This window comes from Arachis hypogaea, chromosome 13 (assembly GCF_003086295.3).
Source record: "Arachis hypogaea cultivar Tifrunner chromosome 13, arahy.Tifrunner.gnm2.J5K5, whole genome shotgun sequence".
Classification (NCBI taxonomy): domain Eukaryota; kingdom Viridiplantae; phylum Streptophyta; class Magnoliopsida; order Fabales; family Fabaceae; genus Arachis; species Arachis hypogaea.
The window spans coordinates 55,544,126-55,607,592 of record NC_092048.1 but is presented as its reverse complement, the minus strand read 5'-3'; the positions used below and the strand labels follow the sequence as shown (position 1 = coordinate 55,607,592).

The 63,467-nt window shown below is 36.4% G+C and overlaps 2 protein-coding genes, 1 long non-coding RNA gene and 1 other non-coding gene across 4 annotated transcripts; 1 reads left to right on the top strand and 3 right to left on the bottom strand.

Annotated features, from left to right (window-relative positions):
* Positions 1-9,646: 9,646 nt before the first annotated feature.
* Positions 9,647-11,170, bottom strand: LOC112738390 (E3 ubiquitin-protein ligase ATL4-like). The gene has a single exon (XM_025788835.3). The coding sequence runs from the start codon at positions 11,016-11,018 to the stop codon at positions 9,939-9,941; it is 1,080 nt and encodes a 359-aa protein (XP_025644620.1). The 5' UTR covers positions 11,019-11,170; the 3' UTR covers positions 9,647-9,938.
* A 21,336-nt stretch (positions 11,171-32,506) lies between these two features.
* Positions 32,507-32,614, top strand: LOC112739308 (small nucleolar RNA R71). The gene has a single exon (XR_003170240.1). It is a non-coding gene; the product is annotated as a small nucleolar RNA R71 (small nucleolar RNA).
* A 15,165-nt stretch (positions 32,615-47,779) lies between these two features.
* On the bottom strand, positions 47,780-49,608 carry LOC114924984 (uncharacterized). The gene is made up of 3 exons (XM_029291236.1): positions 49,476-49,608; positions 48,904-49,299; positions 47,780-48,807 (listed from the first exon to the last, which is right to left on the bottom strand). The coding sequence occupies exons 1-3, from the start codon at positions 49,606-49,608 to the stop codon at positions 47,780-47,782; spliced, it is 1,557 nt and encodes a 518-aa protein (XP_029147069.1).
* A 6,824-nt stretch (positions 49,609-56,432) lies between these two features.
* Positions 56,433-60,336, bottom strand: LOC140177960 (uncharacterized). The gene is made up of 2 exons (XR_011869735.1): positions 59,878-60,336; positions 56,433-56,899 (listed from the first exon to the last, which is right to left on the bottom strand). It is a non-coding gene; the product is annotated as an uncharacterized lncRNA (long non-coding RNA).
* Positions 60,337-63,467: the final 3,131 nt, after the last annotated feature.

Here is a 63,467-nt window from a genome sequence, read left to right as displayed (position 1 = left end):
TTGGTTACCATTTCAATCAACTCCAGTGCTTTATTAGTGGTCTTCTTCATATGCAGAGATTCTCCAACTGAATTATCCAATGAAACCCGTGAAGCAGGGGTGATCCTATCATAAAAGATGAACAGGTTAGAATCTTCTTGCAGGCTTCCACTAAACTGACCGTTTTGTTGAACCAATGTGATAAGTTGAGGCTTCAGTTCAAAATTATTGGCATTCACTGTGGGTGTCACAATGCTACTTCCACAACTCCCTAGATTGGAAGTAGTGAAAGATCCAAGGGTCCTCCTAGGTTGAGGAGCATTAGCATTGTTATTTGCATTCTCTGCTATGTTGAATTCAAACTCTTCTACAACTATCTCTTCAGCCTCTTATGTAACTCTTTGATCTCTAGCTTGTTTTCTTTATCGCCAAAGAGTTCTTTCAATCTTAGGATCTTAGTGAAGAGGTTATTTATCATTGTTATTCGGCATAGACAAAAACAACAAGATTATCAAATTGGAATTCCCTCCTTCACAGTGATGAAGGGAACTCCCAGGGAGGAAAATAAATAACAAACAATAAATAACTAAAAACTAAGAAGGTCTAATCTAGGTAATCAACTGATTGGTAGTTTATTAACAATGATTAATCCCCAGCAACGGCACCAAAAACTTTATGCAGAGTTTACAAACCACGAACTATCGACAAGTGCACCGGATCGTATCAAGTAATACCATGGGAGTGAGTTATCATTTCTACGAGGATTAACGGATTAAGCAAACAACGGTGAATTGATTATTCCAGTCAGACAATAAAAAATAAGTGTTTCAATAGTAAATAGCATGAAAATAGAAAATTAAACAAAAGCAAACTAAAATTGGTTAAGAAACTAAGATAATAAAGATAGTTAAGGTGTCAGAGATGTTCACTCTTTAGGAAAACAATCCTTATGTCTACTTATATGAGGTATGTAAATATCAATCACGACAAATCACAAATAATCAAATTCCAATTTCTTGACAATTTAATTTTTCTTTAACCTAACTAACCGCTAATTCCTTATTCAATTACTCAAGAAAAAGAGGTGAAGCACAATTCTGATTCAATTTCAAGTAAGATTCAAAAATAGTCCGTAGGTTGAATTATATGTCACGTATTCAAGCTAGTCCTAAACAATTGAAACTCACAAGGTGTCGCACACTCTTTGAAACTATTCCTAGTGAAATAAAAAAGTAGTGAGAAGAGAGTTTTCAAAGCTAATTCAAATATTAATTTTTTCCAAAACAATATTTAGAATCCAAGATGGAGTTAGAATGTTTTCCAACAATTCTAAATATTTAGGGATGAAGAACGAAAACTCAACCATGAAATAAATCAAAGCATAAACCTCATATAAAATAAAATACGTAGATTAATAATCCATAAAAAGATGAACAGAGCTCCTCACCTTAAACAAAGAGGTTAGTGACTCATAGTTCAAAAACAAAGTATGAAAAACGGCAAAAAGGTTTGGAAGTCCAAAAGTATTCTTTCCAAGTCCTTATATACTCAACTTAAAACAAAACCTAATCATTAAATTCAAACTAATTCAAAACAAAATCAAATCAAATTAAATCCAATCTTCTGCATTAAATCTTCAGCTTTCAATAGTGTCTTTCGGTTCAGCGCTTTAGTTGTCCAATTCTTTAGCATTCTTAGTGGGATAAGAATGGTCTTCTGGAAAGTTAGCCCAGTGCAAAATGCCGTACCTCAACGTGTGAAATGCCACAAACAAATGAAGTCCTGGGAGGTGTTATAATGGCGTGTGACATGCCCATGTATGGTGTGTAAAATGCCCAAAGAACTGCTCCAAAAAAAAAACCTGAAAGGCATTTGATTTCTACACACCCAGAGTCCTTGGCATATGAAACGCCCACTATTCAAGGGGGTCATGCGTACGCATGGCGGATGCATACGCATGACAATGCAAAAATCCTCATATGGGCGTACGCATGGAGCATGCGTACGCATGAATATTCAATTTTCCAGTTTTTGTGTGTGCGCATGCACGATGTGTATGCATGAATCCTCAATCTTCAGGTGTTGTGCGTACACATGGGTGATGCGTACACATGAATGCAACTTCAAAGGCGTTTCAATTTCACACGACCATTCATCCTGGCATGTAAAATGCTCCTTGGAAGTATTATTTTCATGGCGTGTGACACACCACTTTCTTGGCGTGTTGCACGCCTATTTCTTGCTCGAATTGCCTTGGGTCTGATCCTCTGAAAAGTTGGTCCAGCGTCGCCGTGTCTCGGCGTGTTGCATGACGGGTTCTTCATTGGGCATGTGGCATGCCGATTTCTCGGCATGTCACATGCCAAAGTAAAAGCCATCCTGGATTGAATCACTAGGCGTGTAAAACAACAAGTATTTGGCGTGTGAAAACGCAATGCATGCAACCATGTTGACCTCCTAGAATCATGGCTTGGCGTGCCACGCCCTTGTGGTGGCATGTTGCACGCCAGGTTCTTTGCTTTGGTTGCATGGGCGTGTTGCACGCCCCGTCTGGCATGTAAATGCCAGTTCTCTGCCTCTTGTAGGATGCTTTTTTGGTTGCTTTCTTTTTCTTGTTCTTTACTTCTCTTTTGCTATCTTTTTCCTATATTTAACAAAAAATCAAAGGACTTAAAGTACTAATAAAATCTCCTATAAAAGTATATGATAATCAAGCAAAAAGTCATCAATTTCACCTAAGAAACACTCAAGAAAAGTACATAAGATGCTCATGCATCATAAGTTAATATAAGAAAACTTTGAGAACAAAAGTTTGGGTAAATACCGCTGCAAGGCTTGAGGCTATGGAGGACGTTTTCGACATTTTCACCTTTTTTCTTTGAGACTTTTGAGGTCTAATCTTTGCGTTTTGAAGTAGCTATAGTAGCAAGTCTCTCGGTCATAATGGGGCTAACTCTTAACATACGTCGTAAAATTTGTTTAGGACTACAGTTGTATTGTGAAAAATACTTTTGTCACCAGAGGATGAAAGACTTGGTCACATAGAAACTGAGAATAAAATCAATTGGTTCATAGTCATCAGCTCGTCGACTTCTGTTGTGACCTAGCAAAGTACATAATTGTGATTGAGTTTTGTAAACTTGACTCCCAAGTTGACTGGATAGTTTTGAACCAAATGGGGCTAGTAGAGCCTGTGAAAAATCCATTTGTCGAGCAACCAAGTGAGGAGCATGAAGAGTTACTCAATATTGGTCCTTTCTGTAATATGGAATCCAATTGTTAAAACATGGATAGTTGTAAAATTGTCCCAATTTCTATTGACATAGCATTGCAAATTTTCTTATCAGCTCAGATTCTGGGAGATCGAACCAAGATAGACCACGTTTGCGTTCAGCAGAAGGAGCAAAATTAAGTTCTTCTTTTAAAAAGGATTTTGCATTATAAAACTTTGTAAAAATTGCCTAGAATTAGTCACCAATTTTTGGGCTTTGGAATTTAGGTTTTAGTGTCAAAAGCCTAATTCCTTCGATGGGCTGTTTGGTGGTGACTGGAACTCCTTTGGTGGTCACGAATTTTTCGAAGACAGCATTTGGCCATAGTTGGAAAAGCCATAGTGGGCCTTGCACTCAGGGGCATTTGATTGCAAAGACTTTTGAGCATCTGGCCCAATTCATCATATAGATTGACTAAGAAGAGCTTTGATAGGCAATAAATAGATTCACTTTCGTGAATTAGAGTGGTCAAATGATAAAGTTTTTGCATAGTTACGCTCCGTGAGCAAAAAACTATTGCATTCAGCCAGAAACACAGGAATGCTATGTGCACTTCATCGGTAATAGGGTAATCACCTTGGCCCATATTATTCTTTATGAATTCTCCATAGGCAAAGCTGTCCTAATTTAATTGCTATTTTTTTATGATTTCATGTCTGGAGTAATGTCGATCCCAGAAAGAGAAAGCCCTGTGATAACTGCGACATCGAATAGCATATGGCCAACTATTCCACAAGGGAGATGCAAGTTGTTGGTATATGGGCTCCATAAGTAAAGGAAGGACCCAATTATCTAGTGATAAGTTGTGGATTAAAAATGAGCAAGTCGAAGTAGGTCATATATTCCTCCTATCAACCAAAAATCTTTTTTCTTTGGTTCTAACCTTTTAGACCAGGATAAAAATTTGATGTTTTTTGCAAAATCTTTGGATTGTTCCTAAAACCTCGGGTTAGGTCATCGAAGAGGGCCATGTATATATCATTTTTTTATGAGTAATTCTTGATTCGGCAAACTGGGAAAGAAAGGGAGGACTTCATCGATGCGAGAAGAAAGAAGCAAAGGACTTAACAAATAATGTAGTTGGTTTTCAACAACAAATGGAAAAAAGATTTTGTCTACATTAGTAGTATCAACTGGATCCCCAATGATGGTATCCAAATCTCGTGACAGTACTTTGAGGTTAGTACTGGGAATTTCTGTGATGGATTCTTTTCCCTTTGAGGTTTCGGGTGCCTTTCCAGAAGCCATAACTAGAGTGTATGCCTGAAGAAAAAGGAGTTAAAAATGGATGAGTTGATTTGGGTAAGATTGATAAATTCAAAATTGGAAGGAAATGAAGAATAAGACTATTAAGACAAGAACCCTAAAATTTGATTTTGAATTATATTTGAAAACTAGATCCCAAAATGAAAGAATAAATAGTAAAAACGGAAATGAAAAAGTGGAAGAGTTCTGAAAATTACCTAAAGTCCCAAGATTGGGGTGTCGTGAAGTTGATGAAATGCAGAACTTATTGCCTGAGGATTGAATGATGAGAATAAGGGATAGAGATGAATTGTCTTTTTGCTTTCAGAGATGCAAAAGTTGTGAAGACTTTAAAATTAGATATTTATAAGAGGAGAGATGAAACGTTCTTTTTAAAGGTACAAGAGGTGTGAATAATGAGAAGACATGCAAGATGGGATACACAATAAATAGACTGACAAATGGGAACAATTACCAAGGTATCAGTTACCAATGATTGAAATACTAGTATTAAATAATCTAGGAGTTGAAAGAAATGAATCAACCTCTTCACAAAATTGGGTGAAAGTGAATCGTCTATTCAAGGAGGCAATTTATTACTCGACATATACTGGTATATATGTCGATAAGTTAGGTTTTTCAATTTACGTCAGGATTGAAGAGGAAGTTTAATTGGTGAAACAAGATAGATAAACGATAGTATGATATTTCGACTGAAGAACGAAGTCAACCAGGTAGCAAAGTGGACTTTATGGAATGGTGAACGTGGCAAAGGGAGCAGTTACTGCAGAAGTGTTTTGGCGAGAACGATTATCTTATTGAATCATCAGCGGGTTAACAAGTGTCATTATAGAATTGGTGGAAGATGTTTATAAATAGGATGGATGGCTAAAAGTTTCAGGGTTAGAAATTTTTCGTAGAAGCATACTTATATACACTCACATCTCTAAAGACTTTCTAAGTTTGTTTTCGAGTTATAATTTTTCTAGGTTTCCTTCCATGTTCTTACGTTCTTTCTTTCTTAAATTATGCACTTTACATTTATGGAATTTATCTTTCTTGCAAATTCAATTTTAGTCATTTTTATATTCAAAGTTCATCTTTAATTTCTTTCATTTACCTTTGCGACAATTTTTATGTTCTATTTAAGTTTATTTGCAATTGAAGCATTTAATTTCATAAGTTAGTTTTATTTTGACTTCCTAGTTCATCATTTGAGAAAAAATATAAAAAAATTCTTTGCTTTTTCGTCATGATAAAGATGAAAGATTTTTATTCATAATAAATTAATACTCGTAAAGAGAGTAAATTTCGCTCCTACATATTAGATTTCGAACTAATACAGAAAATTTTTGCAAAAATCATATCATTTTGACTTGTAGAAAATCTGTTACACAATATGACTATATGCTATACTAGTATTCTTATATAAAGGGTACGATAACAAATTCTAATAATCAATATCAATAAAATGTCACTTTGGGCAACAACTATCATCCCTCTCTCCATGCATTCAAACACTATCAAATATCAACTGAGTGATGTTATTATATGAAACATCACATGTTAAATAGAGATACTTGTAGGAACATATATCACGCATGCCATTCAAAATTCAAGTTAAGCTCAATTTTGGTATTTGAGATCGGTGAGTTGTATTAATTTAGTTATAATTTTTAATTGTTACAATTTGATTTTTTATATTTAAAAAAGTGTATTAATATATTTCATCGTGTATTTTTTATCACCAAAGTTTAATGCCGTAGTGACGTAGTTCAACTCTTGTTACGTTGGACATTAAAATAACGTCGTACACATTTTAGCGTTAAAAAGAACACTAAAGGACATAGTTATCAGAACCGGACCGGACCATCCGGTTCGAACGAAAAACCGATGAACCGGTAGTCTGTTCGGTTCGATTTACTTATTAGACCGTTTCAGCAATCAATCCGGTCAACGGTGGTCAAATCCGTTAAAAACCGAATGGTTCAACACGAACCGGTGCGGTCTGGGCCGCTAACCTGCACACCTCCATGGTACACCTGCGGGATGCTGAATCACAGTAGAAGACGGCCTCCATAATAATTCTCTTCACGAACTCCGTTAGGGAGACAATGAGGAATCTTAACAATGTATATAATGAATTTTAAGTTTGGCCCAATACAAGAAAAAAAACCTTAAATAGTTATTTAAAAAGATTAACCATCCCAACCATAATTTACCAATGGAATTTATCCAAATAGCCTTTTCTCCCTCCCCAACCGTCTGTTACTCCATCCTCATCAATCATCCCACTTTTCCAGCGTTAAAAAGCTCCCTCACCGGCCATCAAACAACTATCCACGTAGTTATTAAAATAATCATCTGACTACCTAATGAAATGACCATCCAATTTAAACTGAATCAAATAAAATAACCATCCAATTAAGAATTAAAATAACTATCTACATACCTAGTGAATTGAACATCCAGTATATTTTAATTATATATAACTAAATTCAATCCAATTAAAATAATAATCCACATAAAAATTAAAATAACTATATACCTATTAAAATGAGCCATTGAAATAGAAGAAGAATTCCCTGTATGTTGATTGGAGGACACATAATAGCAGCATTATTCAATTCAAATATTATATTATAGTCAAGTTCCTTACTGAAAATACAAGAGCCCTAAGCTAAGATTCATGTCGAAGAATTTGATATTAATATCAAGATAGTTTGGGATCGATATCGATATTGATGCAGAGTAGCACGTGGAGGATGAGGTCGTCTATTCGCTGCGAATTAGCCTCACTGGCACAGCTCCCGCGAACGCGCCATCGCCATCCCCATCGTCGTCACACTCCTCCCATGGACACCAACGCTTCTACTGCTGGGGAACAACGCACCAGTCGTGTTCTCTTTTGCAGATCCAATTTCCCTAATTTTTGCTGGTGTTGGAACTTTTGGCCGGGGGCCCTTGGTTTGAACGGCTCAGGTGAGGCTGCGCGGCAAGAGGGGATACCAAAGATGGAGAGAAACAAAGAGAAAGAAACTGCAACATATTTTTTGTACGTGTTTATCTTTATTGTACGCATTGTACACTAATATCATTGTCTTCTCATACTTTCTATTTTAATTTTATCTCTATTGTACGTATTGTACACTAATATCATTGTCTTCTCATACTTTCTCTTCACAAAAACGTTGTACATGGGATATCATTGTCTTCTCATACTTTCTATTTTAATTTTATCTCTATTGTACGCATTGTACACTAATATCATTGTCTTCTCATACTTTCTCTTCACAAAAACATTGTACATGGGATTCGAACTTGGAAAGGTGTAAAACTATAGCTGTCTTACCACTAGGCTAGATACATTGTTTTTCCATAATAGGTTAATAATAGAATATATAATACCTAAATTCAGATGAATAATACTCCAAACTTGCAACCTTACATTAGTTCATATTTTATTAGAATAACTTTAACCTCATATGTTTACTCATGTAATTCAACTTATATATGTTTATTTTTTTAAAATTTTGATAATTTCTTATTTTTTATCAACAAATTATTTTTACTTTTAATTTTATCTATATGTAACTTTTTTTATTTTTTTTTAGATTAGACCTATTAAATTAAAGGCTAATAATTTATATAAATTATATATATCACATTAAAGCAACGAGTTAATAAAATTTATATATAATTTATTTAAATTTAAATAATATAAAATATTGAACACTAATTTTTATTTTTTAATAAATATTGTATTATAGTTTTATATATTTATTTAATTATTACCGGATTAAACGGTTCAACTACTGACCCATCGGTTGAACCACTAACTTAATAACTCAATAACTTTACCGGGTTGATTGCCGGTTCGATTTTGATAACTATGCTAAAAGATGTTGTTTGAGAATTTAGGAAAAAGAGGTAGTGATTAAAAGAAAGAAGTGTAACGTTTTAGTTTTGTTGAAATTCTTAAACGACGTCATTTAGGCTGCGTTTGTTTCTAAGAACAGGAAATGACAAGACATTGAGAATAGGATAGGACAAGACACTAACGGACAAAGACACAAAATTTTGTATTCTTGTATTCTGTTTGGTGATAAACTAGAACAAATTATGAAAATTCAATTTATTCTCATTTTTTTTCATTCAAAAAATTTGAGATGAAAAATATAACAATAAAAAATATAATTATGAAAAATTAACAATAATAATGAAAGAAAAAATAAAAAATAAGTTGTGTCCATTGTTAGTGTCTCCGTGTCCTTCCTGTCACGATGGACACAAAATACACTAATTCAGTGTCTCTGGACACATTGTCTCTGTCCATGTCTCTTCTGCCAAACATGATTTTGTGTCTCAGTGTCCTGTCTCTGTAAACAAACACAGCCTTAGTATCTTCTTTAGCATCAAAACGCTTACGATGTTGAGCGTAGTAAGAATTGAGTCACGTTATTAACGACATTAAATTTCGGTGATAGAAAATACATAAAAAACTATATTAGTGTATTTTTTTAAATATAAAAATTAAATTATAACTCAGTGTAACTCATCAAGGTTAGAAACTAAAGTAAAAGTTAAATCTTCAAAATTCATTCTGGGTTTTTGTAAAATTAATTGTAGCATTTTATATTTATCTCATTCTCCATGCAGGTTACTCCATATTAATTAATTGTGCATGAAATACATACAGAAAAGTTATTTGTTATTTGTACCGCCACCAAATATCTAGGTTGATCTTCTTGAAAACTTTTGTTACCAAAGTTGGCCACGTACGATTTTTGCTCTTTAGCATTTCTTTTTAGCTCGCGTTTCCGACAAGTAAATCTAGATTCCAAATTAAAAGTAATAATGTTAAGTAAAACTAAATCGACCAGATAAAAGATAATATTTCCCATAAAAAATGTATCTTTGGTACATTATATAATGACAATTGTTGCATCGAATAAGTAGTAGTGTGACATTTAATTTCACCATTTAAAATTCTAGAAATTAAAACCCTCTATAACTGTTTCTCCTCTTTGAACTGCAATGGGATACATAATTTTTTAATTATGTTAAATATACATTAAGAATTAGTGACTGGTATAAATTATATATTAAAATATAAAATATATATTAAAAATAAAATTAAACAACATATGTATAACAATATATATTCTAGAAATTAAACAATAGTGTGTTTGAAAATTTTTTTACAAGGGGGTGGTAATCAATAGTATACGAGTCCATTCCACAGTCATGAGTAGTGGAATAACAAACAGAATAAAAGGTATTGGAATTTCACCGAATTTGGACATTAACCATGATTAACTAAAATGTTTTCTTCTACTCCTAAGAATATCTCTATATGACTGGAAAAAGTAAAAGATGAATACCTTCTAAGATCAATGTGAAACGCTAAAATCATCCCCGATAATTGCCATTATCTACATATTATGCCATTGAAAGCCATCGAAAGACTTCGCTGATTTCTTCCCTAAAACGGTTGGCTTCCCTTTCATCATCACCAATTGCAACGACGTCGTTTCGCCTGCTACTCCCAGTGAAGAACCTTCCGGAGCTTCGAAAAGACGCCGTTGACGTTAACGAAGCTGAAACCAAATCATAATAATCCTTCCAGCTCCATCTGCTGCCTACCTCGCTGGCCAAGCTCGGCGCCGATGATTCCACCGGCTCAGCATCATCTTTCTCGCCGGAATCGGTTCTCCGGCGAGCCTGACTGTAAGAAATCTCAGCGTCCTCGCCAACGAGGTAATCGAACTCGCCAACCGAATATGTCCTCATGCGCGATTCTTCGGCGGCGGATGACGTGGTTCCACGGAGACTGATGCTACCTATCTCGAGGCGGAAGCTGTCGCCGACGGCGGAGGACGATGACCGGAGAATCTTCCCGACGTCGGATTCCGAAAAAAACACTGCGGATCGGCAGAGCGGACAGGTGAGATTCGTTCGGAGCCAGACGTCAATGCATTCGGCATGGAACGCGTGGCAGCAGAGAGGAAGGAGACGAAGAAGGTCGCGTTGCTCGAATCTGGAGAGGCAAATGGCGCAATCTCCTCCACCACCGTCTACGACGGAGGAAGAGCGGCGTGTAACAGAAGAGAACGTAAACAGCGGGAGGGAGTCAACGGTGGAAGGCGCAGCGATCTCTGGTGATACTCGGCTGCGAGCACCGGAGGGGAAGACCGCAGATGATGTGCGTACGCTAATTGGATGAGCTTGACGGCGGAAGTAATGGCTGAGGTCACGGAGGAGGAAGTAGAGAGCGAAGAAGACGGTAACCGCAATGGCGATGACCGTTACCGTTATGAGAAAGGCACGGCGGTGATGCTGCGAGTGAGTGTGTTTAGTTGGAGTGGCACTAGTGACGTATCCAACAACGGTTAGAGGCATGGAAGGAAGAACAGTGTCAGAAGCCATAGTTGCTCTTATTTGGTTGCTACGGACTACGAATGTGAGTTTTTCTCTTCTCCCAGGACAAAGAGTGATAAAGGAAAATAATGTTGGTGCCATGTAGGATGATGTTGCTTTTTTTTTTTTACGAGTTTGAGGAAGAGGAGATGAAGGGGGAGAGAAACGATTGGCACGTGAGAAGCACGTGCAGTTGCTTGCTTGTTGGAGTTAGTAGAGAGAAAGAGAAAGCGGAGGGGGTGTTGTGGTATTGTTGTGCGTTGGGGTGGTAAAGTTGGTGATGGCATTTTGGGTTGGGAACGAGGTTGAACAAGAGAAGTAACAGGTGGGCAGGTTGTTATAGGAGGTCTACGCCCTTGTCGTTTTCATAGAATATGGCCATTCCACGTTCCAAATTTCTTGTTGGCCAATGTTCCGTCCTTTTTCACAAGTTGCCTAGAGTATGTTTGGAAAAGCTAAATAAGTAAAATATATTTCAATAAATAGTTATTATTTTTAAGACAATTGATTACTTGAATAGTTTAGCTAACAAATAATAATAGTTTTAAAATTATTTATTGTGTTTGAAATGTTAAAGAAAAAGTTATTTTTAAATATTTATAATTACAAATTAATATAAAATTGACTAGCAATAAATTTTTAAATAAAATTTAAATTTACAGTGAATTAACTGTCGAACCAATCAGATTGAAAGATATCATAAAAAATTATAAAAATATTTTAAATTACAAGTCATTATAAAATTAAAAAATATTTATAAAATTCTAAAATGATTAACTTTTGTTTATAATTTTTGTTCTTGAGTAACCTGGCTATAACTCGTCTCCTGGCGGCTGGCACCGAGCTGTTATTCCCGCCGCGGAGCTGAGAGGTTGAGAGTCCGAGCTTTTCTTCTAAAAGGTATTTCACGTCGTAGGGAGAACAAAAAAAAGGAAAGTGTACGTGCAAAAGACACTCCGACACTTAAGTTAGTATTACGTATTTCTTGTGTGTCCTACCGAAGATAAAATGTCATACCTCTATAGGTGAAGTGAAACAGGTCGGTTACGACTCTGGCAATCATTTTCGCCCAGGTTACTATACTTTCCTTAGGTTGTATCTCAAGCCATTGGCTAGCTTGGTCCCTCATAGCAAAAGGGAATAACAATAGCCTATAGACATCAGCGGGAACCCCATTGGTCTTGACTGTATCACATATCCTCAGAAAATTGGATATGAATAGATTAGCGTGATTCTGAAAACCAGACCGGACCGGCCGATCGAACCAATCAAACCGAAAATCGGCGATAAAGCGGTCTGGTCCTATGAATAAAACCGCTAATTAGAAAATCGTCCAAAAACTGTCGAACCGGCTAAAAATTGGTCGGTTGGACCAAACCAGAAATCGGCCGGTTCTTTCTAAACGACGTCGTTTTGCATATTTAAAAAAAAATCAACGCCCTCTTTCCCCAACTCTCCTTCCTTCGTGCGTTTGTCACTCTCTCTCAGCAAAGAACCCACTTTCTTCAAAGTTCAAAAAGACAAAAACCCAAAACCAAAACCCTAGCTTTTTCAACGACTCCGCCGCCGCCGTCCGTGGTCGTCGGCGCCTCCACGGCTCCCCTCTTCGCCAAGGTTCTGAGACCAAACCCTCTGTTCTAGCTCTGCTCGACATCCATCCTCCTGTGGCTTCTCTGTTCGAGTTGCTCACCATCGTGTCACCGCTTGCTGTCTCGTTGTCGTCTTGCTCTCTGTCATGCTCCAACGCTGTCGAAGGTTAGTGATAGTATTTACAGGGTTTTTTCTTTTATGCTCTGTTCTGATTATAGGATTTTTTTATTGAAATTATTGATGAAAATGGCTTTGTTATGATTTCTAATTTTTAATTCCTGATTTTAATATTGTTGTTGATGAAAATTGCTTTGTTATGTTTTCTTATTTCTTATTTTTTTTATTTCAATATCATTGTTGAAATTATTGATGAAAATGGTTTTGTTATGCTGCCGCTGCTGTTTCTAAATTCTGATTCCCCAGATGCTTCCTGTTTATATCCCTTTCTTTTGTTAAAATCCCCCTTGAAGTTCATCGTTTTATAGGATTAAGGTTTTTGAGGTTTTAAATTTGAGTAATTTCCTTCTGGACCATTAGGAAACTGAGGAGCTTAAAGGTGTTCACGAGAGAAAGCTTGAGTGTTCAGGAAAGCTATCTTAGATTTCTTGCTATAGTGGCACTTTTATTCAATACTAAGAAGAGAAGACGTGATTACTGCAGTTTGACTTGAGAAATAGCTAATAGTTGTTTGGACTACCAGTGATCAAGGAGCAACATCTGTTGAAATTAGTTGTTTTGTACTCGTGTAGTTTGCATATTAGTATTCTTTTTTGTATTAAAACTATTGATATAATTACATTGAATTTCACATCATTAAAATTTATGTTATCTTTCTACTATGAAGTAACAATATATGCCAAAACAGGGCATACTTTCTGGTGCCAATGAACATTACCAGGCAAGGATGGAACTATGATAATCTTTTCATCTTTCAGTCTCTGTTTTCTAGCTTAGCAATTGCATTGTCCACTGATTTTAATATGAACATGCTGCTACTGTTTATAGTAATGTTGTTTGATATCTTATGGTATTTTCATCCTATCCCACAAATGCTGATGAACTAACTTATATATTTCTTGTGTCGATTTTTTTTCTGAATTATTTTCTGGGTATTGATTTCTTTTATGAGTATCTACTTAAAGCTCATATCCTTTTTGGGAAGAAGGACTTTTTGGAGAACTTTTCATTTTGCTTATGTTGCTGTGTAGAAATATTTCAGACATGGTCCTTAAGTTGTTTGGCTGGGACATGATAATTGATCATTATTTTTTATTTCTATTTTTTTTCTGAGTGGTTAATTGTACTGACAATCTTTAAGATTTGAGACTATGTTGATTATTAATTTGGAAGATAACATTTCATGTAGTGTTTTAAATTTGGAAGATATTTTAAGATTTATATTAGACTATAATTATATTTTAGGATGTTTATTTATAATTTTTTATTATTTTATTCTAAAACAGTTTTTTCGGTTGAACCACGATTGGACCGGTTAGATCAGTGAACCGGTGACTAGAGCGGTTCGATGACCCGTCCGGTTCTCAGAACCTTATAGATTAAGGTCCTCCTGTGGACTTTCGTTGAACTGACAATTTTGCTGGACCAAAGTGATGAGTTGAGATTTTAACTCGAAGTTGTTAGCATGCACAACCAGTGGTACAATACTTCCCACCCAATTCCCGAGATTGGGGTTAGTATATGAGCCCATAATTCTTCTAATTGGCAGGACATTGTTAGGGTTATTGACCACAAGATTCTCAGTATTATTAGCCATACTGAATTTATCTACCTCTTCAGGCTCATCCCCAAAGATTTCTTGAACTTCCTGTGCTCTAGCTTGCTTTCTTTGTCTCCGAAGAGTTCTCTTAATTTCAGGATCGTATAGAAGAGGTTCTTGATTTATTTTTCTCTTCATATACAACTAGAAACAAGGGAAGTAGGATTCTCAACGTCACAATGAAGAGAATCCCTGTGACGTACACGAAAATAAAAGAGAAATAAAAAGAAAACCAAAGTGGTGAAAATTAAAGAAAGATGAAAGTAGAAAATAAAAAAACAAAAACAAAGATAAGAACAAAAGTAAACAAAGAAAAGGTCTAATCTAGGCAACTAATCAATTAGTAGTTGTTAGTCACAGTTAATCCACGGCAACGACGCCAAAAATTTGCTGCAGAATTTCTAACCACAACTTATCGAAATGTCTACTGGGTCGTACCAAGTAATAAACTCAGGTGAGTGAGTGTCAATTCCACCAGGATTAATGGATTAAGTAAGCAACGGTTGATTAATTATTCTAGTTAGACAAGTTGAAATAAGAGTTTAGAGTATCCAAAAGCATAAGAGGTAGTAAATTAAGAAAAGCAAGCAGTGAATGGTTAAGAAAACAATATGAGAATGGAGTTAAGGCTTTGGAGATGTTTAAAGATTCGGATTAATATTCAATGTCAACTACCTTGGTCATGCAATGACTATGTTTATGGCAAACCTGAGTGCTTGAATTCCTATTCCTAGGCAATCCAATCTCCTCTAATCCAACCAACTGTCAATTCGTTAATCAATCAATTGTATTAGTGGGTTAAGTTCAATTTTTGATTTATAAGCCACACAAACCCTAAGAACCCAAAATGATGCAGGTATATATCACGTACCACATTAAACCCAGATAATTAAGGAATTATGAGAAAGTGGTTTCAAGCTGTAATTCTAATGATATAGCTTTTCCAAGATGCAATAGAATTCAAGTTAGATTCGAGTCATTTTCCAATACTCACTAATTCGTAAGATGAATAATGAAACCAATTCTTAAACAAAAATCAATGCATTAATCAAGAGTAGAAGAACAAATAATTTTTAATCCATAAAAGTAAATAGAACTCATAACCTTAACAATGGAGGTTTAGTTGCTCATAGTGTGGAAAAAAACCCCTAGCAGAGAAAAGTGTAAAATTGCAGAATGAAAATTAGGAGAAGAGAAGTCCCGCAAGAGCGAATCTCTATCTTATTTATAGTCCTAATTAAAATTGATTTAAAACTTAAATAAAACCCTAACAAATCTTTTTTAATTAGTAAATTGATTTAAAATCACAAGATATGCTTCCGTTGATTCAATATACACGTGTGGTCTCTATTCTTATTTATGCTATCGGTGCTAAATGTCAGTGACTGGTAGGCATGGCAAAAATCCCCGGCGGGCGGGTACCCGCGGGGATTTACCTGTCGGGGAGCAGGTACGGGGGGTCATTTTTACCCATAGGGACGGAGGACGGGGCCCCGTATAATAAATGGGGCAAGGACGGGGGTAGAGGTCCCCGCCCCGTGGAGACCCGTTAAATTCCCGTTTGTGTGAAAAGACAAAAATGCCCTGATATATATATATATATATATATATTATATGTGAGCCACTCTCATTTGGACCTAACCCTAGCCGTCCTGCTTCAGAGAGAGACAGAGAGTGAGAACTGAGCTGAGACCTGAGAGTCTCGTCTCCACACTCCACTCCTCCTCAAACCCTTAGCCCCTCCTGCCTCCTTCCTGCTGACCGCCGACCGCCGACCGTCGCTGCCGCCTTCCACCCTCTGGTCTCTCAGCGCTGCCTCCCACCCCAGACTCAGCAACGTCGTCGTCTTTTCCTAGTCGTGGTCGTCATCTTCTCCTGTTCGCGTCGCCAGTCTTCGCTGGACGCTGGTCTTCCTTCCCCTTTTCTCCATCAGGTTCAGGTAAGTCAGCCCTGGTCTTCGCTGGTCTTCCATCCCCTTCTCTGAATTTAGATTTCTGAATTAGGGTAACGAATTTGGGTGTTCTGAATTAATGAGATTCCTATTGATCTGAATTTTTGTGTTTTGAATTTCTGGATTTTTGAGTTTTGTGTTACTGAATTTCTAATTAGGTTGCTGAATTTCTGACTATGAATTTCTGGATTCTGGTTATGTAATTTATATTTCTGAGTTAGGTTGATATGAATTTGATTTTTTATTCTGATTGATATTTGAATTAATATTGAGTTAATCTAAAGTTAGGTTAATCTGATTCCGATTATGAATTTCTGATTGTGTAATTGGTATTTCTGAGTTAATATTCTGAATTGGACTAATTTTCTGGGTCGTCCTAATTTTCAAAACTATGCCTCATAGTTTATCAGTGCCATACTGCCATTTTTGTTTCTGCATAAAAGTTTATTATGCTAAGTCCAAATGGTTTCATTCTTTTTAAAGGTCATTGCAAAACAATTTGATAAACAATATTTGCATTTTTATTCTAGTAAAGAGTTATTCCTATTTGAATATTTGATTACATTAGATATGATATTGAGTGGTGATTACTGTCTTGGCAGTTAAGTCTGAATGAATTAGGCCAAATAAATATATAAAAGCGAGGCACATAATACAATTTAAAAGGGATTAGAGTATTGGACATTGGACTTATAGGAAAAAAATCCATCCCTTCCTCTCATCAACACACAGGCACACCCCAACTGAGCTTGGTGGAGAAGGTCTATATTGAAGATAGAAAAGGAAAACAAACTGAAGCTAATCAAGAAGCAACCCAAGAAATTCGTTAGAAACTATTTTATGTTTTTTTGTTCTAACAGCAGTAGTAGCTCAGTTATTATAAACTTGGAGCACTATATAAGAGTAGTTGTGTTTATTAGTTTTTTCCTCCCTGATGTATGAGTCTAATTATGTTTTAATACACTAGTGTAAGAATATTACATACAAGAAATTGTATATACTCATTCGTTATATATATATATATATATATATATATATATATATATATATATATATATATATATATATATATATATATATATTCTACTATCCTGCTTCTAGTTCCTTTATTTTTTGATCTGTTTCACTATACCAAACAGTTTTAACTAATATCATATTCCTATCTAAGTGTTATTTGAATAGTTTGGAGAGCTGAATTTTAATTTATAATTTATAATTTATATTTTTGAGTTAGGTTAATGAGATTTTGATTTATATTCATAACATTGAAGGAGATGTTGACGTAAGTAAACTATTAAATTACATATAATACACTATGTTTTTATATTATTGACTTATTGAGTTATTATATGATTTTAACTTTAAATTGTTTTCTTGTCAATGTAGGATTCAAGTAAGTCGGAATCTACCATCACTACCATTATAGGATGAAAGGAAGATTGAGATGGTAGAATTATGTTTTTATGATGTCATGAACTTTATTTTGTTGTTTATGAATATGGTTGGTTGTTTATGTAATATTTGGTTGTTTATGGATATGTTTGGATGTTTATGTTTGTTGTTATTGCTATTTAAGTCTTTAAAGACTATGGATATTATGTTTGTAATGACAATTGAAGATTATCTTTGATTTTCTCTAATTTTTTTCATTTTTTTCAATTTTTACAAAAATCCACGGATATCCGCAGAGACCCAAGTCCCCAGCGGATACGGGGTCCCCGTTACCCGTCATGGGGACGGGGCGGGGACGGGGACAGTAATTGGGGGCGGGGGACGGGGGGCATGTCCCCGCCCCATGGGGACCCGTTGCCATCCCTAGTGACTGGGTGTTTAGCGCCAGCCATCTAGCAAGCCTTGCACACAAAATAAGAGTCTCGGCGCTAAATGCCGGTGGTTGGGCGTTTAGCGCCCACCGTCCAGAATGCTTGCCATAAATTACGAAGCCCCTGCCGCTAAACGCTGAGTCGTGGCATTTAGTGCCACCTATACAGTGGAGAATTGGCCTTGTTGAGCTCTTGCAGTTGTACGTACACACAGTACATGCATACGCATGACCACCCTTGCTGCTCCAGTGATGCATACGCACGGGGTTCCTTTGCTTCTTCATGTGCTTTTCATCAAATCTTTATCCGAATGCTATCTGAAATCATCAAACAGCCACAAAAACTCAAAGTAGCATCCAATATGGTTTAATCCACAAAAAATCATCTAATAATTCAATAGAATGCCATATAAATCATATAGAAAAGATATTAATGATACTCACGCATCACCAAGCGAAAGGAAGAGGTAAATAGAGTAAGACTTCTCTAGATTTAACTTATGACCGTTGTGGACATTTTCATCCTTATGATTCGTGCAAGCTGGGTATAGGTGGATGCTCTACTTGTGGACTGCTTGGACACATTGCCAAGGATTGCCCTCGTAGAAGGAATCTGAATGCAGGTCAGAATCAACAATAAGGTAGTGTATTTGCTGTGAATGCCAATGATGCTACTAGGTCAGAGCCTCTAATAAGAAGTAAGTGTATGATTGGTGACAAGACATTAACTGCGTTGTGTGACACGGGCGCTTCACACTCATTCATTGAATTTGATAATGCTGCTGAACTAGGATTGAAAATCTCAAACTTAAACTTCAATTTGCATGTGCATACCCCATCCCAAATAGTTGTGACTAGATTAGGTTGTAAGCAAATACCTTTCCAGAAAGAGAATAGACTCTTTGTTCATGACTTAATCTATTTGTTGTTAGTTAGGTTGGAGATAATTTTAGGATTTGATTGGTTGTCAAAGAACCGAGTGTTGTTGGATTGGTTTAAGCGATCGATTCAATTTATGTCGGAAGGAGAAGGAGGAGCAATTGTAGCTGAGGGTTACTACTTGAATTCTGTGATGGTGAATTGTTGTGGGGAAGAATGCCAAGGTTATATTCTCTTAGCTGCGAATGCATCAAGCGATGAGCAAAGGTTAGATCAAATTCCAGTAGTTAAGGAGTTTCCCGAAGTATTTCCTGAAGATATTCCTGAATTCTTGCCTTAAAGGGAGATTGAATTTGCGATAGACTTGATACCGAAAGCAGGTCCAATTTCAATTGCACCATATAGAATAGCTCTGATAGAGCTAGCTGAACTTAAAACTCAGTTGGAAGAGCTTCTGAATAAGAGGTTCATTTGACCGAGTGTGTCTCCATGGGCAGCATCAGCTTTATTGGTAAAAAAGAAAAATGGAGGAATACGACTTTGTGTGGACTACCGAAAGTTGAACAAAGTGACGGTGAAGAATAAGTACCCATTGCCGAGGATCGATGACTTAATAGATTAGTTGCAAAGAGCTAGAGTATTCTCGAAGATCGATTTAAGGTCAGGTGATGAGCGGATATTTTATACGCTTTTTGACATCACTTTCATATAGTTTTTAGTAGTTTTTATTTAGTTTTTATTGAGTTTTTATAGGTTTTAGTGCTAAATTCATATTTTTGGATTCTACTATGAGTTTTTGTATTTTTATACAATTTCAGGTATTTTTTTGCTGAAATTGAGGAGCTGGAGCAGAAGTCTGATTCAGAGACAGAGAAAGCACTGCAGATGTTGTCCGGATCTGACCTACTTGCATTTGGAAGAGCTTTTCTGGAGCTACAGAACTCCAAATGGAGCACTCTTAATAGTCCATACTTTACTTCAGATTAGAAGTCCCAAAATTGGCGTCCAACGCCAGCTACCTGCCCCCTTCCTGGCGTCCAGCGCCCAAAGAGCAGAGCCCAATGTCCAAACGCCTAGAGAGGACTCCTTAGCTGGCGTTCCACATCCAAGAGACCTCATAGCACGTCAATCTCATCAAGCTCAGCCCAAACACTCACCAAATAGGCTCTAGAAGTGGATTTTATCACTAAAAAGACTGTTTTACCCTTACTAGTCATTAGTTTAGTATTTAAGGGATTTGATTCATGTTATTTGGAGATTATTTAGCCATATTGTCGTTTTATCATTGTATTCTACCTCAGTATGAGTTTCTAAACCTTCTAAGTTGAGGGGAAGAGTCCTGCTGAGTCCTTGATGACAAGTCATCTTATGCTAGTTTAACAAGCATTTTTCATTTGTTTCATTATATTTTATGCACTTTCTTGCACAATAAGTAAGTGGTTGGAGTGGAATTTCATGATTATTTTAATTCAATCAAACATCATTTATTTTATACAAAATCATGAGATTTATGCAAGAATTAAGTGATTATTATGAATGATGCAAATTCTTATGATTTTGGTGAGACTTTGATTGTTTGTTTGGTTGGTTTTAAGTGAGAAAAAGAAGAGAAGGAGAATCACTGCAGACGTTCAAAGAAAGAACGCCACGCTGAGTAACGACACGCACGCGTATGGGACGCTTACTCGTCAGGGGAAACTTTCAAAGACCCACGCGTACGCGTGCTGACGCATACGCGTGCAAGTGTTTGGCGCTCGTTTTCAAAAGAGAGCGCTACGTTCACTAAGCCAGCATTTTTGGGCAGATTGAAATTTGGAGGTAAAGTTTTGCAATCGACGCGCACGCGTGGATGGAGCACCTGTAATGAAGCACGTGCACGCGTGATTGGCGCTGAAGCCTGGAATTGAGATTTTACTACCCATGCACACGCGCAGAGAACGCGCACACGTGGGCAGCATTCATTAAGACAAAAGAGCACTCAATAAGAGAACACTATCAACGACGCGTACGCGTGAAAGGGGCGCACGAGCATGTTTGGGGCTGAAGACTGATAGTGACGCGTACGCGTACATGACGCGTATGCATACATGACGCGTACGCGTCGATAAGCAAAAAGCACAAAAGGATGTGCACGCGTCAGAGACGCGCACGCGTGGATAAATGAACGCTCCGCTCACTTTGAGAACGCAACGTTTCCCTGTAAGCTGCAATTATGATCCACTTCATACAAGGCCAAAAAGCCCACTCCAAGTACTGAATGACAGAATTGGAAAGTGTATAAATAGATAGGAATTTGATTTCATTAGGGAGATCTCTTTTAGTTTTCCTTTTAGAATTTTTAGAATTGAGATCAGATCTGAGTTTTCTTTTTTGTTTGTTTTCTTTCCTCTGCAACTTTTATTTTTTGTTTTGGGTTTTGGAACTCTGATTGGAGAATTCTTCGGAATTTCTTCACCTTGGAGTTTTCTTTCATTTTTCCTGTTTCTAGTTTTATGAATTGGAGATCTGATCTTAGTTTCCTTTCTGTTTTACTTTCTTCTGTAATTTCTTCTTTTCTGTTTTGTTAAGAGAGCAATTGAGATCTTAGTTTTATTTCTATTTTCATTATTCTTTTGTAATTGTTCATTTCCCTTTTAGGATTTTAGACTTGATCTAAGTTTCATTTTGTTTTGATTCTTCTACAAATTGTTCATTTCTGTTTTGGTACTAAAATTCTGATGGATCTATTTTCTGAATTTCCTCATCTGAGAGTTCTTTGATTTACTGCAATTTATATTTTCCAGTTCTATTTTGATTCCCAATACCCAATTTCCTTTACTCTTCATGCAATTTACACTTCCTGGCAATTTAGATTCAGCAATTTAAATTTCTTGCACTTTAAGTTTCAGTCATTTACCTTTCTTGCAATTTAAGTTTCAGCTCTTTTAATTTCTTGCACTTTAAGTTTTTGCAATTTGCCTCTTCTTGCAATTTATTTTTCTGTCAATTTTCATTCTGCACTTTAGTTTCCTTGCAATTTCACTTCTGTTAATCTAATTTCACCCAAATCATCAAATATTCGCTTAATTAAATTCATCACAATACTAAAGTTGCTCAATCCATCAATTCCTCTGGGATCGACCTCACTTTTGTGAGTTTTACTACTTGATGCGACCCGGTACGCTTGCTGGTGAGATTTTGTGGAATCCTTTTTCCCTCATCAAGTTTTTAGCGTCGTTGCCGGGGATTGATTTAGATTGACAATGATTAAGTAAGGTGGTAATCTAGATTAAGCATTTTTTTTATTTTTGTTTTTGTTAAGCATTTTAACTATTTGAGATTTTATTTAAACTAACTCTGCTGATTTTGTTATCTTGGATTTAGATGAAGAGGAAAGCAATTCTATCATATTGGGAAGACCTTTCCTAGCCACAACGAGGGCCATCATTGATGTGGAAAAAGGAGAAATGACTCTGAGGGCACATGATGAGAAGATCACTCTACATGTCTTCAAGGAAATGCAGCATATTGCTGAAGAGAAAAGGCTGCATGAGAGTTAAAGAGGAAGATTTGAACTGGAAGAAAAAGCCCAAGGAGGCACTCATCAACTCACCTCTGAAGCAGAAGACAGATAGTGGAGAAGAACAAAAGGATGATGAAGATGTGAAGATTGAGAAGGGAATGTAGGAAGAGATAAAAAATTTGATCACTAGGAAAAAAGCTTCTGATATAAAGCCTGCTGCCAAGATAGAAGGGCCACCAAAGAAAGGAAAGAAGAGTAGAAAAGGATTCCAAAAGGGTGGAGAAACAAAAGAATTCCAACTGAAGGGTTCTCAATAGAAGACAAAGTAAAGCTGATATACCAGCAGTTGGAGACAGGCCCACAAACTGATGATTATTACACTGTCAATAAGATACTCTCGTTGGAGCATATAGTGATTGATCATCAGAGCACAGGAAGAAGGCTCACAGTGAGAGGGGACAAGCTGAGGCACCATAATCATCAGGCACCTTAACAAGGAACCAATGTCAAGCTAGTGACAGTAAAAGAGCGCTCCATGGGAGGCAGCCCATGATTTAATATTCTTGCTGTTATTTTAATTTCAATAATTAATGGTTTTTCTAGCATAAATTTGAACTCTCATGGGCAAATTTGATAACTGCACATAAATTTGATAACTCTCATGTGCCTAAAAAATGATTTATTTTGGCTTTTTGGCCCCATATTGTAGGGTAGATCTCGAAAGATATGAAAGATCTCCCCCTAAGCCATACATACGACTTTCATCAAATATGGCTTTCCATAGTAAAATAAGAAATTGAAAGATTTCGTTAAAATTGTTCGTTTGGAAATTTTCGGAAAAGCTAATAATAGGTTCTTCTTCCCATCAGAACAATAGGACCGTTATGCTCATTACTAAACTTATGGCTTTTCAAGTATGCTGATCATATAACCATCTTAGGATATATACTCATTCAGTCTAGTGAAGTATATAACTAAACATTAAGTTTGGTGTTCTACATATGCTATGAATTTCAAGAACGTCACTTTTGCTCAAAGACTCAAATTCATGAAATAGATAAACCATATTTTGCATCATTTTATGAATTTATTTCATCAAGATAGAAAATAAAATGTTCCTTATAATAAATATACTAACTATGACAGACATTCATTGAGTTTCATATGAATCACTTGACAGAAAATAAGTTTGGTGTTCACCAATAGTTTGTTTAGTTTCAAAAGGGTATAGTTGGTTATTCATAAATAAGGAACATATGGAAAATTTTAGTTTTTGCTTTTCTATTTTTTTTTACTTGCTGACCACCACTATGCTAAACTCAAATTTTGTTGCTTATTGTTGCATTGATTTAAATAGATAGGTATGAAGAAAACTAAAGAAGGACAACACCATGCCATGTACAGTTGTCCCAAGGAGAAAAAGTAGGTCACATGTGTATGGTTGGGAAGCACAAATCTGCAAGAATCAATACCTTGGAGACCGAGCCTTATGCCCAATGAAGAGGTGATCTTTGTCCTCATCCATCTCTACATGCACACTGTTCATTCCCACTCTCTCAACAACACTTTCATCAATTTTCCATCAATCATCACCCTTCATTTGAAAATGACCAAATCATCATTTCCTCTAGCTTGTTTCAATAGGTCATATATGTGCTATAAATTGGCTAGTAACATCTCCTGAGCTTACATATCATTGCCTTGTTGATAAAATCATTTCATGCAATATCTTCCAATCAAGAACATCACACTGTGCCCACTTCCCTTCTTCTTCATCCTAAGCCGTGCTACATCCAAAATCTTCTTTTCACACTCCATTACACCCCCATTCAAATGGCCTCATCAAGCTCCAAAAGAAAAAAAGGAAAGCAACCAGTCGAAGCTGAACCACCTACCTATGATGATAAGAGATTTAAGTATAAATTTCATGAGTCGCGATATCATAGGTTGATGGAAGCAAAAGAAGTCATCCCAGAAATTGGCTTCAGATTGAAAGAAGGAGAGTACCCCATCATAAGAAGGATAATCGAACAGAGAAGATGGGAACTCTTGTGTGAGCCTCTTACAGACATAAGTGCAACTATGATACGAGAGTTTTATGCAGATGCTGTAAGGCCAAGCAAAACCAACCCTCCCTACAAGAGCTACATTAGGGGGGTTGATGTGGATTTCAGCCCATCATCTATCATGAGGGTCTTGCAAATAAGAGTGATACCCTTTGGAGAACCCAGCTTTGATGAAAGAATGAAGGGTGAAAAAGATCCTGATGAGCTACTAAATGGTTTATGCTTGGAAGGCAAAGATTGGAAAAGGGATTCAGATGGGGATCCAAGCTATTTAAAGAGGATTGATCTCATACCTGAGGCCAAAGGTTGGTATGAGATAGTAAGAAGATCCATACTCCTCACTGGAAATACCTCAGAGGTCACAATAAAGAGAGTAATTCTGACATACTACATACTCAAGTGAGGAGAAATCAATGTCCCACAGCTCATAGCAGACAGCATCCAAGAAATGGTTGAAGATAGCGGCAAATCAAGGAGACTTGGTCACCCAAGTACCATTTTGAGGCTGTGCAATAGAGTAGGGGTACTCTTTGAGGATGCAGATACAAATCAGGTAAAGAGAGGCAGAGGAATCACCAAGCAAAGGATGGAGGGTGTCACTGACACCCAGGAAGAGAGAAGATCTCAAGGAAGAAAAAGAAGACCACAAAGGGAAGAGGGACAAGCTTCTGGCACAATGGACTTAAGCCAAATGCAAAGTGCCATTGAAGAGATGTCCCAGCAATATATGAGAGCACAGGAACAACAACAAGAGCAGTTCTTGAGGCAATAAGAGCAATATTTGAGGGCTCAAGAGTGACAAGAGAACTGGCAGTTGAAGATGATGGAGCAACTAGAAAACTTTCAGCTGAAGATGATAGACCAGCAGAGAGAATTCCAAGCAAGAATTCTGGAGCAGCAGAGGGAACAATCTGGTCACTCTCAAGAATCATTCGACAAATTGTTTCAACAAGAAGCTGAACAGGAGAAGTACCTCCAGAATCTTCATCAATGGAAGAATATATACCACACAGTTGGATAAGCTCGGCACTTAGACAGGATTGATTATGATATAGAGACTCAATCAAAGCTGAACTACCTCGTATGTGGCATGCCAGTGGTAAATAGAGAGATCAAGCCATTCATCGAGTGCCAGGAATTGGTAAACAAGCAAAGAGCAAAAGCCCATAGAAATATAGAAAGAATAGAACAAAGACTGAAGGATGCTGGATTCTGGGATCATGTAGACCAGTCTTGGCCTCAGAGACACCCTGCTGAAGAGCCACAAGAAGCAAACAAGAAGAGAAAGCAGGAGCCAAAGAAGAAATAAGAGTCCAGCAAAGGAAAGGAGCACAAAAAGTAGAGGTGGTGGAGTTCCTTCATAATCTTAATAAATAAGGAAGATGCATATTTGCAAGATGATATGCCTTCCAAGTTATTGGTGCACGAAATTGTGATGTCCAGGCTCAAACAATCCCCGGCAACGTGAGCAACTTGGTGCTCTGATCTCAATACATAATTGTCACAACTTCGATACAACTAACCAGCAAGTGCACTGGGTCGTCCAAGTAATACCTTACGTGAGTAAGGGTCGAATCCCACGGAGATTGTTGGTATGAAGCAAGCTATGGTCACCTTGCAAATCTCAGTTAGGCAGATATAAAGTGATAATGGTGTTTTCGAATATTATATAATAAAATAGGGATAGAGATACTTATGTAAATCATTGGTAGGAATTTCAGATAAGCGAATGGAGATGCTTTTCGTTCCTCTGAACCTCTGCTTTCCTGCTATCTTCATTCAATCAGTCTTACTCCTTTCTATGGCTGGCTTTATGCAAGGGCATCACCGTTGTCAGTGGCTACATCCCCTCCTCTCAGTGAATAATATGCTCACGCACCCTGTCACGGCACGGCTATTCATCTGTCGGTTCCCGATCATGCTGGAATAGGATTCACCCTCCTTTTGCGTCTGTCACTAACGCCCAGCACTCGCGAGTTTGAAGCTCGTCACAGTCATTCAATCATTGAATCCTACTCAGAATACCACAGACAAGGTTTAGACCTTCCGGATTCTCTTGAATGCCGCCATCATTCTAGCTTACGCCACGAAGATTCTGGTTAGGAGATCTAAGAGATACTCATTCTAGCTTAATTCATGTAGAACAAAAGTGTTTGTCAGGCACGCGTTCATAAGGGGGAAGGATGATGAGCGTCACACATAATCATCACCTTCATCACGTTCTTGGGTGCGAATGGATATCTTAGAAGCGAAATAAGATGAATTGAATAGAAAATAGTAGTACTTTCATTAATCTTTGAGGAACAGCAGAGCTCCACACCTTAATCTATGGAGTGTAGAAACTCTACCGTATGAAAATACATAAGTGAAGGTTCAGGCATGGCCGTGTGGCCAGCCCCTATGGTCTAAGAACAATGCGTTCAAAGATGGTCAAAAAGACTAGTAAAAGGTCCTATTTATAATAAACTAGCTACTAGGGTTTACATGAGTAAGTAATTGATGCATAAATCCACTTCCGGGGCCCACTTGGTGTGTGTTTGGGCTGATCCTGAATGTTGCACGTGCAGAGGCCATTTGTGGAGTTGAACGCCAGTTTCTGTGCCAGTTTGGGCGTTCAACTCTGGTTTTGGATCCTTTTCTGGCGCTGGACGCCAGATTTGGGCAGAAGGCTGGCGTTGAACGCCAGTTTACGTCGTCAATTCTTGGCCAAAGTATAGACTATTATATATTGCTGGAAAGCCCTGGATGTCTACTTTCCAACACAATTGGAAGCGCGCCATTTCAAGTTCTGTAGCTCCAGAAAATCCACTTTGAGTGCAGGGAGGTCAGAATCCAACAGCATCAGCAGTCCTTTTTCAACCTCTAAATCTGATTTCTGCTCAAGTCCCTCAATTTTAGCCAGAAAATACCTGAAATCACAGAAAAACACACAAACTCATAGTAAAGTCCAGAAATGTGAATTTAACACAAAATCTATTAAAAACATCCCTAAAAGTAACTAGATCCTACTAAAAACATACTAAAAACAATGTCAAAAAGCGTATAAATTATCCGCTCATCACAACACCAAACTTAAATTGTTGCTTGTCCCCAAGCAACTGAAAATCAAATAGGATAAAAAGAATAGAATATACTACAAATTCCAAACTATCAATGAAACAGAGCTTCAATCATATGAGCGGGACTTATAGCTTTTTGCCTCTTAAATAGTTTTGGCATCTCACTTTATCCATTGAGGTTCAAAATGATTGGCATCTATAGGAACTCAGAGTTCAGATAGTGTTATTGATTCTCCTAGTTCAGTATGATGATTCTTGAACACAGCTTCCTTATGAGTCTTGGCCGTGGCCCTAAGCACTTTGTTTTCCAGTATTACCACCGGATACATAAATGCCACAGACACATAACTGGGTGAACCTTTTCAGATTGTGACTCAGCTTTGCTAAAGTCCCCAATTAGAGGTGTCCAGGGTTCTTAAGCACACTCTTTTTTTTTTTTTTTTTGCTTTGGACCTTGACTTTAACCGCTCAGTCTCAAGTTTTCACTTGACACCTACACGCCACAAGCACATGGATAGGGACAGCTTGGTTTAGCCGCTTAGACCAGGATTTTATTCCTTTAGGCCCTCCTATCCACTGATGCTCAAAGCCTTGGGATCATTTTTATTTGCCCTTGCCTTTTGGTTTTAAGGGTTATTGGCTTTTTCTGCTTGCTTTTTCTTTTTCTTTCTATTTTTTTTCGCCTATTTTTTTTTTCTGCAAGCTTTGTTCTTTGCTGCTTTTTCTTGCTTCAAGAATCATTTTTTTATGATTTTTCAGATTATCAAATAACATGTCTCCTAGTCATCATTCTTTCAAGAGCCAACATATTTAACATTCTTAAACAACAACTTCAAAAGACATATGCACTGTTCAAGCATACATTCAGAAAACAAGAAGCATTGTCACCACATCAATATAATTAAGCTAAGTTCAAGGATAAATTCGAAACTCATGTACTTCTTGTTCTTTTGAATTAAAACATTTTTCTTTTAAGAGAGGTGATGGATTCATAGGACATTCATATCTTTAAGACAAAGTTACTAACTACTAATGATCATGTAATGAAGACACAAACATAGATAAGCACATAACATAGAAAACGAAAAACAGAAGAAAGAAGAACAAGGAATGAATCCACCTTAGTGATGGTGGCGTTTCCTTCTTGAGGAACCAATGATGTCCTTGAGCTCTTCTATGTCTCTTCCTTGTCTTTGTTGCTCCTCCCTCATTGCTTTTTGATCTTCTCTTATTTCATGAAGCATGATGGAGTGCTCTTGATGTTCCACCCTTAGTTGTCCCATATTGGAACTCAATTCTTCTAGGGAGGTGTTGATGTGCTCCCAATAGTTTTGTGGAGGAAAGTGCATTTGAGGCATTTCCGGAATCTCATGGTGATGAGCTTCTTGCGCCTCTTGAGCTCCATGACTGGGCTCTCTTGCTTGCTCCATCTTTTTCTTAGTGATGGGCTTTTCCTCTTTAATGAAGATATCTCCCTCTATGTCAATCCCAGCTGAATTGCATAGGTGGCAAATGAGGTGAGGAAAGGCTAACCTTGCCATGGTGGAGGACTTGTCAGCCATCTTGTAGAGTTCTTGAGGTATAATCTCATGAACTTCCACCTCTTCTCCAATCATGATGCTATGGATCATGATGGCCCGGTCTATAGTAACTTCAGACCGGTTGCTAGTGGGAATGATTGAGCATTGAATAAACTCCAACCATCCTCTAGCTATAGGCTTGAGGTCCAATCTTCTTAGTTGAACCGGCTTGCCTTTGGAGTCAATCTTCCATTGAGCTCCTTCTACACATATGTCCATAAGGACTTGGTCCAACCTTTGATCAAAGTTGACTCTCCTTGTGTAGGGGCGTGCGTTCTCTTCCATGTATGGCAAGTTGAACGCCAACCTCACATTCTCCGAACTAAAATCTAAGTATTTCCCCCGAACCATTGTAACATAGTTCTTTGGATCCGGGTTCTTACTTTGATCATGGTTCTTGGTGATCCATGCATTGGCATAGAACTCTTGAACTATTAGGATGCCGACTTGTTGGATGGAATTTGTTAGAACTTCCCAACCTCTTCTTTGAATTTCATGTCGGATCTCCGGATACTCATTTCTTTTGAGTTTAAAAGGGACCTCAGGGATCACCTTCTTCTTGGCCACAACATCATAGAAGTGGTCTTGATGGGCTTTGGAGATGAATATTTCCATCTCCCATGACTCGGATGTGGAAGCTGTTGTCTTCCCTTTCCCTCTTCTAGAGGATTCTCCGGTCTTAGATGCCATCAATGGTAATGGAAAAACAAAAAAGCTATGCTTTTACCACACCAAACTTAGAATATTGCTCGCCCTCGAGCAATAAACAAAAGAATAGAAGAAGAAGAAGAAGAAATATGGAGAGGGAGAGGGAGATGTGGTTTCGGCCAAGAGGAGTGTAGAGGGGTGTGTTGTGTGAATTTGATGAAGAATGGAGGTCTTTATATAGGGAAGGGTGGGGGGGTTAAGTTTCGGCCATATGGGTGGGTTTGGGTGGGAAATTGGTTTTGAATTTTGAAGGTAGGTGGAGTTTATGAGGTAGGTTTATTGGGAAGAGTGGGTGGATGTGAGTGGTGAAGGTTTAGTGGGGAAGAGAGATTGAGGTGATTGGTGAGGGGTTTTTAGGGAAGAGTGTTTATGGGGTTGTGTGAAAGAGAGTGGTGAGAAGAAGTGAGTGGAGGTAGGTGGGGATCCTGTGGGGTGTGTGAAAGAGAGTGGTGAGAAGAAGTGAGTGGAGGTAGGTGGGGATCCTGTGGGGTCCACAGATCCTGAGTGGATCCTGTGGGGTCCACAGATCCTGAGGTGTTCAAGGATTTACATCCCTGCACCCATTAGGCATGTAAAAGTGCCTTTGTACCCAACTCTGGGCGTTCAGCGCCAGGTTGGTGGCCATTTTGGGCGTTCAACGCCCATTTGTGTGTCATTTCTGGCGTTGAACGCCAGAACCATGCCTGTTCTGGCGTTCAGCGCCCAGAAGCTACCCATTTTGGGCGTTCAGCGCCAGAACCATGCTCTGTTCTGGCGCTGAACGCCAGACAGATGCTCCTCCAGGGTGTGATTTTTCTTCTGCTGTTTTTTATTTCGTTTTCAATTTTTCTATTTATTTTGTGACTCCACATGATCATGAACCTAAGAAAACATGAAAAACAATAAAAATGAGAATTAGATAAACATTGGGTTGCCTCCCAACAAGCGCTTCTTTAATGTCAATAGCTTGACAGTGGGCTCTCATGGAGCCTCACAGATGTGCAGAGCTTTGTTGAGACTCTCCAACACCAAACTTAGAGTTTGGATATGGAAGTTCAACACCAAACTTAGAGTTTGGTTGTGGCCTCCCAACACCAAACTTAGAGTTTGACTGTGGGGGCTCTGGTTGACTCTGCTTTGAGAGAAGCTTTTCAAGCTTCCTCTCCATGGTTGCAGAGGGAGATCCTTGAGTTTTGAATACAAGGGAGTTCTCATTCCATTGAAGGACTATTTCACCTCTGTCAACATCAATCACAGCTCTTGCTGTGGCCAGGAAAGGTCTTCCTAGGATGATGGATTCATCCTCTTCCTTTCCAGTATCCAGGACTATGAAATCAGCAGGTATGTAAAGGCCCTCAACCTTTACTAATACATCTTCTACTTGTCCATAAGCCTGTCTTCTTGAGCTGTCTGCCATCTCTAGTGAGATTTTAGCAGCTTGCACCCCATAGATTCCCAGTTTCTCTATTACAGAGAGGGGCATGAGGTTTATTCCTGAACCAAGGTCACACAGAGCCTTAAAGATCATGGTGCCTATGGTACAGTGTATTATGAACTTTCCAGGATCCTGTCTCTTCTGAGGCAATGTCAGTTGATCCAGATCACTTAGTTCATTGATGAACAAGGGAGGTTCAACTTCCCAAGTATCAATGCCAAATAATTTGGCATTTAGCTTCATGATTGCACCAAGAAACTTGGCAGTTTGCTTTTCAGTAACATCCTCATTCTCTTCAGAAGAGGAATACTTATCAGAGCTCATGAAGGGCATAAGGAGGTTCAATGGAATCTCTATGGTCGCTAGATGAGCCTCAGAGTCCTTTGGTTCCTCAGAGGAAAGCTCCTTATTGACCACTGGACGTCCCAGGAGGTCTTCCTCCTTGGGATTCACGTCCTCTCCTCTCCTCACAGGTTCGGCCATGGCGCTTATGTCAATGGCCTTGCACTCTCCTTTTGGATTCTCTTCTGTATTGCTTGGGAGAGTACTAGGAGGGATTTCAGTGATCCTTTTACTCAGCTGGCCCACTTGTGCTTCCAGATTTCTAATGGAAGACCTTGTTTCATTCATGAAACTTACAGTGGCCTTAGATAGATCAGAGACTAGATTTGCTAAATTAGAAGCATTTTGTTCAGAGTTCTCTGTCTGTTGCTGAGTTGATGATGGAAAAGGTTTGCTATTGCTAAACCTGTTTCTTCCACCATTATTAAAGCCTTGTTGGGGCTTTTGATCCTTCCATGAGAAATTTGGATGATTTCTCCATGTTGAGTTATAGGTGTTTCCATAAGGTTCACCTAAGTAGTTCACCCCTGCTATTGCAGGGTTCTCAGGATCATAGGCTTCTTCTTCAGAAGATGCCTCTTGAGTACTGTTGGATGCAGCTTGCATTCCATGCAGACTCTGAGAAATCATATTGATTTGCTGAGTCAATATTTTGTTCTGAGCCAATATGGCATTCAGAGTATCAACTTCAAGAACTCCCTTCTTCATAGGCGTCCCATTACTCACAGGATTCCTTTCAGAAGTGTACATGAACTGGTTATTAGCAACCATGTCAATGAGTTCTTGAGCTTCTGCAGGCGTTTTCTTTAGGTGAATGGATCCACCTGCAGAAGTGTCCAGTGACATCTTTGATAGCTCAGATAAATCATCATAGAATATATCCAGGATGGTCCATTCTGAAAGCATGTCAGAAGGACACTTTTTGGTCAACTGTTTGTATCTTTCTCAAGCTTCATAGAGGGATTCACCTTCTTTCTGTCTGAAGGTTTGAACATCAGCTCTAAGCTTGCTCAGCTTTTGAGGAGGAAAGTACTTGGCTAAGAAAGCCGTGACCAGCTTATCCCAAGAGTTCAGGCTGTCTTTGGGTTGAGAATCCAACCATAATCTAGCTCTGTCTCTTACAGCAAAAGGGAAAAGCATGAGCCTGTAGACTTCAGGATCTACTCCATTAGTCTTAACAGTATCACATATCTGCAAGAATTCAGTCAAGAACTGAAAAGGATCTTCAGATGGAAGTCCATGAAACTTGCAGTTCTGCTGCATTAGAGAAACTAATTGAGGTTTCAGCTCAAAGTTGTTTGCTCCAATGGCAGGAATGGAGATGCTTCTTCCATGTAAATTGGAATTAGGTGCAGTAAAGTCACCAAGCATCTTCCTTACATTATCATTATTTTCGGCTGCCATCTCCTCTGCCTGTTCGAAAATTTCTGAAAGGTTATCTCTGGATTGTTGTATTTTAGCTTCTCTTAATTTTCTCTTCAGAGTCCTTTCAGGTTCTGGATCTGCTTCCACAAGAATGTTCTTGTCCTTGCTCCTGCTCATATGACAAAGAAGAAGGCACAGAAAAATAATAATAATAATAATAGAGATCCTTTATACCACAGTATAGGGATCCCTTTGTGAGTGGAAGAAAAGAGGGGGAGACAAAGAATGTGATGTAAAGGAAGAAACACAACTGTACGGATGGAAGAGAATGTGAGATGAGATGTTAGGATATGAATGAATAAATAGAATAAGATAGGGGAGGGATAATTTTTGAAAATTATTTTGAAAAAGAGTTAGTGATTTTCGAAAATGGTTTTTGAAAAATGTTAGTAATTTTCAAAAATTTTTGAAATCAAAAATAAAAAAATAAAAATAATTAGTTAATTAAAAAGAAATTTTTGAAAAAGAGGGAAGATATTTTCGAAAATTAGAGAGAGAGTTAGTTAGGTAGTTTTAAAAAAAACAAACAAAAAGTTAGTTAGTTAGTTGAAACAAATTTGAAAAGATAAGAAGTTAGGAAGTTAGAAAAGATATTTTGAAAAGATATTTTTGAAAAAGATAAGATAAGAAGATATTTTAGAAACTAATTTTGAAAAAGATTTGATTTTTAAAATCTCAATTAATGACTTGATTCATAAGAAATCACAAGATATGATTCTAGAACTTAAAGTTTGAATCTTTCTTAACAAGCAAGTAACAAACTTCAAATTTTTGAATCAAAACATTAATTGATTATGTTATTTTCGAAAATTTGGTATAAAAATAAGAAAAAGATTTTTGAAAAAGATTTTTGGAATTTTCGAAAATAACTAAGAATTTTGAAAAAGATTTGATTTTTGAAAAAGATTTTGAAAAAGATAAGATTTTCAAATTGAAAATTTGATTTGACTCATAAGAAACAACTTGATTTTTTAAAAGTTTTTGAAAAAGTCAACTCAATTTTCGAATTTGATGAGAGAAAAAGGGAAAGATATTTTTTTGATTTTTGAAATTTTTATGAAAAAACATGAAAAATATGCAATGCATGAAATTTTTAGATCAAAACAATGAATGCGTGCAAGAATGCTATGAATGTCAAGATGAACACCAAGAACACTTTGAATGTCATGATGAACATCAAGAACATATTTTTGAAAAATTTTTAATGCAAAGAAAACATGCAAGACACCAAACTTAGAATTCTTTAATGCTTACGCACTAAGAATCCAAGAATGCCTATGATAAACATGAAAAGACATAAAACAAAAAATCATCAAGATCAAACAAGAAGACTTACCAAGAACAACTTGAAGATCATGAAGAACACTATGAATGCATGATATTTTCGAAAAAAATGCAAGATGCATATGCAAGTGACACCAAACTTATGATATGACTCAAGACTCAAACAAGAAACACAAAATATTTTTGATTTTTATGATTTTCTAATTTTTTTGGATTTTTCTTTTATATTTTTCGCATATTAAAAGGAAAAATAAGGATTCCAAAAATTTTTAATATGAATTCCAGGAATCTTGCCATGTTAGTCTAAAGCTTCAGTCCAGGAATTAGACATGGCTCACTAGCCAGCCAAGCTTTCAAAGAAAGCTCCAGTCCAAAACACTAGACATGGCCAATGGCCAGCCAAGCTTCAGCAGGTGATCATGGATCAGCAGCAGGTGGATGAGCAACAACTAAGTTGCTCTTGATAACAAATTGCAAGCCTCAGTCCAAATGAATTTAGACATGGCTTTACAGCCAGCCAGGCTTCACATGCTTCATAAAACACTAGAATTCATTCTTAAAAATTTTGAATAAATTTTTGAAAACATTTTTATTTTTTTCGAAAACAAAAGAGAAATTTTTTTGAAAATATTTTTGAAAGATTTTTGAAAAGAAAACGAAAAGAAAGTTACCCAATCTGAGCAACAAGATGAACCGTCAGTTGTCCAAACTCAAACAATCCCCGGCAACGGCGCCAAAAACTTGGTGTTGTTGCCGGGATTGGGATCTTTGACAACTCTTGCCGAAAACTCAGACGATTCTTGGCGCCAAACAGGAATAAACAATCCCCGGCAACGACGCCAAAAACTTGGTGCACGAAATTGTGATGTCCAGGCTCAAACAATCCCCGGCAACGTGAGCAACTTGGTGCTCTGATCTCAATACATAATTGTCACAACTTCGATACAACTAACCAGCAAGTGCACTGGGTCGTCCAAGTAATACCTTACGTGAGTAAGGGTCGAATCTCACGGAGATTGTTGGTATGAAGCAAGCTATGGTCGCCTTGCAAATCTCAGTTAGGCAGATATAAAGTGATAATGGTGTTTTCGAATATTATATAATAAAATAGGGATAGAGATACTTATGTAAATCATTGGTAGGAATTTCAGATAAGCGAATGGAGATGCTTTTCGTTCCTCTGAACCTCTGCTTTCCTGCTATCTTCATTCAATCAGTCTTCTTTCCATGGCTGGCTTTATGCAAGGGCATCACCGTTGTCAGTGGCTACATCCCCTCCTCTCAGTGAATAATATGCTCACGCACCCTGTCACGGCACGGCTATTCATCTGTCGGTTCCCGATCATGCTGGAATAGGATTCACCCTCCTTTTGCGTCTGTCACTAACGCCCAGCACTCGCGAGTTTGAAGCTCGTCACAGTCATTCAATCATTGAATCCTACTCAGAATACCACAGACAAGGTTTAGACCTTCCGGATTCTCTTGAATGCCGCCATCATTCTAGCTTACGCCACGAAGATTCTGGTTAGGAGATCTAAGAGATACTCATTCTAGCTTAATTCATGTAGAACAGAAGTGTTTGTCAGGCACGCGTTCATAAGGGGGAAGGATGATGAGCGTCACACATAATCATCACCTTCATCACGTTCTTGGGTGCGAATGGATATCTTAGAAGCGAAATAAGATGAATTGAATAGAAAATAGTAGTACTTTCATTAATCTTTGAGGAACAGCAGAGCTCCACACCTTAATCTATGGAGTGTAGAAACTCTACCGTATGAAAATACATAAGTGAAGGTTCAGGCATGGCCGTGTGGCCAGCCCCTATGGTCTAAGAACAATGCGTTCAAAGATGGTCAAAAAGACTAGTAAAAGGTCCTATTTATAATAAACTAGCTACTAGGGTTTACATGAGTAAGTAATTGATGCATAAATCCACTTCCGGGGCCCACTTGGTGTGTGTTTGGGCTGAGCCTGAATGTTGCACGTGCAGAGGCCATTTGTGGAGTTGAACGCCAGTTTCTGTGCCAGTTTGGGCGTTCAACTCTGGTTTTGGATCCTTTTCTGGCGCTGGACGCCAGATTTGGGCAGAAGGCTGGTGTTGAACGCCAGTTTACGTCGTCAATTCTTGGCCAAAGTATGGACTATTATATATTGCTGGAAAGCCCTGGATGTCTACTTTCCAACACAATTGGAAGCGCGCCATTTCGAGTTCTGTAGCTCCAGAAAATTTACTTTGAGTGCAGGGAGGTCAGAATCCAACAGCATCAGCAGTCCTTTTTCAACCTCTGAATCTGATTTCTGCTCAAGTCCCTCAATTTCAGCCAGAAAATACCTGAAATCACAGAAAAACACACAAACTCATAGTAAAGTCCAGAAATGTGAATTTAACACAAAATCTATTAAAAACATCCCTAAAAATAACTAGATCCTACTAAAAACATACTAAAAACAATGTCAAAAAGCGTATAAATTATCCGCTCATCAGTTATGCAATTTTTATGATTAAGATTTTATGTTTTGCACGTCTATGTTTTGAATAAGTTCTACATTTTATCTTCTGCCTTTTCTTTTAATGATCAAATAAGTGATCTAGCTTCTGCATCACTCATCCTACTTGAATATATGTCTTGTTTCCCTCTGCATAAATAAGAGAAAATGTTGAAACAGAAAGTGATTATCCAATGTGGTAGGAATAATAAAGTTCAGTGGTGGTACATATGTTTGACTGCTAAAGTAAGCACATTAATAAAGGATAAAGGGTAGGATGTTCCTTTATAGTATGAACCTAAGTGCTGTTATGAACCTTCAATTAATAATTATCCTTGGAAAAAGAAGAAGTAAGAAGGAAAGAAAGAAAAGCCAAGAATTGGCAACAAAAAATGAAAGAAACAAATAATAAGGCTAGACACCAATAGCTTGGACCTTAGGACACATGCCTGTGATGCTTTTGTATTAGGATCTGCTTGGATTATTAGGTTCTAAGGAGTATTTTAAAACTTGGTAACTTGGATTGATTAATCCGGGATTATCAACCGAAAGTCCATTATCAAGAGCAACCTAATTACAAAGCATTTAGTAACCTAAAGAGGTGCTGGGCATCAATGTCTTAGGATGAATTGTGAGCCAAGTGTCTGTGGTGGAGATGTGTTGACTAAAAAGCTGCTGCAACACACAACATTTAGCTGTGCAAGCTTCTCAGCAGAAAAACAAAAGAAAATCAAAACACCAAGGATGGATGAATAACAAGGTTCATAGCAGCAACTGTGGTTATCATTTAAAGGGACATTTCAACCCTGAACTCTAATAAAAGTAGAGCTTCAATTATATCTACATAAAATCCCATGAATCAAATTCAATTACCTGCTAAATAAGGACATATATGCTTCTCTGTTTTCTTTCATTTCTTCTCATGTTTTAATGCTTGCTTAGGGACAAGCAAGATTTAAGTTTGGTGTTGTGATGACAAGTTATCTTATGCTAGTTTCACAAGTATTTTTCATTTTTTCATTAGGTTTTATGCACTTTCTTGCACAATAAGTAATTGGTTGGAGTGGAATTTCATGATTATTTTGATTCAATCAAACATCATTTATTTTATACAAAATCATGAGATTTATGCAAGACTTAAGTGATTATTATGAATGATGCAAATTCTTATGATTTTGGTGAGACTTTGATTGTTTGTTTGCTTGGTTTTAGAAGGAGAATCACTGCAGAGTAACGTTGCGTTCAAAGAAAGAACGCCACGCTCAGTAGCGACGCGCACGCGTATGGGATGCTTACGCGTCAGGGGCAACTTTGGAAGACCCACGTGTACGCGTGCATGACGCGTACGCGTGAAAGTGTTTGGCGCTCGTTTTCAAAAGAGAGCGCTACGTTCACTAAGCCAGCGTTTTCGGGCAGATTGAAATTTGGAGGTAAAGTTTTGCAATTGACGCGCACGCGTGGATGATGCGCACGCGTCGATGGAGCACCTGTAATGAAGCACGTGCACGCGTGACTGGCGCTGAAGCCTGGAACTGAGATTTTATTACCCACTCGCACGAGCATGAGGACACGCACGCGTGGGCAGCGTTCATTAAGCAAACGTAGCGTTCAATAAGAGAACGCTATCAACGACGCGTACGCGTGAAAGGGGCGCGCGAGCATGTTTGGGGCCTAAGACTGATAGTGACACGTACGCGTACATGACGCGTACGCGTCGATAAGCAAAAAGCGTAAAGGACGCGAACGCGTCAGAGACGCGCACGCATGGATAAATGAACGCTGCACTCACTTTGAGAACGCAACGTTTCCCTGGAAGCTGCAATTATGACCCACTTCATACAAGACCAAAAAGCCTACTCCAAATACTGAATGACAGAATTGGAAAGTGTATAAATAGATAGGAATTTGATTTCATTAGGGAACTCTCTTTTAGTTTTCCTTTTAGAGTTTTTAGAATTGAGATCAGATCTGAGTTTTCTTTTCTGTTTGTTTTCTTTCCTCTGCAACTTTTTTTTTGTTTTGGGTTTTGGAACTCTGATTGGAGAATTCTTCGGAATTTCTTCACCTTGGAGTTTTCTTTCATTTTTTCTGTTTCTAGTTTTATGAATTAGAGATCTGATCTTAGTTTCCTTTCTGTTTTACCTTCTTCTGCAATTTCTTCTTTTCTGTTTTGTTAAGAGAGCAATTGAGATCTTAGTTTTATTTCTGTTTTTATTATTCTTCTGCAATTGTTCATTTTCCTTTTAGGATTTTGGAATTGATCTAAGTTTCATTTTGTTTTGATTCTTCTACAAATTGTTCATTTCTGTTTTGGTACTAAAATTCTGATTGAACTATTTTCTGGATTTCCTCACTTGAGAGTTCTTTGATTTATTGCAATTTATATTTTGTAGTTCTATTTTGGTTCCCAATACCTAATTCCCTTTACTCTTCATGCAATTTACACTTCCTGGAAATTTAGATTCAGCAATTTAAATTCCTTGCACTTTAAGTTTCAGTCATTTATCTTTCTTGCAATTTAAGTTTCAGCTCTTTTAATTTCTTACACTTTAAGTTTCTGCAATTTGCCTCTTCTTGCAATTTATTTTTCTGTCAATTTTCATTATGCACTTTAGTTTCCTTGCAATTTCACTTCTGTTAATCGAATTTCACCCAAATCATCAAATATTCGCTTAACTAAATTCATCACAATACTAAAGTTACTTAATCCATCAATTCCTGTGGGATCGACCTCACTTTTGTGAGTTTTACTACTTGATGCGACTCGGTACACTTGCCGGTGAGATTGTGTGGAATCGTTTTTCCCTCATCAGTCCTATGAATTAATAAAAGTACTACTGTTTCTCTTCGATCTGTGTTTGATTAATTCTAAGATGTATATTCGTACTTCATCGTGGTGAATAGGATGATCTAACCAATTAGCTCTATTCATCACATTAAGACGAACGTGCCTGACAAACACCCGCGTCTACTTGGGTCAGAATGCGTCTTTCACCGGACAAGGACGACCAACAGCTTGAATATACGTCTCTCAGATGGCTAATCCACGACTTTGTTGGGGACTTCTCGAGATATCAGTTCAGCTAATTTATGGGGAGATTAGGGTCTCTGTGGTAGAGGCTCGAATCCATAGAATCAGCATTCTCTGATCCGGAAGATCCGACCTTTTTTGTGGCGTTTCGAATAGGATCATGAAGGAGAATGGACTGTACGAGTTTCACCCTCAATCAGAATGGATCCACACTAAACCTAGGGTTCAGATCTGGAGGAGTATTGGCAGCTGCTCAAACCAATGTCAATCACATACAGCCTGCCATTGAAAAAATCACTCACAAGCAGGCAGAGCAGTAGCACCAGAGTTAATTCAGAAAGGCAAAGCAACTCCAACTCTTAACTCTATCCCTATCATCTATTCCTATCAGTATTTTCTATCCCTTTTGCTTTCATAGTTTCATGATCATCATACTTCAACCAACTCCATATACAACATTATTATTATTATTAATTATCCAACAACCTTCTGAGTCTGCCTGACTAAAACCTGCAAGATAACCATTGCTTGCTTCAAACCACAATCTCTGGGGGATCGACCCTGACTCGCTCAGGTATTACTTGGACGACCCAGTTCACTTGCTGGTATAACAGTACGAAGGTGTGGGGATTCGTGCTACCAAGTTTTTGGCGCCGTTGCTGGGAATTGTTTAGTTTGGACAAACTGCCAGATTGTTTTGCTCCCTAGATCAAGTAATTTTTATTTTTGTTTGAGTCTTTTATTTTTTTTTCTTTTTCAAAATTTTCGAAAAAAAATATTTTTCAAAAATATTTTTCTTTTCTTTGTTCAATTTTTGTTCTTGGTATTGAGTCTTGCATGTTCTTGTTTTCTGTTTTTCAATTATAAAAATTTTTAAAACCTTTTTCATGTAGTTTATTTTCAAGCATCCTTAGCTTTCTGTTTGAGATGCTTTGTTTATGTTCTTGTTGAGTCTTTGATTTTTGCAAGAGTATAATTTTGATTTGAATCCTTTATTTTTATTTTCTTCTTCTTCAAATTTTTGAAAACATTAAAAGCTTTTCAAAAATAATTTTTTTTATTTGTTTAATTTTTTTTCTTAGCTTGAGTCTTTTAATTTGTTCTTGGTTAAATTTTCGTGTTCTTTGAGTCATTCTTTCTAAAAATTTTCAAAAATAATTTTTCTTTGGTTAAATCTTGTTTCAATTTTTAAGTTTGTTGTTTTCTTGTATTTTTCTTTTTATTTTTCGAAAATTGTGTCTTAATTTTCTAAAAATTTTAAGTTTGGTGTTGCATTTTATGTTCTTGTGTTCTTTGAGTCTTTAAATTTTGTTCTTGGTGTTCTTGTTAGTATTCAAGGTGTTCTTGAGTCTTGTAGGTGTTTTGATCTTAAAATTTTTAAGTTTGGTGTTCCCTTGTGTTTTCCTCCAAATTTTCCAAAAATTGGGTACACTAGATCTAAAAATTTTAAGTCTTGTGTCTTTTACTTATTTTTCTCTCTCCTCATTAATTCAAAAATCAAAAAAATAAAATATATTTTTTTATTTTTAATTATATTTTTGAAATTTTACACAAAAAATTCAGATTTTTATTTTAAAATTTTTTATCTTATCTTATCTTAATTTTAAAATTCAAAAATCAAATCCTTTTAAAATAAAAAATTATATCTTTTTCAAAATCTTATCTTATCTTAGGTCAAATTTAAAATTTCAACTTTCAAAATTTCAAAAATAAAAATTTTAAATTTTAAAATCCAAAATTTAAATTTCAATTTTCAATTTTCAAAATTAAATCTTTTCAAAATCCAAATTTTCAATTTCAAATTTCAAAATTTAAATTTAAATCTTTTTTTTATTTAGTTACTCATCTTCTCTCTCCTCTTTCAAAACTTCCTAACTAACTCTTCTCTTTCCTAATTTTCGAATTCTTATCCTCTACTCTTCTCTCTTCTTTTTCAAATTTCATTCTTTTTAATTAAATTTAATTTCGGTTTAAAAAAAATAAATATTATAATTATTTACCTTCTCTCCTTCTATCTTCTTCCTTCTTCATCTTCTACCTTTCTTAATCATGAACCCAAGTAAAAATGAAGAATTCAAAAGAACTCTGAGATCGTATACAAATTCCAATGCTGATTTTTTAGTGGTTATCTTCTCTTTATCAAAAGGTAAATTTTAAATATTTTTTATATAACTCTCTATGAGGTTGAATTTTTTTAATATTGTAAGAATATGTGTGATTTTCTTTGATATTTGTGTATGGGTGAGTTTGACACTGCTATGGAAAAAATAATTTTTTTTTTTGAAACACACAAAACGGCAAAAACGTTTTGTATGTGTTTAATTTTTTTTTAATGGCCTAAACAAGAAACGGCGCTGCATATGGTGTAAAAAACTAAAATTAAATAATTAAAAAAAATGAAAATAGAACACGACGCTGCCGTTTTGTGTTAACATGTGGGAAGAGAGAGAGAGAGTTGCCAAGTGTCGCCATGCAGAGCAAAACGTCAGTGACGTTTTGTCCAATACGTCAATGACGTTTTCTTTCATAACGGTGTCGATGTTTTCATCATGGAAACTGACAACTCCCATAACACTGTTAATCACGCATGCGTATTAACACGCATGCGTATTCATTCTGGTGGATAACACCACCGTTCACCCAATATTTAAAAAAAAAGTTCTCTATGACTCTATGTATCTTTCAATTCTATTGTTTCTCTTTTTGATATTTTCAATTATAAATTTTAATTCAAGCAATTATAGTTTAGGTATTAATCTAATTTTTTATTCTCTTCATAAATTTATATATTTTATTTTATTCTCAATTTGGTAATCTTATTATTTATTTATTTATCTTTCGTTCTATTTTATTATATGTAATTATATTGCATATAAATTTCTGAGACCTGCTACACATACAAGTCTTTTTAGCATACAAGTTTATACAAGTTAATCCTAACTCGATAAAATTCACTTTTATAATGCAAGGAAGAAGAGGAAGAGTTTTGAATTATACAAAACTTATCAATACACATATACCAAAAATTTTTAAACAATACAATATAAATGACTTGTATGAACTTGTATGTGTAAATAACTTGTATGTGAAGAATAATTCTAAATTTCTAAAGTCAATTGATCAATTTACTAATTTAAAATATATATTTTTTTATTTTTAAAAATAGTAATGAAAAAATATTTTAATATTTTTTGTCTTATTTTATTATATGTAATTTTTAATTTTTTTGTATTCGAATAATTAATGTGCACTTTTATTTTTTTTTAAAATTTAGATTAATATATTTTTTGATATAATGTATATTATTTTTGCCCCCCTAATATAAATTTTTTAGATCCATCACTGATTGGAAGTCTTTGTTGAACGGTTATTAACAAAATTTACTAGCTTTCATCTGATAAAACTAGAAACGTGTTAATGTCGTGAAGGAGTAACATTAAATAGATAATAAAAAAAACAAGTTAGTAACATCTTACTTTTAGTACGATCATAATGTATTAAAAATTAGGTCGTTACTTTTAGAGTTTTTTATTTTTAATATTGGGCCTCTATTAGTGTTATCCACTGAAATGGCCAAAAATACGTATTTAACGCCGTTGTGGGGATACAGGAAAACGTCGTTGCCGTTTTCTCAGCGACGTCAGTTTCATTCTTCAACAAAATATCTCCTTCTCACCGGCGTGAAGATTTTTAACTCCTTCTCTTTCCCATTTCTTCATCTTCTCTTTAGTTCTACCACAAAACATCTCCTTCCATCCTTATCAATCTTATCCCACCTAAAATAAAGAAACCTACAAAGTAAAACGGCAGCTTTCATACTGGGGACCATTCACCACGACTAAACCGAAGCCTTCCATTCAGATAAATGATTTAGTGATTGCTTTTTTTTTTTTTTTTGACTGAAACTATGAACAAAATTTTTTTGAACTATAGACTAAGACTTTGTAATTTTTTTAGGTTATTTTACTATTAATTAATAGTAAGTTAATTAATTATTAGTACTTAGTAGTTAGTAGTAGTATTATCGGCATTAGTATAGCATTATAGGTGTTAGTTAGTGTTAGGATTAGTTTTAGTAAATTAATTATTGTTAGTTAGTGACTTAGTTACTGTTAGGCTGTTAGCGTTAATTTAGGTTATTATTATTTAAAATTTGAAATAGCTGTTTTGAAAAACAGAATCATCTAAGAAATTTTTTTATTTTATAATTGATTTATAACTTTGTTAATTTAAAAAACAGAATTAAAAAAGAATTAGTTAATAATTTTTAGAATTTTTTTTAACTTACGTAAAATATTAGTTTCAGTAATTATTAATTTATATTTTAGTTTTGGTTGAAATATTTAATTAATTCTGAATTATTATAAAAAAGTATTTAAAGTAGAATAATTTAAAAATTATTTTAATTTTTTTAATTTACATAAAACATTAGTTTCAGTTATTATTAATTCATGCTTTTAGTGATGTTAGTTTAGTTTAGTTTTGGTTGAAATATTCTTTAGTTAAATTTGAATTATTATTAGAAAATAGAATTAATTATATAGTTATGTTACTTTTATTACTATTAATTTTGGAATGTGTTTTTAATAAAAAAAATAGAATTATTAAAGATATATTAATAATAAATTTTCATATATTTCAAATATATTTTTAAAAAATATTTTAATTATTTAAATATGTCCTTTCTAATCCAGAGTTTAAAAAAGAGGAAGATGGGAAAACGTGACATCATACGTACTGAAGATCATATTGTAAAATATCTTCGACATCCTGTATATGTAAGTAATTTTTATGTTTACTGTAGTAGTTAATAATTAGTAGTTTATTTAGTAATAATCAATTATTAGAATATGTAGTGATTTAGTAAGTGTTGAATATAATAGTAGTCATGAACTGGTTATAGTAATTTACTATTAATGATTAAATTTTGTTTTCAGGGTTCAAGAAATTTGCACATGAGACACTTACACCAAATAGACTCATATGATAATAGAGTGGAAGAACAACTGAAGGCGAGCGGGTTCTATTATGTTTCTCAAATTGGGAGGATCGTGTCTCATAGGCCGACTGTAGACGCACTGGTTGAAAGGTGGCGCCCGAAAACGCACACGTTTCATCTTCCATATGGTGAGTGCACGATCACTTTGGAGGACGTCGCAATGATTCTTGGACTCCAAACTGATGGTTTGCCAGTGACTGGATCAACTGATCATAGTACAAGTGGGTTAGAAAACGAGTGCTTGGCCCAATTTGGTGTTGCTTCTGGGCCGAACGACCACAAAGGAAGTGGAATCAAGCTGGCATGGTTCCGCACCCTAAAGCGGCGCCAACATTTGACTGATCAAGTAAGTAAGTAAATTTATGTGAAATATCACATAATGTGTCTATTTGGTACGACGTTATTTAGAGACAAGTCTAGAATCTCTGTGCACTGGAAGTATTTGCCGTTGCTTCGTGACTTTTCTCAAATTCATAAGTTTAGTTGGGGTTCTGCTTGCCTTGCGCACATGTATCGATCATTATGTCGGGCATCGAGATATGATTGCAAGGACATGGATGGTCCTTTGGCGTTGCTCCTTGTGTGGGCCTGGATACGAATGCCGACAATAGGGCCTCTGCCGGTGGATACCAGCTTTCCACTCACTCGCAGGTAATATTTAACTAAGTTGTCGATTTTGGTTTTTTTTTCTGTATTAATTAGTTTCTAATATGAACATGATATGGCAGGTGGAATGATTATCAACCCACCACTGAGCACTATAAAAATTGGACAACCTCTGACGTCAGGAGAAGGTTGGATGATCTTCCTCTGGATGGGGTAAGTGTTTTGTTGCAAAGACCTTTCATTATGTTGAATTAAATTGATTATTGGTGCACTTATACCTCTGCTATTTGATCTGTTTTTTCAGTTTGTGTGGGACGCATACAGTCCTAATCGGGTTGCGCCTCAAGTTATTCCATTTGACATTAACAATGGTGCAAATCTTTGGAGTGCAACTGTACCTTTAATATGTTTTGAGGCTGTGGAGTGGCATCCGACTGACAGGATTAGAAGACAGTTTGGCTTTCATCAAGACCCCCCAGTCGAAGCTATGAAACTTGGAGCGTCCCATAACATAGTGCTAACAGGTCCAAAGAATAAGAACTGGGGCATAGAACATGCAGTATGGATCTCACAATGGTTAAATAGTTCTATGTGTGTCTTAACAGGTGAACATGTGGACAACTATCAACCATCTGACCAGTACATGGACTGGTATATTGGTAAATTTGGTGATCACTTGCGGGTATCCGAGCTTGCTGAGCATGAGGAAGAAGGTCAACAAGAGCAACCACATCAGCAAGAACAACAAACTCAGCAAGAACAACCACCTCAACAACAAGGACCACCTCAACAACAAGGACCACCATACCCATACCTACCATATCAACAGCCATATCCATACCCACCACAACATCCACACCCACAGTACTTACAGGAATATGCAAACCCTTTCACCCAACCTTTCATACAACCACCATACTCACAACCATATCCACATTATCCACCCCCACCATACACACAAGAATATACACAACCTTTCACCCATCCACCATATGATCAGCCATCTACCATTTGTGAGGCATACAGGCCGACACAGGTACCGCAAGATTCATTGACACGGTTACTAGGCGCAGTGGCACAGGATGAGGATCAATATAGACACATTATTGATTGGGTACAGGGTCCCGAGTCATCTCAGTGGGTTAATGATTTATACTCTATCCAAGACCCTATACAGGTGCCAGTGGCTGACGTTGTTTCCGGACGATTGTCTTTGGATGCGAGGAATCAACTGCGGGCCTATTCTGAGCATTCTAGGGCAAGAACTTCTATTGATTCAGTTAGGAGTGTCCACAGAGGCATTGGATGTTGCCAAAGTCCGGCACGAATTTCTATGTCTGAGGGTGACGAGGCGGAGAATGAGGATGCAGTTGATGAGACTCCTGGAAGTGAGGATATGGTTGATGAGACTCTTGCAGATGAGGATGAGGTTGATCAACCTGGTACAGGTGATGATGTTATGGATGACGATTCTGGTTCAGGTAATTTAATTGTTATTGTTGACTAGAATTGTATTTATCATTGATCTATATCAATATATGTGTTGGTTTGTATTGAGCATGACTATATTTGTGTTATCCTACAGATGTCCAAGGTCAAAGTAAAGGTTACAACCTTAGGATTGATCCGGCCCGTAAGAGTCGATCTAGATGGAGCCCGTCATTGATAAAGAAGAGGGTAAAAAAGGGATGCTCTAAGGTGGCCGAAACCGTTAAGAAAAGTATATTTAAATGAGTTAGCTCGGTTGTTTATGGTTTACGTTCAGGGAATGTAATTTTATTTTATTGTTTTAATTATGTACCCATTGTGTTGTTTTATTTAATTCTCTAGTCAAAGCAAACTTGTAAATTAACTTACGCAAAATAAGTGTCACATGACTCAATACAAACATAAGGCTAGATAAAGTATTGGATGCACCGCAAATGACAAACTATAATTGAACATAATACTACAGATAATGACAGAAATCACTAAGATCCCAAATACAACTGAATATCATACTAACTAAGATGTTGGAAACAACTAAGGTCACAGACTACGAGTTTGGAGCCGATCCACTAGCACTGGTTTCACCACGGCGCGGGCATCTGCTTCGACTATGACCCTCACCGCCACAAAGCCTACAACGCCTAGGACCACGTAGATCACGAATATCCATCTCATTCAAGAAGCGAGTTTTCTTAGGACGACCTTTGGCCACTCGCTTGAGGTTGGGATTGGGTACGAGTCTTGGTCTTTGATGCACAGGCCATGTTGTTGGGTTTCCTAGTGGCCTGAATCGGGTCTTGTATACCTTTCGGATCTCACCCATCGTATAAACCTCGTGCACATACTGTTTCTAATCCAAGCGCTGGTTTGCACAGCAGGCAAATACATGGCGACATGGAATTCGATCCACCTGAAACTCACCACAATCACAATGCTGAAGGCGCAAGTTTACTGCAAACTCCAACCCACTTGGCATCTCGCGCACTTCAAATACCTCGTTCTGCCTATCAAATAGGTTAACTTGAATGTTCCCCGCTGAGCGCTGATTTGACAGAATTTTCTGAGTTGCATATTCAGAGAATAGTTGTCCTGCACTTATACGAGCCTCAGCCTCAGCTCTCTTCCTTGTGAACAATGCATTTAGCCTGTAAAAAGTTGCCTTAACAAGGGCTGTGACCGGAAGATTGCGTGCCCCTTTCAATACTCCATTAATGCACTCCACTAGGTTAGTTGTCATATGGCCCCAACGATGTCCACCATCATACGCCAAGGCATACTGCTGTCGAGGGATCCGGTCTAACCACTGCTTGTAAGCCTCCCCCCGCTCACATAATCTCTGGTAACGCATATCAAATTCACGCATTGTTCTAGAATAGCCAATGTTGACAATTAGCCTCTGCAGGTGTGGTGCCTTGAAACTCCTCAAAAAGTTGGATGCTATATGTCGGATGCAAAACATATGAATAGCTCTCGGATATTCCCATGCTCCATTACTACGACCCACAGCTGAGATGATTGACTCGTGTCGATCAGAGATAAGGGCAACACCATCCCGATTAACTACATGTGTTTGCAAATGGCTAAGAAAAAAGTGCCAGGCATCGGCAGTCTCACCTTCGACTATGGCAAATGCAAGCGGCACGATATTTCCATTGCCATCTTGTGATACTGCAACTAAAAGAGCTCCTTTATACTTTCCATACAAATGTGTGCCGTCAATCTGAACCACTGGCTTGCAACTTCTGAATGCTTTAATGCATGGGTAGAAAGCCCAGAAGACTCGTGTCAGAATCCGGAGATCTTCAACTAACTCATCCCCTCGATAGCCATATGCAGTTTCATACTCAACAGCTGCTGATGGTTCTTTTGCAACTATTGCTTCAAACCATGTGGGCAAAGCTTCATATGAAGATTCCCACCCACCAAATATTTTTTTCACTGCCTTTTGCTTGGCCAACCATGCTTTGCGTTAACTTATCGTGTAGTTGAACTTCGATTGTACTTCAGCAATGACAGATTTTACCTTTATGGACGGGTCAGCCTCAACTAATGGCTTTATTGCTTCTGCAATTGTTTCAGAGTCCAGTTTAGCATGATCCTGAGATATGGTACTTCTGGTGCACGTGTGACTACCATTGTACCTCCTTATCACCCAACAATACTGTCTTTTCATAAGACTAACTCTGATAAGCCAATCACAACTTATTCCATACTGTACACATTTAGCATAGAATGTTGTTGGTTCTGATTCATATACCCTATAATCAACTTCTCTTCGAATGGTATACTCTTTAACTGATTTAGTAACAGCCTCTCTAGAGTTAAATTCCATTCCAACAGCAAATTCACTGGTAGCTACAACAGCTGGGGCTGTACCAATAATAAAACAAAAATAAATCTAAATAATATTCTATTATTATTAATAATAATGAGAACAATAAATAGTAATAACAATCTAAAAATTAAAAATAATACTAACATAAAAGCAAAACAAATAATAATATTACTAATATTAAAAAAGTAAATAACAACAACAACAAAATTACCTGTATTGACGTACTCAGGAAATTCTGGTGCATGCATGGCATCCAGATTCAAAGCATGCATAAAAGATGGCTCTCCATATGGATGTTGTCCGGTTAGTGCATTTGCAACATCAGCCACATCTCTTTCAACCATTATCTCATCTTCCTCTACATCTTCAGTTGGACCAACAACTTCATAATTACCTTCAAACTCTTCATCGCTTTCAGTATTATAACCCACCTAGTCTATGTTGGGTTCTGGAAAGTCAACATCATCGATTTCTTCGAACTCAACATACAACTCGATAAGTGAGGTCTGTGCTCTAGTTTGATGATAGGTAAAAAACATTCTTTGCATACTATCTTCATCAGTCACATGCATTATTTGAAATTGGCCAAAACCACCAAATACTAGCACAGGCTGCCTATACAGAATATTTATGACTCTTTTGTGCACTTGATGATCTACACTTTGAGAAAGTATACTCTTAAGTCCTTCATATGTTATTAACAGAGGAACAACAATAACACATGGATTCTCACATAAAAAACTCACACCTTCAGGTGTATGAGATAAAATCTGACCATTATAATATATTTTTAAACTAATATAACCCTCCATTTCATACACTCATCATACTCACTCACAAATTTTTTTCACTCTCTCAAACTGAGCACATTTTGTAGAACAAAGCTCTCATTACTTCACTTAAACTTTACTCTCATACTCCATTTTTGCGTTTTAACACAATCCAGAACTTCTTTTATAGTTACTTTTATATTTTTTTATTTCCTCTAGCACAAAATGTCACTGCCGTTTTCACAAAACGTTACTAACGTTTTTTCTTTTTTGCAATACGTCAACGACGTTTTCACCAAAAAATAATTTAAAAATATATATTCTAACAAAATGTCACTGATGTTTTCATTTAAAAAAAAATTAATATACAACACGTCGTTGACGTTTTGCTTAAAATAAAATTTAAAAAAAAAAAGTTTACACATTACGTCACTGACGTTTTCTTCCTACAAAATTTTAAAAGAAATTTAATCAAGTCGTCGATGCCGTTTTGCCTAGTTTATTATAAAAGAAAAATCACTCTGCCACAAAACGTCTTCAACTTTTTGTTTCTTTCAAAAATTTAAAGCAGGCCCATAGTAGAGTAATACACAATGCTCTCCAAATATCATTGAATAACACACGTTGGTTTCTAATATACAAATAACTGAGCCTTACTTTTAACCCTAAATATATCATGCCTTATTAATGACAACCCAACCTATCGATGGAATAAATTGGTAGGAGAAAATTGCTTACACAAATCCTCTTGAAAAAAGTTATTAAAATGCCTTTAATTTTCTATTAAGAAGTATCCCAGATAAAAGATTAAATAGTAATTATTAAAGGAACCAATTAATAACGCACATAATAAAAGAAATAAAATGAGCAACAAAACTCTAGATTGAAAATGGAAAAAAAAAAAAATCAACGACAAAAGATCAACTATGCTTCTAATTAATATAAAAATATGAACTAGTAATTTGAATGTTCAATACCTTAAACCAAATTACACTATGCCACTGATTGTTTGTTTTTTCCCAATTCTAAAATCACCAAGTCTTAATCATATGCATTTCTATTTAATGGGCAAAAGCATTGTTGGTGGATTATGTTAGGTTGGGGTTCGTAGCTAACTCCACAGCCGTAACAGAACCTGTGATGACACCTGCAGTTTATGAACATGAAAACAGAAACAATCAAATTACTAACTAAAAAACTAAAAGAGAAAAGGACAAAATAGCGCTTTGTTACTTTTTCTTTTTTGCCAAAATAATAATAACAAACACTATACCTATGAGATAAGTTACAAGTTACAACTTCTTTGTCGTAATGGATGATGCTTCTTGCTAGTATTAATTAGCCAAATCATAATAGTAATAATAATATGTAGTGTAAGTACATCAAAGACCCATAATAAGCATGGGTTGATAAATATGAAAAGGTGGTCAATATTTATTTATTTATTTATTTTGTATTTCGATCAATACTAATTAATTTTTTATTTTTTTTTACTAAAAACATTAGTTCCTTAATTTTTTTTATAAATATATATTATTTTCTGTTTTTTTTTTTTTAAATATTGTTGATTTTGGATATAGTCCAACTTTCCTTTATGCCCAATCATTAAACAGTTCTATATCAATGAAACATAAGAAGAGTAGGAACTAATTATTTTTTGGTTAATTATTTTAAAATATATTATTTTTTATTCTAAATTTTAAATTATAAATCCTAAATTTTTTAGTACTTATTCTTTTCAAATGTTTACTTTTCTTGTTCTGATTACCTTTTATGAGATTCGTGTTCATTTTCCATAAGAGTAATGTTAGGTAGACAAAAAAAAAACAGTCAGAACTTGTCTTATTTAGCATTAATTAATTGTCGCAACAATTAATGAATGCTAAATAAGACAAGTTATGGCTGTTTTTGACTGATTTTCTTTGATTATCAAACATTTCCGTTTCCATAAATTCTTCCTTATAGGATTTTAATTAGAATTTGTAAATTCAATTCAAACATTAAATATAGCATCTCGAAACAAGAATAGACCTAGGAACGATATACACGATTGGAGTGGCCAAATAAACTTAGATCATTTTTTAAACTTAAGAGGTTTGATGCTGAATGTTCTAATGTTTTCTCTACGATTTTTATTTTGTTGTGGCGTTTCGATGTAAGAAGTTTGATGCTAAATGCTTGTGGAATCATAAAATGAAAGCATCTTAAACTCAGGTCCGTTGTTTGATTTGATGACTTCTACAGATTTTTTAGAATCAGGGCAACTAGGTATTCTTTAAAAATTGTGTTTTCACAAATTGAACAAATCATTTTACTAAATTGGAAGCCTCAGCTTTTTGTTCCATCAAGTAAATCCATGTAAATATGCTCCTATCATCAACTACTTTAAAAAAAAAATATTTGTGGCCATTTTTTAAGGTATATTTAGGCAGAAATTATTTTTAATATGGAAATAGAGATAGTGTTTTGGTTGAATATTGATATTTGAAGTGTATTACAGTATTGTGAAAATCATTCAACACGCCCCCACGTGTTGGCTAATATATTGCCACGTGTCCAACACGCCTCCACATGTTGGCCAGGATGCTGTCACATGTCCAACACACTCCCCGCGTGGTGCAACACGCCCCCCGCGTGTTGCCCTTCTACCTGACACCTCCATCCATGCGTAAATACACTAGGTTCACCCATTCCCAACCAATACACCACCCTAAACCCCATAACCAAATTTTTGAGCCATATTTAGAGCTTGTTTGGGTGAGCTTCTAAGAAAAGATCTTTTTTCGAGTTATCTTTTTTTAAAAGATCTTATGAAAAAGTAAAAGTAATTTTATGTTTGGGTATCTCATGTAAAAAGTTCTTTTTATTTATCAATTATGTTTGGGTATAACAATATAAAAGTACTTTTTTGTTTATTTATTACATGAAAAACATCTTTTTTTAAGAGAAAAAGATCTTTTAAAAAAAGATGTAAATTACAGCTTCTCAAAAAAGATTTTTTTTTATTTTTCTAGTACTTTTATTTTTACTATTAGAAATTTGCCAAACACACTAAAAAAAAAATCTTTTTTCATTAAAAAAATTTTTTTTTTTATAAAAACAATGGCGCCCAAATAAGCACTTAAGCTCCCAAATGTCCATGTGTATTAAATCGAAATAAGAATCTGCCCTGCTTGTACTAAGAGAAAAGGGCAATTTCTTTTGCTTTCTAAAGTGACAGAGGTCACTTGGACTTTTATTCAATTCACAATCTATGAAATCATACTTTTCATTACAATCATTCAATTTTGTGATAACTACCCTAGCCTATTATGCCAAATTCTACTTGAATCTGAACTATTAACAGTTTGAGCAGTACTTATTTGTGAGGCAATGTTGAATGCATGATGTGCATGATTTTCCAAAAACATAAAGGCCACTAGCTGCTTTAGCTACTCCAATCATCTTCTATGATGAACCTATATCTCATAAATAGAATTAGAGACTTCTAATTTGCACTTTAAATTAGAAGTAAGTGATGAAACAGACTTCAAGTTGAATGTAGGTATATAAAGAGTATTTGTAAGGTAAAGTCTATCGGAAAATGAGATGATTCGCATTATGTCGCTAGTGGTATAAGAACCTTCAGGAAGCCTAACAATAATTGGTGGGAAATGAAAAAATGTGTCAAAATGTTAAGAGTGAATATAACACATTGTTAGTTGCTCCATTGTCAATTATCCAAGATTTTGACATTTCTATTTTATTACTATTCTTAGCCATTACATTTGACTTAAAATGGAGAACCCAAATCACTCTTTTACCTTTCATTGATGAAGGCTGGGCAATTATTTGGTTGGTGCTATATATATGCTGCAACTCTTGGTGCTGAAGAAGATATAGTTGTTAGAAACAAGAGACCAAGCTGAAGAAAGTGTTTTGTGTATTGTTTAGTGTGATCAAAAGTACAATATATAAGAGGTATATATAGGTGTTAGAAGAATCAAAGTAATAAAAATATAGAATCCTACAATTAATATGCAGATATGCTATATAAGTATAAACGATACTAACTTATCTAAATTGATTCTAATGATTCTCTAATGATTCTCTAACATCTCCCCTAAAACTCAAGTGGGAGCTAAGGATACCATCTTGAGTTTGGATAACAAAGTCTGAAAACGAGTTGGGTGATTAGCTTTCGTGAAGATATCAACAGTCTGATCCAGTGTTCCAACAGCAATGAGACGAACAGCATCAATAAGGATACGTTGCCGAACAAAGTGACAATCAATCTCAATGTGTTTGGTGCGTTCATGAAACACATCATTATGGACAATCTGAATAGCACTGCGGTTATCACAAAAAACATCAGTAGGGGACGACTCAGGAGCACCCAAATCTTTGAGAGGCCAACAAATTGAGATAACCTCAGTAGTGGTGTCAGCGAGGGTGCGGTACTCAGCTTCTGTGCTTGAGCAAGCAGTGAACGTTTGCTTCTTAGCACGCCAAGAAATGAGAGCGTCACAAAAAAAAAACAGTAACCAGTAGTAGAACGACGATCAGTAGGATCACCAGCCCAATCAACATCGGAGTATGCCTGAAGGGACAAAGAGGAATGGACAAAAAAATAAAGGCCATGAAATAGAGTGCCTTTGATGTAGCGAAGAATGCAAAGAACTGCCGCATAGTGAGTAGTACGGGGAGCTGACAAGAACTGGCTAAGTACTTGAACTGGATAGGCGATGCCTAGTCGGGTGACAGTCAAGTAGACGAGACCTCTAACTAACTGTCGATAGAGAGGCGGATTATCTAAAACAGTGCCATCCATAGGGATAAATCGAACATTAGGCTCAAGAGAAGTAGACTCAGTGTGACTATCTGTAATCCCAACGCGAGCAAGAAGATCTGAAGCATACTTAGCCTGAGAGAGATAGATGCCATCATCTGTGGAGATGACCTCAAGACCAAGAAAATAGCTGAGAGAACCAAGATCTTTCATCTCAAAGGTACGGTGAAGTGAGGCTTTGAGATCAGAGATACCATCAACATCATCTCTAGTAATGATCATGTGTGCACTTTTACGAATAAAAAGCGCATTCTCATGAGTACTGCAAGTGAAATCGAGATTGCAGATGGTGGTGCTGAACTTGTCAAATCATTCACGAGGAGCTTGCTTAAGACCATAAAGTGCCTTGCGAAGAAGATAGACTTTGTTAGAAGGATAAGGATAACCTGGAGGTGGTTTCATATAGACCTTCTTTTTCAAATCTCCATTAAGAAATGCATTCTTCACGTCCATCTGACTGAGAGACTTTTTTTTACCACAACAATGGCAAGAAGAGCTCTAACAGATGTGAGACGAGCAACAGGAGCAAAAGTCTCTTCATAGTCTATACCATACTCTTACGTACAACCTTTAGCAACCAAGCGTGCCTTATAACAGTCAATAGAGCCATCAGAGCGAGTCTTGATATTGTATACCCATCTACTGCCCACAACTTCCTGATTAGAAGGAGGATCAACCAAATCCCAAGTGTGTACTTTTTCAAGTGCCTGTATTTTTTTCTGCATTACTTGTTGCCAATTTGGATTTGTGGAGGCTTCTCTGAATGACTTAGGTTTATGTTGATGAAAAATAGTAGAAAAGCAATGATAATCAAGAAGATGAGGAGGTGGATTCCTTAACCTAGAAGAGCGAGTGGGAGGAGGAGGCATGATAGTAGAAACGGGATCGCCGTCCGGTCTGGAATCATCGGGAGATGGAGAAGGCGAAAGAGCAAGAGGCTGTAGAGGATGACCCGAGATAGAACCTGTAGAATCATCACTAGAAAAAAGGTCAACATTGCGGTTAGTGAAGAAAGGTGATTGAGTGGGAGGAATAGACTCAAATGAGGAAAAACGAGAAAACATGTGATGCTTCCAGAAGACAACATGACGAGATATACGAATACGTTTAGAGAGAGGATCCTAACAACGATAACCCTTGTGTTCAGTGCCATAACCAAGAAAACAGCACATACGAGCACGAGGTTCAAGTTTACTGTGCTCGTGAGGCTGAAGAACAAAACAGACAGAACCGAAAAACTCGAAGAGAACTGTAATCTGGAGAGGTATGATAAAGACACTCAAAGGGAGTAACATTACCAAGAACAGAAGAAGGAAGTCTATTGATAACATGAACAATAGTAAGAACAACTTCACCCCAAGTATACTCAGGACACGAAGAAGAAAGAAGCATTGCACGAATAGAGTCAAGAATGTGACGGTATTTACGTTCAGCTTGGCCATTTTGTTGAGAAGTACCAGGACAAGAAAACTCAGACAAAGTACCCTGTTCTGCAAGAAAGGCTAAAAGTTTGGAATCACAGTATTCCATAGCATTATCGCGTCGAAAAAGCTTAATGACTTTGGAAAACTGAGTTTTAATCATAGTGGCAAAGTTAATATAGATCCGAGGTAACTCATGGCGATTAGTCATCAAATAAACCCAAGTAAAGCGTGAATAATCATCAATAAAAATGACAAAGTATCGAGCTCCTCCCATAGAAACGGTGGGAGCGGGGCCCCAAACATCAGAGTGGATAAGATCAAAAGGAGAACAAGCAAGAGAGGAATTACTGTGAAACGATAAAGCAGGTTGTTTGGCAGTTTGACAAGAAATACAATCAAAAGACTCAGTAGGAACCTGACCCAATACACCCTGAGGTACAAGAGGACGCAATTTTCCTAAGGAGCTGTGGGCAAGACGTTAATGCCATAACTGAAGGGTAGACGGAGAAGAAGCAGCACATAGATTTGACACAGAAGGAATATGAAGATTCTCGAGTTCAAACAACCTTCTGACCTTACGTCCAGTCCCGATGATTTGTCCCGTCTGACGATCCTGTACATGACAACCAGACATGGAAAAAGTGACATCAAAACCCCGATCAACAAGTTGTCCAACAGAAATAAGATTAAAGTTCAGGTTGGGAATATAATAAGTATCAGGAATATTAAGAGTCGACTGGGAGATAGAACCCTTGTGTGTTGCGTGCAAGATGGAACCATTAGCAGTATTGACAGAATGTGCATTTGTAGTGGTAGACAGAGACGAGAAAAGATCACGCAACGGAGACATGTGATTAAAGTAACCCGAGTCAAAATACCATTTAGAATTACCTGGAGAAGTAAAAAAAGCAGCAGGAGTATTACCAGAAAGCGAGAGAAGATGCTTAAGAAGAGATGCAATATCAGAGAGAGAGACAGAAGGCAGGTTGAGAGGAGAAGATGTGGTAGATTCAGTAGCAGAGATAGCAGAAGCAGATGCATTCTTGGATAAGTTGGGATGAGAATGATGCTCGAGGTGACCAGGACGTGGTGGGCAAGTAGGACAGGCAGTAATAAAATGTCCCGAGAGCTTGCAGTAATGGCAGAACACTTGTGGACAATTGTAGCTAATGTGATCTTTCTGTTGACATTTGTGACATTCAACAAAAGGACAGTCTGAAAAGAAGTGCCCAGAACAGTTACAGTTTCGACAAAATTTACCCTTTCTGTCTCTGGTAGCAAAAATATATGAAGTATCCATAATAGTAGAGACAAAGATCGGAGAGAGGAGAGAAAACTGCAAATTCGGAGCAGAGAACAAGAAAATGGATCGTAAAATCGGAAAGAGCTCACCAAAAAAATCTTAGGGAGAGTTCCACTAGTTGGCACGTCAGCAACACGTCAGATGCCACGTCAGATGCCGCGTGAATGGAGAAGAAGAGCGCATCAAGCACTGACGAGGCAAGGAGGGGCACGCGGGTTGGTACACGGGTCGGGTCAGGCAGCAGGGTCGAGTGCGGGTCCGTGAAGCTGCTGGCCCACACGTGGCGTAACGTTGAGCCTTCGATCTGGACGCGGATCGAACGACGCTGGAAGGAGGAGCACTTCAATCAAACAGGAAACTTTGGGTGACGCGTCTGGCGGCTTCCGGCGGCGATTCTGGTGGCATTGAAAACTTCACAACGAGACGAAGGCGGGGGTAGTAGCGGTGACGAACCAAAGCGTCGATAAAGAGTCGAAAAAAGAGGACAAAGTACTGCAAGAGGAGACAACTAAGCTCTTGAGTTTGAAACTTATTTGAAACAACTATATAAAAAACATGCCTAAACTGATAGAATGGGTGCAAACGGAACTGCCTGAAGAAAGCGCAGACAAAACTATCGGAGGGAAGCGCAGACGGAAATGCCGGAAGGAAGCCTAAATGGAACTGCCAGAAGGAAGCGCAGGCGAAACTACCACAAGGAAACATAGATGAAACTGCCACAAGGAAACACAGATGAAACTGCCAGAAGGAAGCATAGACGAAATTGCCGGAAGAGAACGCAGACGGAACTGCAGGAAGGGAACGCAAACGAAACTGTCGCAAGAGTGGCCAACTGCAGAAAAACTACTGAAAAGATGGCGAACTGCCGGAAAACTGCTGAAAAGTAAAAAAGTGCGAAGAGATGACAAACTATCGAAAGGTGATGAAAAACATATGGTTTCTCAATGAGAATAAGTAAGTAATGGATGAGCTAATCGGTGACGTAAGAAAAGCATCAAAGCATTGACAAAAGAGAGAGGAAAAAAATGGCACGGAAGAAAAGTATGAAAGTACGGTGATTTCACCAGAAGAAAATCAACTTATCATCCTCAAGAAGGATACCATATTAAAAACAAGAGACTAAGCTGAAGAAAGAGTTTTGTGTATTATTCAGTGTGATCAAAAGTACAATACACAAGGGGTATATATAGGTGCTAGAAGAATCAAAGTAATAAAAGTATAAAATCCTACAATTAATATACAGATATGCTATATAAATATAAACGATACTAACTGATTTAAATTGATTCTAATGATTCTCTAACAAGAGTAAAGCGAGCTTCTGCTCTTGAGTGAACTCCAAAGCTAGTTCCTCATCTTTCTGCCTTTGGTCTACACTGGTTTCATCGTGATTCTCATCAGTGGCTGCCTAGTTGACTGCAGCATCATCACCATATCTTTCCTTCAAATGTGGTGCTAGACCATGTTTGCGAAAGCAAACATAACATCTACTATGTGACCGTTCTTACCACAGTGATTGCAGATCACTCTTCCTCTACCTTGCCCTCTTCCACCATGAGTCTTTCCTCTTCCTCTCCCCATACTATAGGTATTCTCTCCTCTGCCAGTGTTTGTTTCAGGGCCTTTGTTGTTGTCTTGAGTTTTGGCCTATGTTGCGCTCATCAAAATCTTAGACTCACTATCATCTCCAATTAATTGCATTTCTTGATGAGTAAGTAGTGAAAAACTTGAACCAATGTCTGAGAGAGGATTCATTAGTATGATCTAAAACTTTACACCAATAAATTGTTCACTCAATCCCCTTAAGAACCTAACAAAATTTCCTTCAGCTCTATATCTTCTCACTACTCCAAGATCACACGAGCATTTCTCTCCACAATTGCATAGTGAAATCGGTTGAAAGCTATCTAACTCTTCCCAAAGTGGCTTCAGCTTCATGAAATAGGCAGTCACGGACAAATCACTTTGCCTTACTGCATACAATTCCTCCCTTAGCTCAGCCACTCTAAATCTGTCTCCATGATTATACTTTCTCCTCAAATCGTTCCATAGAATATAGGCCAAATTGTTCCGAATGACACTATAGGATATTTCAGGACTCAAGCACAAGTTTATTCATGCTATCACATAAGTGTTGCACCTTTCCCATTGCTCAAAGATATCTTCGTTTTCATTCGGTTTCTTAATTGATCCATCAAATTTATTCTTAGAGTGTAAAGTTAAAGTCATCGATCTACACTATTCACTGTAATTAGATCCATTCATCAAGATAGGCGTAAAGGAAATACCAGAATTTTCAGAGGGTTGGAGGAAATAGGGACTGGAAGGATCTGTGCTTGGATTGAAGCTACCACATCCTTTTCCAGCTCCAGCTTGAAACTTCAACATTTGATTCAAGATCGCAGCAATTGATTCAGCATTTATAGGTTCACCTCTGGTTCCAAATCTTGATTGAATGCCCCATGGCGTCAATTTTGTGAATCTTTCAGCTAAATTCACAATTGATTCAAAATCTCATGCAAAATCATGTTCACTTTCTCAATCCCGAGCTATTTTGTCACACACCATCTCAATCCACGCTCACACCATGATGAAAGTGAGCTTAGAGAGTAATTTTGTGTGTGCTCCCGTAGAATTGAGAGAGAACTGAACGAGAGAGACCAGTGAATTTGAAAAAGTGATTTCAGTGAAATGGTAAATCTCAACTCTATTATACTGTGTTCTGTTCCTTAAATACATAGCTAATACAAAATGGTGGATACTACCATGAAGATTTTATTATTGTCTTTATATGAAGATGCTTCTTTTTTACCATTAGATGATGAAATGTATGGTTTGATTTTGATGTGTTACAAAAGTGTTATTTTTTTTAAAGTGTGGCTAAACAAACAAAGTACACTTTTAACACAAGAATCTTCATAAAAAGATGTTTTTAGCATCTTCATTTGAGTAGTTGCCATACAAAATATCTTCTCCTAACTAACTAACAAATTTACAGCTAACTAATCACCCAAGTAATAAAGTTAGAAGCATTAATAGTATGGCAAGCATAATACAACTAACTACATAACAACTTTCTAGAAGTGGAAAGCTATACAATAGATAGAAAAAGATTAAGAAAGAGAAACAGAGATTTAAAGAAAAAATTTTGCTAGTTATTGACTAAAAAATTGGTTATTAAATCTTTCTCCTTTTTTCTTTTGGTGTCGAAATCTTTTCTCTTTCACGTTATAATGATAAACTTAATTGGTGAATTCACACATTTCAACAAGGAAATGTAACATGTTACCACGAAATAATTTTTTCATCTGTCTCCTTCCATACTTGCTCAATAAATTCAATAAAGTATACAGAACTTTAATTATATTATAGTTGTAAATATTTGTGACCACTCACCATTAAAATTTGCTGATGATAAAATACCCTCAAAATATATTAAAAAATAACAAGTGTTTAATAGATAAATATGCATTTTTAAAATAAATTTTAAAGGTCAAATTTTGATATAATTTTTTACTAGCATAATAGAAAAATGAGACAATTTATATATACATAAAATTTTGGAATTATTTTAAAATATTTTTTTGTTAATATCCTGTTGACTTAGAAAAATAAATAACACATTGATGATGACAAACATAATTAAATTGGGTTAGTAACTCGAGTGGTTTTTGATGAATTGATTGAGTGTGAATGCCTAAAGTTGTTGCAGCCCAAACCAATGAAACAAAGTGATCACAATGAAGCTGAATACAAGTTAAACTCTAAACCAAGTCCAATGTCAATCAAGCAAAAGAGAAGTTACCCTAAGCTAAGTTTTAGAAGTTCCCTTCAGGTAAACACCACAGCTTCACTTTCGAACTCAAACACCAAAAAAGAAGGAAAGGGAAAGCAAATCAAGAAAGCTAATGTCAAATCAAGTTAATCAAAAGTATGTTAAGCAAGTTCAAAGGTTAAAGGTAATTTGTTTCCTTTTGCATGCAAGTTAATTACTTCACATCTTTTCTTACTCTCTGCAACACCGTTTTAGAAAAAATAAAGAAAGTAGTGGCTGAACTTCTCTGTTGTGAATCAATGGTTGAAAGTGTTTCTTGGAGCCAAAACACAAATCTAATGGTTTGAATTTTGCTAAGCTTATTGAAAAAGTTGAATGGTACTACTGCTGTGTCTACTACGGTGCTAAGACCTAATTCAAAATTCCTAATTTTTTAGGTTGATTGAAAAAAGAGAAGGAAGGATCTCAACTAGTTCAAGGACCAAGAAGTTGACTTTGAAAAAACTCTAACCATGACTCAAAGAAAGATACAAAAAGAAAAATGAATCTCATTGGAGACCAAGGAGAGAGAACTCGAGAGAAAGAGAAAAGTAAAAACTTCACAACAGAGTTTGAAGTCTTGGAAACATTGCACCTATATTAAAAGAAGCACTCCGCCAAGATGAAGAACAAGGTTTTGAGCTCATCTAGAATTAAGACTGTGAATCATCATCTCCTTCATATTTTACTGTTTGTATTTCTGTTTTAATGTATATCTTTCTTTATTTCATTTTGAAGTAAAAGGCAAAAGAGAGAGACATTGTTAAAAACCATTGAGAGAAAAGGTTGAGTGATACACTTGAGAGAAAAGTCAAAAGTTATTTCAGATTTCTTTTGGTTGTAATTCTGTTTTGTATCAAGTACCTAAGAGATATCTCTTGCTAAGTTGGATAAACACTTAGGTACCATTTGTTTTGAGGTACTGAGATAGAGACTGAGAAACTGAGACTCAATATCATGTTTGTTGGTTCAGAGACTGGTACTAAAATTTCTGTCTCTGTCTTCAAAATTTCAGTATTTCAGTACCTCCAAAAAATAGGAACACAGGGGACTAAAATTTTTAGAGATAGAGACTGAAACTTTAATAACATTTTATACCTAAAATACTTTCATTTCAATTAATTAATTCCAATTTTATCCTTTGTACAAATTAAATTAGAATTTTATTCTTGTTTTAATTTTTGTCTTCCACTTTGCACCAAACAGAATACTGAAATTTATTTCAATCTCTGTCTCTTAGTCTCTGTCTCTCAGTCTTAGTCTTTCTGTCTCTATCTCTCCACCAAACGCTACCTTAGTGTGTCTAGTTTAGGTATATACATAACCAAATCAAGTTTATGTTGAAGTTTGATGTGATTCAGATAGGATTATGTTGAGTCCTAGAAAATTGGTGTATGTAATACTTAAAAGATAGTGAAAATTCCATCAACGTTGTGGTGGAGACTGAATGTAGGTTGCATTGCATAAAGCAATTAAACTAGGATATATGGTTGTGTCACCTTTTTCTTCTCTACATTAATTCTGTTTTTTGGTTTTGTGAGATAAAACGAAATTGTCTCCTATATAATCGTTGCGTAGACTAAACAGAAGCCAAATTATAATTTCTGGTTTTAAGGCTTAATTAATCAAAATTAAAGAAGACCATAGATTCAACCTCCTCTTTCTCTAAGCCTCGTAGAATCTTCCTGTCCCAAAAATATTTTTAAAATAAAAAGAATCTAGAAACCTAATTTTAATTTTTTTCATATAAATAATTATTTAAATATTCATATAAAATATTTTGAATTAAATCTAGAAACAATTTGTCAAATACTTTTTTGCCACTTATAAAAATAGTATCTTCTTATTGTTATCATGTTTTAAAATAATTTAAGGGTATTTGTTAACAAATTTAATAGTTTTTTAAACATAATTTAATAATTCATAATTATTTTTGTAATTTATCATGAAAGTTTTCAAATAAAATTATATACTATTATTTTGTCATGTTCTCGGTTTTATTGTACGAGTAAAGTAGTATATATATAATCCCAATTTACTAGAGTAACGCGTTAGAAAAATAAT

Bases quoted from the DNA above. Each gene is read 5' to 3' on its own strand.
- LOC114924984 (XM_029291236.1), bottom strand. From the start codon at position 49,608: ATGGTTGAAAGAGATGTGGCTGATGTTGCAAATGCACTAACCGGACAA. The intron at 49,300-49,475 runs GTAATTTTGTTG...TTATTGGTACAG, and splicing joins TCCTGAGTACGTCAATACAG to CCCCAGCTGTTGTAGCTACC. The intron at 48,808-48,903 runs GTTAACGCAAAG...CATGGTTTGAAG, and splicing joins GAAGTTCAACTACACGATAA to CAATAGTTGCAAAAGAACCA.
- LOC112738390 (XM_025788835.3), bottom strand. From the start codon at position 11,018: ATGGCACCAACATTATTTTCCTTTATCACTCTTTGTCCTGGGAGAAGA.